This window comes from Pelecanus crispus, chromosome 3 (genome assembly GCF_030463565.1).
Source record: "Pelecanus crispus isolate bPelCri1 chromosome 3, bPelCri1.pri, whole genome shotgun sequence".
Taxonomy (NCBI): Eukaryota; Metazoa; Chordata; class Aves; order Pelecaniformes; family Pelecanidae; genus Pelecanus; species Pelecanus crispus.
The window spans coordinates 127,194,867-127,259,402 of record NC_134645.1 but is presented as its reverse complement, the minus strand read 5'-3'; the positions used below and the strand labels follow the sequence as shown (position 1 = coordinate 127,259,402).

Here is a 64,536-nt window from a genome sequence, read left to right as displayed (position 1 = left end):
CAAAACAACAGTTATGACCTGTCAAAAAAAAAAAAAAAATCCAGCAAAAAAAACCCCAAAACCCATCCCAAAAACCCCCAAGAAGCAACAAAAACGTATCTTCACTTAGAAAGTCCAAGGAAAGAATTCAAATCCTAAGGTTTCTCAAAGGTACCGCATCCTTCATCCTCTCTTTTACCTCTTAAATGTGCACCAATTAATCTTAAAAGCATTGCCCTTTGCTGCAGTTCATTACAAATCTTAACATACCTTATAAATTATTGCAGCCATCAAGTACCCACCTTACTACTAACGAACATCTTGTAAGCAGCCACCTCTCAGGATCACGGATAGAGCAATAAAACCTGTAGCAGGGGCTTAGGTGCTCATCCATCCTCAGCTCTCCTGTTTGCTTATGACACTATATACCTCCTACAAAGGTACTCATCCAACAGCCAGATCACAAGTAAGACAACAACAAGGTGTTACTCAATCCAATTTTCCTATGTTTTTAAAAGAAATAAAAAGCACCAACATACTACAAATATTGAAGGGTCTTAGCACTGATGACTTATCTTGTCAGCACTATATATTAACCTTATAGTTGATCTTCTACTGCAAGTTACTCAAGGAGTCTTTCCAAGATCACTGCTATGACTGATCTGTTATCCATTGAAAAAGGCTTCTATTCACTTATTCTTCATACAATGCGCCAATCTGGCCATTTTCTTACTTCGTTTAATTCTACAGATTGCACAGCATGTATTTTTTTCTAAAGGCTTTTACATCTCATAACTTGAATTTTTCCTCCAGGCTATGTTTAGGTTTCAAACATTTAGTCCAGTTTCCAAGTGACAAGGCTTTAACAGAGAAATAACACAACAGTAAGCACTAATTGCCTCTTCTTGTTGTCCTCAGCAAGCTGATTAAGGGTTGAATAAACCATAGCATTAATCAACACACTTACACAAGCAATCTGCTCCTCAGGTCACGGTAGAGATCCATGAATGGAGCAATATAGTGAAGCTCAGGCTGTCCCACTAACACACCTGTGTCTTAGATAAGAAAGTATCTTCCAGCATCCATATGATCCACCATCAGCCTCAAGCCCTCACCTTGTTCCTTGGCTTGCTTCACCAAACATAAAAATTAAAAAAACCCCGATTAGTTCTTTCTATGAGTACATGTGCATATTTACCTTTATTGAAGCTTATACTCCATTTTCTCACCATGTTCAAGGGGAAAATTGCCTCTGTGTCACACCACATCAGTATGCATATAACTATATCTAAAAGCAGTGTTGGTATGTGTTTGAATACACAGCTACTTTTACTTAAGGACAGTTCTTACATCTATATGCCTGGAAGTATTTTCAGATTGAAAACAAATATTGCACCAATAGACCACCTGAACGCTTACCTGCTTTCAGTCTTGTAGCTGGTACTTCAAAAGTGCAACAATAAACTTGAAGTTAGGAGACAATAAAATGCATCCACCTTGTCGCTGCTTCTGCATGGGGAATGATGAGATTCCTTGTCCAGAATCTTAAAACTATAATTCTATTGCTCCAAATTCTTCTAAACTAGTATACTGTTCCTAAAAGCTTTATTCTTTCTTTTGGAGAGCATGGAAATTATAGCCAGAGCCAGCTGCACCTTCAGAGGAGGAAGGACTCTGTAAGCAGAGTTAATAAAGTGCCAAAAGGCTTGTTCAAGAGTATAGGCTCTAGCCAGAACCTTTTTTTTTTTTTTTCATTAAGACATTTAATCTATTTGCATTCACACCAGTTAATGATCTGCTTGGCACATACTTATAATTATCCTTTTTCTTCTCAGTGGTAGTGAAATAAGTAGTCAATTCTCATTCTCAGTGCCAAGCTTCATAGCATGAGGGAATTAAGAGCCTGAGATAAACTAAGACACATTCTGCCAAAGAGAAAACCAAGCCAGCTAAGCAGCCCCAAGCATTATCTTGAGGTGGCAGCCCTGTTCACCCTTTGCCTGATTTTTCATTTGTCTGATTTGATGATGCTAACCCACGCTGCCCTTGTGTTTTGGACCTATAGCATATGGCAGAAGAGTCAACACAGAAGGAACATTGATGTGTTATGGGAGAGCACATGCAGAAAGACGCTTTATTTGAGCATGAGGAAGAGCTGATATGGATTGATGTTCTTGCTGTATCTTAAATCTGTAACTTGTAACTTACCTACTTGAAGCCAAGGTTTGTGAAATTGAAGTTTGAGATGCTCCCAAGTCAAATCACACAAGTTCACAGCTCCACGCACGCTGATCAACAGTGAACCTTCTCCTAGAAGAGTCCTCTAATCTTATCAGAAACCAAAATCTGATCCTTCTGCAACTCTGCCCAAGGGTATCCACCATCAAATAAGCTGAGCTAAGACCACCTCCTAAAAGTCTGGTTTTATGTTCCCATTTTACGTTGTCCTATTTATGTGTGCATGACAACCCCAAAGTAACATCCACAGCCAGCCAGCCTATCATAAATAACCCAATGTCAGAAAAAAAATTAATTAAAATAATTATGGCTTGCTTCTGTAACTATCTAGCCCTGTAATGCAGTACCTCCATCGCTAGTGCCAGCTTTGCACTGCGTTTACAAGGCCTCAGGATTGAGGTTCATCAGGTGCTCTTTGAACTTTTTACTTAGCTGTGTAATTTAGCACTGACCAGGTGCCTATGAATAATTTTTTTTTCTTTTTATCTTTGTATGGTACAACCACAGCTTTATACAGACAGCAATAACAAGCAGTTATTCTATATCAAATGAGATATTTATGACTCACATAATGACACAGTATAAAGAAATACAGGCCAAGTATGATAGCAGAGGCCTCAAGAAATGGAGATATGGGGCGCGGTGCAGAGAAGTACAGGTATGGGGTGATAAGCAATGGGACACGGGAGAGCGACGAGGATGATGAGAGATGAAGCTTGGCATGGAAGACCCCTCAGCTGCAAAGAACTCACCAACAATCAGTTCAGGAAATACAGACCTGGAGCTGGACAAAACTGGTTTTCAGAGTAACAAAGAAATAGCACCTACCATACATAAAAGGTATTATACAGTCCCCTCCAAGGAGGGCTGCCTTTTTGCATTTAGACACTACTTTGGGCATAACACATTGCAATCTAAACAACTAGATTTGGAAGGAAGGGAAGAGACCACAAATCTCCATTCCAGGAACCGACCACATAGGACCACATCGCAAAAGATCTTGCGATTACAGCCTTTCTTAGAGAAATGTAAGAAATACTGCAAATAGCTAAGCAAAAATTCATCCTACTTCAGTACCCTGTCTTTCAGCGTGTCAGCGTGTATGATTAGAAGTACATCAACAAGGTACCACTACCTTGTCCAAACCATTTAATTGTCTCTGATGGACACACGCTTCATAGATTTGTTTACTTCTTTTTCACATTTGTACACTCTGGCTTACACAAAGTCTTCTGGCACTGCTCTATAGAGTACCTTACTTTAAGAACTTGCTGTCTAGCCACCAAACTGGCTATTCCCTCATTTCTACGTTGTAAAAAGTGGTGAGTAACCAATTCCTACTCAGTGCTTTCATTAAATGCTTTATGTCTTTATTATTTCCTTTTTCAGTTATGGTTGTTTCAGCTTTCCTTGTATGGAAGTTATATCATATCCCTGACTCTTACTTACTGCCCTCCTCCACACTTTCCCCTTTTTTTTCTTTTTAAAAAAAGTTATCTATGTGGCTCATAAAGTTCAAAACCCACATAGTAAATTGCTCACAAGTCACCCTTGATGAAAGCAAAGGAGTGCATCTTTACTTACCAAAAAATTAAGATAGGTGGCATGCAGGAAAATCACCAACACATAAAGTGGATTAAATCACTTGGGGGTAGTGGTTATGTCAGTAAGTGCTCCCCTTGTCGAGTGATCAAAATTTTGAGAAATATTTCTAAATATTTATATACTTTTTCATGTGATTCAGTACAAAGCAAGCAAGCACTTAGTCTGAATATCCTGATTCTAGATGAAGCAACTACAGAAAGGCTTTTAATCTCTCATAGGAGAATAGAGATAATTAGCTCATGTCTCATTAAAAGTACTAACTGCTTGTAAACAAAAGAACAAGTATTTGTGTGGTAAGTCAATGTAAAGAGCGCTGCTATCTTCCAGCAGATAATTTGACTGGAGAAAGCACTTTATAATAACTGAATCTTTTAAGGGAGGAGCTCTATCATGGAAAAAATAGAGGAGAGTGCTTAGACTTCCGACTTAATTTTCTTCCTCTGAAGCTGAAGAATATCTGACAGTTAGTGAAATATAAGGTGAGTACACAGCTCCGAGATTAGAGCTTTGCTCATCTGCTTTCCCCAACCATCTGGATAGACCAGGTGTGAATGCTCTTTTTTTTTTTTTTTAACCAGTAAATATGAAAATGTGAAAAAAATCCTGTACATTTTATAAAAATCATTCAATTTCCTGCCATGGAGGTTTTTTTATTAAAAAATGGTAAGAAAGTTGAACCGGGGATTTGCAACTGAGCATTAAGATAATCATATTTTTACTATGTGTTTCAGGTTTAAAGAGGATTTAACTCCAAAACAAAAGTTAGTTTGGTAAGAGATACTGCCTTCACCGATTTACAGATGTGATGTAAAAGTCCAAATATTATGGCATAGGTTGCCTTATTCTATAAAAATGCCCATATAAACCCAGGATCCATTTCCCTCCCTTTTTCTAAGACAGTATATATCATCATTAGAAGTCATCACAGGTCCAAACCCTGCCAGAAAAAAACCCTTGATTGATCACTTAAATCACTAAAGTCCCAGAATGCATCTACAGATTTATATACCGACTGTTATTCATAGAAAACGTTTTAACAGAAATTCAGCAGTCACAGAAGTAAAGCCATTAGGAAGAAAACACTGTTTCCATGATCAGCATCCTGATGCTCTACATTAACACAGAGTGCTGGCCTAGGTTATCTTCTTCAAAGGAGACTCCATATATTTTGGTTTCTCAAATGAAGTCTACCTTCTCATAGGTCTTTTCAATGAGGGTTAACATGTTCTTCAAGTCAGCTGACTGCTGAATAGTGTTCATATCCTTTAAAAGACCTTTCTGATTTTTTATCTTCAAAATTTCTTCCTAAAGAAGAAAGAACAATAGACAACAAATAAAAAATAGCTTTCATCGAGTCCAACAGAAATTTCACTTGCATGCAGCCTAGCTGTACCTACATACAGCTAAAATAAAAAAGGTTCAAAGTCACAGAATGAGACAGTCTTCCTTCCATCAGTTAGAGAGATATATTTCAGAAATGATTACAGGTTTCCTAGGACCACAGGATTCCTAGGAAAAGACATGTGATCCTTTTTTCTAGGGTTTGTTCTGTTTTTAAAATGTAAGCACATAGCTCTCAATGAAAATTAAAAAAAAAAGAAAACTTTCAGAATTTTCTAAATTGCCCCCTCTGGAAGAGGTTAGGTCATAAAAGCACATTCGGTTGCCTTTCTTCTCATAGCCAAGGTGTCTCTGAAAATACATTCCATGCTCACCTGCAAAGTGGGTGCCTGTAAACTGCGCTGGGGGAGTTCTGGAAGGTGGAGCACTCCACTGCCATTTTCCTGGAATACCTAGAAGGGGAAAAAGAGGTAAAAAACCCAAACAAACAAAAAAAACACCAGACAAACAAAACCAAACATTAGGCACACAAGTAGGAAAATAAGCTGGCTGTCATTATCCATTATCCTTCTGAAAATTAAACTTCTTAATTTTGCAACTGAAGTGGGAAAGATTGAAAAGATACATTCCCAAAGGCAAATAAGGCCTTCCTTATATGACGCTCTCTGCAGAAACAGCTTGGGTGCAATAGCTCTGGAAACAAATTCTCCTTAGAGGAATGCAGCAACATCCATTGGAAATACCTTCCTGGCCTTTTTTTCATCTTCCTCTAACTGGTTCTTGAGCACCTGGATTTTGTACTGCAGTTGCTGTATAGTTTCTTCAGTGCGTTCTGCTGATCTCTCAGCTTCATTTATTTCTTCCTGAGACAAAATAGACACAAAACCAGAACAAAATTTACTTTAGAGATGGTGAGCCTTTTGCATATAAGATACTGATAATCAGCATCAACTGAGTCACTGAAAAAGCATCTGTCCTGGTTTCAGCTGGGATAGAGTTAGTTTTATTCCTAGTAGCTGGCATAGTGCTGTGATTTGGATTTAGTAGGAGAAGAATGTTGATAACACACTGATGGTTTAGTTGTTGCTAAGTACTGCTTATGCCAGTCAAGGACTTTTCAGCTTCCCATGCTCTGCCAGGTGCACAAGAAACTGGGAGGGGGCACAGCCAGGACAGCTGACCCAAACTGCCCAAAGGGCTATTCCATACCATATGGTGTCATGCTCAGTATAGAAACTGGGGGGAGTTGGCTGGGGGCCAGCGATCGCTGCTCAGGGACTGGCTGGGCAACGGTCGGCGGGTGGTGAGCAATTGCATTGTGCATCACTTGCTTTGTATATTCTTTTATTATTATTTTCTCTTCCTCTGCTGTCCTATTAAACTGCCTTTATCTCAGCCCATGGGTTTTACTTTTTTTTTTCCCCCCCCATTCTCCCCCCATCCCACTGTGGGGGGGGAGGGTGAGTGAGCGGCTATGTGGTGCTCAGTTACCAACTGGGGTTAAACCATGACACCACCCAAAAAGATACACTGCTTTGTAGTGAAGGTGGGTGACAGTGATGAACAGTGGACAACTTCTCCACAACAGCACAGGCATAACCAGCAGTCTGTCTACTGAAAAGTTACAACACACTGAGCAGCGGCAGATGGGTAAGATATTTTCTTCCCTTCCTTGCCTTTCATACCTGCAATTGTACCAAAGACTCTTCATTTGTCTCAAGCATTTGTTTCTCTGCCATTTGAAGGCTCAGGACATTCTTCAGGTTGCCCAGCTTCCCTGGAGGCACCTTTAAAGTCTTGAAAAATCTCAGTACCCTTTATTATAGAAAAAGAAAAGCATGACTTGCTTGGAGTTCCTTGCAAAACAAAAAGCAAACTGACTAATGACTTCTCTGGGGAAAAACTAAACTCAGTTTAGCCCAATCGCTGCCAGAGAAGTAAAAGGATCCAGACAGGAAGAAAAGCTGTCTTGAACTGTTTTCCAAAATCATGTGGAATAGATGTCTAAGGAAGGAACCAGGAACAAGAAATCCCACCATTCTAACCTCTGCTATTACACTGACATTGTGTGGTTTCTATGCCATTGGCCTGTACACTCCTTGACTGTAAGTTGACATTAACTAATATTTTCCCAGTTCTGACCTTTCTGCTTTTCAAAGCAAAACTAAGTTCTCAAAGCAGCATTTTCAACTGCTTCCAAAGAAAGATCATTTCAGTAAAATCTGTAAATGCTTTTGTCAAACATAATATATATTTTTATGCTAGAGGAAGAGTTTTAGCTCGCTGTCAAAGGGCCTTCTGATTCTGAGGAAGACTTAAATTCTTCCAAGTTGGATCTGACTGTTAGATACACCAAACTGCCACAATTTCTATGCATCTCAGACGAGACTGCAGCAGTTTGGCAACTCAGAAATTAAACATGGCACAAATTAAAAAAAAAAAACCAAAACAAACCAAAACTAGCTCCTCATGTTTGAAGATTGAAGTACTGTAAGAACAAAGGAAGCAACACATAGGCTCAGGCTCTATGTTGATAAGAGCCTGGTATACCAACACACATGCACACAAAAATTCTCAGACACTCAAGCATATGTAATTACTCCCACAATGACATAAAAAGGCTACAAGTTATGCCCCAACACAAAACTTCAGTTCTCTTTGAATTAACTTCAACAGTCAGAAAATGAATTCGCATTTAAGAAAATTCAGCTGTAACTGCTCCCACCACTATCATAGAACAGTAACAAAATGAATAGCTGCCCACAAATTTAAACCCTGTATAAAGAGTACAAAGCTGATTCAAGCAGCTCTTAAGAATACCTCCTAGGTTGTTACTCATTTAGAAGTAGTTAAAGTGGGTCTTTCAACAACTCTTGCTTGTCCACTTCAATCAACATACCATCGAGATATTTCCCTCCTTGATTTTGCATCAACTTTCCCTTCCAAAATTTCCTAAATGTGATTGCTCCTAGGAGCAATTCTGTAAGCATGGCACAAAACAACTGGGTACACTAAATCCCTCCTCTCCCTCTTTTTCTTTTTTGTTAAATTATAATTTCTCACCTTTCTTTCAGTAAATTGAGGTGCTTCTGAACATCATCTTTCCTCTCCCTTTGTTTGCACAAAACAGATCTAGAAAGAAAACAAAGGCAGAATTTTCATTGCAAAGCCTGAAAGCACAGAGAACACCGTAAGTGAACTGAACATAGAACTTCTCTAGCTAAAAATTTCCAACTTCAGATAGAAAGTGTTGTATCATACCGCATAAAATATACACAGCCAGCCATATTGCCCAAAAAAGCTCCAAAGCTTTTCCAGTTCAAGCAATGTTATGATTTTTACTTTATTTCTTGTGGAAACAAAGAACTACCACCAGGATATTTGGTACTTACAGTATTACTGAATCCATTATAGTTTCCAAAAACTGCCTACTGCTCTCTGACAGAGTCTGCCAAGATTCTATTTTAGCACTGGTTAGCTTCACCTTTTTTGACAAACCTTTTTCTGCTGTTAACACAAAGGAAAAAAGGAAAAGATACAATTTGTCAAACATGGATAGACAGCATTATGACTCAATTCAGTCAGACCGTAGTCAAAGGTGTAACACTTAAGAGTTTTCCATGTCACAAAACTACCAGGTCAAATCTATCCACATTAGGTGGTACTTATTATTTGCAAGTCACAAGTTGTTTAAAAAGCACAAAATAGAAAAGGTTCTTTCTTAACAGCAGTTTCATTCTAAACAGACTTTCCCAAAGTCACTGGCAATACAAGTCAGAAAACCCAGAATGAAATAAAAAAGAGTAGGAATATACATAAGTGAGAAACTCAATGCAGCAGAGACCTCATCTCATTTGTGTGTTCACTATACCACATTCTGTCTTAAGACAGAAGGTTAACAGAGAAGACAACGACCTGTGAAGAAAAAGTTAAAATATTCTGGGTGCTTGTGGTGGAATTTTACAAGAGAAGAACACTACTTGCAAACAAAGGCATATGATTAATACCTACATATACAACACATATAATATGAATGCACACTGGCCAAGACCGTACTGCAAATACTCACTGCTACTGTTCAGAAAGAAAACTTTGAAGCTTATTTCAGTGACATCTCAGACATCTGTGATTTCAACACAGCTGTTACTATTACTTTCAGTGTTTTCTTGAAATGCTGCATTTGCACGAGACAAGCATAAGAAAAGAATACAATCGTACCTGCTGGGGAATAGTCCTCGTGATCCTTAGCTTTCCTTTTGCATGTCTGAGTGACCTCCTGAAAAGAAAAATTTACAGGAAATACGGTAATTTTGAAACATCCTCTGCTGTGCAACCATTCATTTACTACTAGCAACCTGCTATAAAAAGGCTGTGAAAGCACCTCAGTGCTTGACAGAGGTCTGTTGCTATTGACCACAAAAAATGCTTTTTGAACCGTGAAACAGTAATTCATCCCAAGCAAGTTAAGGAAAGCAATTCACTCTTCTTAGTTCCTCCCATTCAAAGAATGAGGTCATGAAATAAGAAATGCACAAGTTGTTTGGCTACCCAGCTGCATCTTGAGATCATGCTGTTCATAAGTGAAGTGGTTAAGGAAGCTCTCTCCAACAGAAAGCTGCCTAGGCTAGTCCTGAGATATACAGAGAATATTCTCCAGAACTGAATAAATGTCACCTGAGCTGCATGAACTCTGATTTTATCACTCTGTTCAAACAGATGCTATGCAGCTCTTCAAAACGGCACAGCCAGCTTGCCTTTTTATTAATCATCAGGCAAGGCTTCCCCCTACTTGTCACAGGCACAGTAGCACACAACTAGAAATTCTGGAAACCAGGGAGCAGCTAAGGCAGCGGGTCTCGAGAGCTGTTCACACTGGACATTTCCTCAATAGGACTATGTTTAGTTAATGAAATATTCTCTATAAATTCCAGTTAAAAAAAAGGGCAAAAATGCCTCTTTTTGTGTGGGTAGTTTTCTTTTTTTTCCTTTGGTTATTTTTCTAATTTATTTGATCCAAAATAAGGATTACCTTTCTTTTTTGATCTTGTTTTCTTCCTTCTGCATCTGTTCCCTTTTTTTTGCTGGAAGGCCTTTGTTGATTTTGCGATTTAAATGTTTTTTTTGCTGATCCCCCACCAGTGGTCTCCCCCATTTTACTGGAAGACGTGCGGCGGTGTTTCATTATCTGTAAACCAAATGGAACAGGAGGAAACAAAACCAAAATCAAAACCCAGCAATTATAATCCATACAGTACTAACCACACATTAGCAAGCAAAACAATGGGAATACCCAGTGCTAAGCAAGCCCAAATGTTTGCATATTTGCTAACCCAAAGCCTAAATCTTGCATATTTACCTAAGTGTAAAACCACTAAAAAAGCATCCCCATTTGCTTTTTAGACAAGTCTTTGCGTGTTCCACATCTCTTTCTAAACTTAAAAGCCAGCATGTCTACATGCCAGAGAGCAGCAATGGCAATATAACAGTAACTGCACTGAGAACAGTCTAATTTGTTCTTAAAGGCCTCCAACATCAGAAATTCTTTATCTAACATAATTCAGTGCAGTCATCCTATTGCCAGAACTTTTTACCCTAGCACCTAAACATAATGTTCCTTGCTATGGTTTAAACCTATAGTTTCTTCTCTTACTATAAAGTTGGAGGAAAACAACTCACGCAGAAGAGAGTGATCATGTAAGGAATGATTTGAAGCATAACAACCTTTAGCCTGGAGAAGAGGAGGCTGAGGGGAGACCTTATCGCTCTCTACAACTACCTGAAAGGAGGGTGTAGTGAGGTGGGGGTTGGTCTCTTCTTCCAAGTAGCAAGTGATAGGATGAGAGGAAATGGCCTCAAGTTGCATCAGGGGAGGTTTAGGTTGGATATTAGGAAAAATTTCTTCATGGAAAGGGTGGTCAAGCACTGGAACAGGCTGCTCGGGGAAGTGGTGGAGTCACCATCCCTGGAAGCGTTCAAAGACCAGGCAGACGTGGCACTTGAGGACACGGTTAAGCAGGCATGGTGGTGTTGGGTTGATGGTTGGACTGAGGTCCTTTCCAACCTTAATGATTCCAAGTTTTACTTTCATTAAAAATAATCCAGCCACCAAGCCAGGAAACATGAAATTAATCCTTACTCTCCCCTTAATTGGTTTAGTGGTGGGCTAGGTAATGTTAGGTTAATGGTTGGACTGGATGATCTTAAAGGTCTTTTCCAACCTAAACGATTCTATGATTACACCCCACTAACCTCTTTTCTAAGCACAGCGACTCAGATCTGTTCAGTTTTTCTTTCCTCCCCTCACGCCACTTCTTCCCGCGCGCTCCAGAGGCCCCATCACGGCTCGCCAGGCGACAGCCGCGACCGACACCAGGTAAACACGCCCTGCCTCTCCCCCCGCTCCAGTAACTACGGATTTTTTAGTACAGCAGTTGCAGCATAGCCCACCGTGCGAGGCGCGGACTACAACTCCCGGCATGCAACGCTGCCCGCCACGCCTGCGACAGCGGCCCGCCGAGCGAAATGCATGCTGGGAGTGGTGGTCTTCACCACTCGCACCCCCAAACTCCTGCTCCCCGTTGCTGCCGGATAACACCACGGCAACCTCCACAAGACCTCCCAGCACCTCACCCCGCCCCGGCACTCACCGCCCCGGTGCCTCTTCAAGGCCCCCGCCGCTCCCGCCTCCGGCCGCCCAGCCGTTACCAAAACGGTTTCCCCGCGCCGCACCCCGTGCGCATGCGCGCTGCCCCGCCCCGCCCCCGGCAGGCGGGAGGTGCGGGGAGCCGCCCCGTGCGCATGCGCAGTGCCGCGGCGCTGCGGGCGGCGGGGCCCACAGCAGGTAGCGGGGCCGGGGCCGGGGCCTGTCCTGAGCCCGCAGCCCGGCCAGGGCTCCCGGTCCTCGGGCGGGCAGGGCCGCGACACCCCCCCCGCCCCGGGGCAGCCGCCATTCCGGTCCGCCGTCCCTGTTAGCCGCCGAGGGGGCGTGTTGGGGGCGGGCTGTGGCGGGCGCTGCGCGCAGGCGGGTCTGTCAGGGCGGTGTGGGGCTGCCAGGCCGGGCCGGGGAGCGGTGCTTTCTGGGTCCCGGCCGGCGGTGGGTGCTGTGGTGTGAGGGGTGGAGGGAGAGGTGCGGAGGAGGGTGACAGGGCGGCTTTGTGGTTCCTTCGAGGTAACGGGCCGGGGGGGTGGCGTTGGGACCCGTGCAGCAGCGGAGGCAGAGGTTGCCTTCCATCCTGGCTGCAGGATCACGGCTCTGCAGGGAACTGAGTGCTCCTGCGTGCTCATCGGTTTATATGTATATCACACATAGCGTATATATTATTAAAGCACTTGTGGGGAGCATGTTGCTGCAGCACCATAACAGTGATAGAAGATGCTTTTAAGTTTTATGCAGATTTGCTCATAAAGGTGTCAGGGAAGTGTGTGTTTCCAGGGAGTTGTGAAGCAGATGAGGTGGAGAGGAGGTGATTTGCCCTTGGAGCCAAGCTGTAATGGTTTTGGCTTGGGGAGGAGGTGCAGGGATAGGGTACAGGGAGCAGAAGCAGGGGAGCTTACAGCTTTCACAACTTACTGAACTTATCCACCATCTCAGTCTCTTGCATGGTGAGATGAGCTCTGCAACTTAATTATCGTTGTGTTCTTGCATACCATATCTTTTTTCTCCTTGCTTTTTTACTATAGTTCTGATTTTCATCCAGCCCAAGTCACCTTTTCCAGAGTGTATGACATGTCAGTAGTTTTCTGACAGTCCACTTCCTTCAGAGTGTCTCTTTGATGTTGAAGGTCCCTCTTTGACATACAGGAATTTGTATATGAGAGAGAGATGGGAAGGTGAGAAGGTGGCTAGGCATACCATCTTCATGCATAACACTGACTTTTCAGTGACAAATGATGGTGCTGCTTAGGGACTGAAGTAAGTTACACATTTCATACAGGGGTGTAGATGAGTTGTAGGAATGTTTTCCTTAGAGGAAAATGTAAGATTTTTCCTGACACTGTTTCATGCATTGTCTGGTTGAAAGGCAAGGGGAGGAGGTGTCTGTCAAATTAGTAAGTGAATAAATGCACTTAGGTTTTTCCTGAGTAATTGTTTTGGCTTTAGCAAACTGCTTGACCTCTCCATGCTCACTTCTTCCGCGTCGGATTTATATGATAACGCAAAACACATGTTTTTATTTTCTTCAGCTTACCCCATACTTGGCAAACAGCGGGGCAGACATGCTAAGAGCCAAGGATGCTCTCCTGCGCCTGCGTCCCTGCCGCTGCACGTGCCTGGCACAACTTCCGGCCTGCAGGCTCGCATGGCGTTCGCTGCACAGGCAGCCACTGCACCCCGAGTGGGCTGCCCTTGCTGAAAAGCAGCTGAAGGGCAAGAATCCAAAGGATTTAATTTGGCACACCCCAGAGGGGATCGACATCAAGCCCTTGTACTCCAAAAGGGACACGAAAGACCTCCCTGAGGAGCTGCCGGGGGTGAAACCTTTCACTCGAGGACCCTACCCAACCATGTACACATACAGGCCGTGGACTATCCGCCAATACGCTGGCTTCAGTACAGTGGAGGAGAGCAACAAGTTCTACAAGGACAACATTAAAGGTAAGAGAGCTGATCTGGGAAACAATATTGCCTTGCAAAGCAATGAGGAACATTCATATGGTGAATTACATGGTGATTATTCCACCTTGTGAGTTTTGATTTCTAATAGGCTTTTCCCAGTGGCACTGTATTTCTTTAGTACTGGGAAATTGGATCATTTTGGAAACTGTCCTTGCTTCATTTTGCTATTGAGGTGGAAAAATGAATGCGTTAAATGCTATTTTTAGTTATTCTGCCTTGACACTGACTGAGGCAAAATTTGGCTGCATCCCAGGGTCCAACCAGTAGAAATCATGGAACACTTGACACTCATTTTGTGACCACGAAAGAGGGTTATAGTGGAAGAATCGAACTTTGTGACTTACCACTTTTAGTGTTAGTGCATTCTGACATTTCAGGTTTCCATCTGATGATGTAAATTTTAAATGAACTCATATAAATACATATGAATAGTGCCATTCATGGTGTACTAGTAAAGCCAGCTTCCTAAACGTATTGGTATTTTCCTTATTTGAGAGCAGTTTTCCCAATATTTCTGCAGAGTATTGTGCTTTGCAGCAACTTGTTTAGCTAATAGCCAAAGCGTCATCATAATATACTATTGAGTTAGGCATTGTAAAACCACTACTGAAAAGTTGTTCTTGATAGACTGAAGCATTCGTTTTACACCAAACCTGAACCAGTCAAAACAACAGACCGCTGAAATTTGCCTTCTGACTAATACAACTGTGATGCTTTTATTTCCCACTTTACAGGCCTTCCTACTCAAAGCATCACTGTTTAGGGCAGGGGAGAAGTTGGTTGTTGGTTGGGGATTTTTACCTCTTGCCATATCATGGTTAGCTAGTATGAAGAGGTATTAGCTGCTGCAGTGTTCTTGCAAGTATTCTTGATCCTTTCCATTTGTAAAACTCTCAGTAAATTAAGAAATTATAAACACAGGGTATTACAGTTTGCCAATAGACATTTCAGTAGGAAGATTGTTCTGAATATACTCTGCCTTGCTGCTGAACATTGCCACTGAAGCAGAAGTACTAACACTTGGTTTAACTGGTAGCACAGCTCACTTACTCAAGAATGTTTGCTGCCAGGAATTTTTCATCTTCATTCGAGTTTTGACATTATGATATTGTAATTTTATCTCTGTTGTTGTGTTAGTGGTTGTATTAATATTGAATTATTTAGCATAGCTTCTGAATCTGACCAATTTCTAAAGTGCTTTTAATAATTCAAGTAAAATCTCTCTGTAATTAGAGGAATGCTGAAAAAGAATTAATTTTCAGTTCTCATAATTCCTGAAATTTCTGTTGCTTGAAACTAGGCAGAAATTTCAATTTTTGTCATTGTGCTTCAGAGCCAACACCTAGCTTTTTAGATCAAATAGCTGGTATCTGACAATTAAGATCTCTGGTGATGTTGAGAAGCAGACCTGCAAATGCAGTAGATATAGTTGTTTCAGCAACAGCAGTGCTGGTCAGAGGGTGAATGCCTGGGGTTAGCAGCGTTTCAGATACTGCTTTCAGGTCAGAGCAGCAAGTCTATCAAGAGCTCTAACTGTCCTGCTCCCTGCTTCATATGAGTTAATTTTCTCTTACTGCAGATTTAGCAATGCGTCACTTCACTTTAGGAATAAACAACATATGTCAGTAGAGCCAGGATAACAATCAGTGTGTGTGTGTGTAATTTGTGATAAAGAGAAGGTAATGTGACGTAGTTTATCACGCCTTTGTTTCCAGCTAAGCTAAGTAGAGTTTCTGTATATAAGCTCTGATGCTGTCTGTCTGTACACATTTGTAATTTGGGGCTAAACTGTTATGCAGTAATTTGTTAAACATGGTAAGCTGATTGTGTGGCTGAACTAGAAGAACTACGATATTTTTTTTCTCAGTTAAAAGCTTTTTCATTTAAAGTTTAAGACTCGAAGACCTTGGACAAGTTTGGGGAGGGAACAGTGTTAACATCAAAAATTGGTTTGTTGTCCAAGTCTGGATGACTGGATGATGTAAAATAAAATTAGTACATTTAGATCCAGTCCTAATGCAAATCTGTTTAACACTTCTGAATTTCTCTCTGTTGTTTTTCTGTTGTGTTGTTTTGGTTTGGTTTTGTTTTTCATTTAGCTGGCCAGCAGGGATTATCTGTTGCTTTTGATTTAGCCACCCATCGTGGTTACGATTCAGACAATCCACGAGTTCGAGGAGACGTTGGAATGGCTGGAGTTGCCATTGATACAGTGGAAGACACCAAAATCCTTTTTGATGGAATTCCTTTAGAGAAAATGTCTGTTTCTATGACAATGAACGGGGCAGTCATTCCCGTGTTGGCAACATTCATTGTAACTGGAGAAGAACAGGGAGTGCCTCAGGCCAAGCTGACAGGGACAATCCAAAATGACATCTTGAAGGAGTTCATGGTCCGAAATACGTACATTTTCCCCCCAGAACCATCCATGCGGATTATTGCTGACATCTTCCAGTACACCTCAAAGGTATTAGTTGTTTAAATGTATTTACTTCTGTTATTATATCTAGTTAACTATTCATGAGGCACTTTGGAGAACAAAGCAGAAGATAGGAAGACCTGTCATAGTGAAGAATGATGTGGTTGTGGAAAGGACCAGGAGGAGAAGTTGAGATCCCAAATCACTTATGGCATAAATTTTAAGATTTTTAAGTCAATCCAAATCAAAGTCAGATTGAGATGAGCCTAAGCCTGAAAGGACGGTAGGAAGCTTGGAGATGAAGAACAGAGGCTATTCTTTGCATAGAAAGTAAGCAGCCACATACTTAAGAAGCTTAATACAGCTGTAAGCAGGAGTGAAGAGGTGAGAAATCCTGAAGGGCTTCTGCTGCGAAATTGAGCATGAGAAGCAGATAATGAAAAAGTGAAGTCCTGAACTGATGAGTGGAAGTTCAGTACTACCAGTTGTTTTCTTAGCTGCATTTTCATTGGAGAGGTGGAACACAGCCTGTCATCAAGGAAGAGACTTACCATGGTGGGTGATGGTTTAAGCACAATGAATAGTGCGAAACGGTAAAAGCATGTACACATCTGCAAACACCATTTAATAGAGATGGGTTGTATTCACAATCTACAAAGAATGGATTGTTTGTGAATGTTGGTAGAACAATTATCTGATCCTTCCCTCTTCTGCTGTCACAGAATCATAGAATGGTTTGGGTTGGAAGGGACCATTAAAGGTCATCTAGTCCAACCCCCTGCAATGTTGTACCATGTTGTCTTTTATTTTGCAGTATATGCCAAAATTTAATTCCATTTCAATCAGTGGATACCATATGCAAGAGGCAGGAGCTGATACCATTCTGGAATTAGCTTATACTGTAGCAGATGGCTTGGAGTACTGCAGAACTGGACTTAAAGCTGGCCTTACCATTGATGAATTTGCACCAAGGTGAGCTAAAGAAATTTGCATGTATAAAACTCGCTTTTGGTAAAAGCTCTAGAGTTTAATATCAAATTCAGTATTTTTACACATACAAGTAATATTGGCAGTGCTCACATTGCAGATAGGTTTTGTGTTGGTTTTGTTACACAGTTTCAGTGGTAGAAAAATATCTGGTCCAACAGACACTTAGACCACATCTACGCTAATAAACTGAATAAAGCTCATGTACAAGCCTAAGCATTGTCAAGATCTGTTGTGATCTAGCTGGTCTCTGAGTCGGAAAGAAGATCTCTAAGCTGTTATATCTAATACAGTTGTACCTTTAGGGTTGCAGAATGCAGCAAGAGCTCTCGCCGTTCTCTTAGACTGTAGTATTATTGAATTTTTTTTTAATTAGTATTATTTTGAAGTATTTGGGGAAGAATGCTTAACAAGGGGAAGTTCAGGTAGTTCAATTTACAGTTGCAAATTTCCTAAAAATAAAATTTCATTTTAAGCAGAATATTGAATTTTTGTATAGTTGCTGCCAAACTGAGCAGAATCACAGTTTCAGTGGTCTAGTTGATTTACAGATTCCCTGACTATACAGTGAGTCTGAAAAACAACAGGCGTGGTTCATGTAGCCTGTTGCACATTCAAACTATAGGAGTCAGCTGAAGTAACCTGTTTCCAAGATCTGTGGGAAAATCAAAGTGGGTTGTGTAGAAAAAGGTACACCCTTATTTTCAGACTTTCTAGTGATGGAGAGTCTGTAAGAACCTTTGGCAAATTGTTTCAGTAGTTAATTCACTGTTTAAAAAGTGCAACTTTAGTACAATGAGTTTTACTGGCTTTAACTATGCATGTTTACATTTATAAAGCATAGAAGCTATGAGTAGGAAAAAGTAGATCAATCAGTCTGTTCCCTGATATGCTATCCAGTATTGAACGGATGTTTAATTTGGATTTTGATTAAAATCATCAGGAAATGGATGAAAGCATGCTTATAATATGTAATGTCTTCCCATTACAAGTAGCTTGTGAGCATAACTAACACTAGTAGATTGTGTCCAGGAGCATTCCCTGGCACTACAGTGTCACTGTCTGTATTAGTGACTTGCTGGAACACTGCTTGACCTAGGGCTCCCCCAAAACAGTCCCTGGGGACAGCTTAGCAGTTCCAGGGACCACTGTCGCTGGCAGTTTGACTTCAGTCACTGTATTCGGAGGCTAAGACAGTTTATTGGCATGAATGTGTATCATTCTGTAGCAGTTGGCATCAGTGTCCAGGAACATTACCATCATCTTATGTCTGGGTTGTATCTGTAAAAGTAAATTAATCAGAGACCTTGCTGTAGGACTTCTCCTTTACTGAAACAGGGTTATTAGAATGGTTTAATGTTTTATCCTGTTCATGTGCTCTTATTACAGGCTATCCTTCTTCTGGGGAATTGGCATGAACTTCTATATGGAAATAGCTAAGCTGAGAGCTGGGAGGCGGCTGTGGGCTCACTTGATAGAGAAAATGTTTAAGCCCAAGAATCCCAAATCTCTTCTGCTGAGAGCTCATTGTCAGACTTCAGGCTGGTCACTCACTGAGCAGGTTAGAAATTGGACTTCCCCCTCATCAACTTCCTCATTTAAATATGTTCTCATAGTGTAATATCTTAAAGGAAGCTGCTGGTTTTGCTCTTAAAGATGCAGCTTTCTGAAGGAGACAACCTGTCTTACTCTCAGTCCAACAAATGCACACACTAGCATTGGATCCATCTTTTTGTTTATGTAACACAAAAAGGTCTTGTTGAGTGCCAGTAACATTGCTTCCCAAAATGCTGGTTTATGAAATACCTCAGAATTCTGGACTGCCCTGTAGCACTCAGGTAACAGGGCAGAAACTGAAGGCTTGAGACTGTATTCACAAAAGGATTCCAGTATGGTGGTAGGCAGAGTCTCAGTGCCTAACTTTTCATTGTCTGGCTTCATTTTCATTCTGGAATCATCGTCTTAAGTGTGCATTCTCTCAGTCTAGTGGATACTGAATTGAGAACAGGATCCAAACCTGCTAAGCAGAGAGGATTGCAGAGAGGTGCTTACATTAATTCAGGACTCAGAGGATGAAGCTGTATCTTGGATTTGTCCTGGAAGTTACCCTTTCAGAATGCAGCTGAATGAGGAAGTAAAGGCTCCTTTTTCTCAAGATCACTGGCTTGAGAGTTCGTGTGGCATCCAAGGAAGTCATTCATGCCTCTCTCACTGCTAAAGGGTGAACTAATCATTACAACTTGTCTGCTCTTTTGAAACTGGGTGCACTTTCTCCTTTTCCTGTAGAGTTACATCACTTCACAACAAGAAAATAAATCATTGGACTACATATATAGTTTCCCAAATGAGGTCAGAGCTGGGTGCTAGCTCTTATTCCAAGGCCTGCTCTCAATCAGTTTCATGCAATGTGAGTTATTTTTAGGTTGTTATTACAACCGTTGTTATTTGACTTCCGTGCCTTGGTTTTATTCTTTTTTTCAGAGCAAATGTAATGTTTACTTACATTACAGGAATGCAGTAAAACTAAAACAATGGAATTTTTTGAACAGTAGCCTTTGCAGATCCTCCAGTTAAAAGTATTGTATGAGTGCAAAATACTAATATTACCAAAAATACGATCAACCATCTTCCAGTGTCCAGGATAAATATATTTCTGGCTAGATCATAACCGTCCTGTCTAAACATTGTTTATCTTAATACAGCTCCTCAGTGCCCAGTGTTTGGTCTTTATCAGTTTCAGAGGGCAAATATATTTTCCTTTGGCCTGCCTGTAGGTAGGTATCCACTCATAGATCAGGTTTTACATTCTTGCTCATCCAAATCACATTTTTCTGTAATTCTTTAAATGGAATACTTGAACCAGAAATAGACTCCAGTGTGGGTAGAATTACTGTGTCCTTGTAAAATAGTGATATTAATTCCATTTCTTTATGGAAAATAATTTAATTCACAGATCTCATGATTCCTTTTGCCTTCTTGAAGGTCATATTACATTGGTAGCTCTTAATTATTTTGCATACATTTCATCCCAACTAAGCACGTCAAGAATTAGGTATGCAGTCTGAGCTACTGTTAAGTTCCTTCAATAATCAAATGAAATAAGACGAGCAAATGCAGTGGGTGAGTCTTCACTCCATCTCAAAACACAAGTCAGCCCCTGGAGATCATGACAACTCTTCTCTGACTGTAAAAGCACATATAGTCAACTATCTAGATGCATGAAAAGAGCAGATAAAAATTTTGACCTAAAGGCTGAGATTGTGTTCTGTAATACTGACTGTTTCTGTGCCTTGTACTCCAGATTATCCATTTGTTTGGGTTAATACCCCAGTTCTCCCATTGATATCTTCCAATTTTATAGCACTAGCAAGTTTCAACAGTAATTTCTACCTTTGTGTAATGCTGTCATTAACGAAAATATTAAGCACATTTAGTTCCAAAACACATCTTGACAAGTAACCTCTCTGCCAGATGTGCTATTCACTGCTCCGAGACTTCTGGAATCCTGGGATGGAGGACATCAGGACTACCTGTTCCATCCTCTCCAACTTGGATTCATTAAGTTCTTTGAAACACCATTAAGTATGAGTCAGGTTTTGCTTTGTTACTCATACACTGATATTTTTGGCTTTCTTTATGAATAAATCTCTTTGTCCGAGATACTGGTAAGTGATGTATCAGTTTGATTTGATGTTTATTATTGACTATTTTCTTTTTCAGCTTTTGTTATGATTACAGTGTTTCTATTGGGAATCTTGCATTCATTTCATTGCAGTAGTGTATGTGTGACTAATCTGCCTCAGCCCCGTGGCAGAACTGTTGAGTTTCAGAGCTCTCCTTTTCCTTCCAGGACCCCTTTAACAACGTTATCCGTACTACAATTGAAGCGATGGCTGCGGTGTTTGGAGGTACACAGTCTTTGCATACAAATTCGTTTGATGAAGCCTTGGGTTTGCCTACAGTGAAGAGTGCTCGCATTGCTCGGAACACGCAGATCATAATTCAAGAGGAGTCAGGTATTCCTAAAGTGGCGGACCCCTGGGGGGGGTCTTACCTCATGGAGTGCCTCACCAATGATGTCTATGAAGCTGCTTTAAAGGTCAGTTTGCATAACCTTTTGTGCTTTGTGGGAGGATTTTAGGTATAGGAGTATTGAGAAATGTCTTTTAAGGGACTATTTGATACGTTGGTAACTTCTAAAGAGGGAATTATTTTACACTTAAGTTTCAGTGATTTCTTTGTAAATGAACTTTACAAAAATAGAGTGTATATTTAGAGAACGAGAGACTTCAGCCTTCTAGTAGACTACACTCAAAAGGGAAATATCCCAGTGTGGAACAAATAATCAAGCCCTGCAAAGTCCCTTGCACACTAAAGACTCTCAGTTTGCTGGGATCTCTGGTTTATGTGTAAGAAAAAAAAAGAGTTCAGCAGAAGAAAAGAGTCAAACCAACCTACTTAGTTACATGCCTACTCATGCTTCTGGTGATCTGCTCGAGACTTTAAAACTAGGCATTATTGAAAGCAAAGTTTTATAGCCAAGCATGTCTGGCCATACTTGATATTATGCAGAATTTAGGAGAAATTTTTCTGTTGGATCAGAATATTTTTTTTTAATAGTGTTTTTAGTTGCCTGTCATTACTTGCATGTGAAAAGTACTGTGCAGGAGTAGTCTTACTGGTGGCAATCCTGTGTAAAGATATATACCTACATGTCTAGCCTACAGCTAAACACAGTAATTCTCCTTTTGAGCAAATTATTGCTGTTATGCAAAAGCTTATTAATAAGCTAATACAGGCCCAAACACTAGCCTGGGACTGTACAGACACTGTTAGCACATTGTCTGACGTGGGTTTTAGGTCCTTGTCAACTAGGATGCTTCTAGACAGTGCCAGGCATGGTCTGATGGCCATTTTCAGTAGGCAATTTGAATATGGTCACCATGTTTTGGAGCTGAATAGGCTTCTGCTGTGTGAGAGCTGAACCATGCCATGCCACGCCACTTGTCTTCAGGATCAGAGAGCTGACCCTGGCTTTTTCAATTTATTTGTATTCGTATACATATAACCGTAAGGGCTGGTTGGCAGGCAGAAATCAGTGAAGAGTCAAGGTCTCAAATTTTAAGTGTTTTCGTCCATGGGTGTTACTGGTTGAACAATATGTGATGCACTGTTATTGAATTCATGGAGTTTTGGTAATAAAAATGCTCTTTTGAGATATCTCTTAATTTATACCAAAACCTGTAGTCAGAGACATGGAGATAGGAAACACGTTTTTAGAGCAGGTCTATATATATAGGTATAATAAAAATTTGGGTGGTAGTACAAGTGCAAAGCTCATTTTGTGAACCTTGCTATGACTCACTTTCTCAATCCTCTTCATTTCTCAGCTTGTTGAGGAGATAGAAGAAATGGGTGGAATGGCCAAAGCTGTTGCTGAGGGGATTCCCAAACTTCGTATTGAAGAGTGTGCAGCTCGAAGACAAGCCAGGATTGACTCTGGTAGGGAGCAGGGAGATGAAAGAAGGGAAAACTGCCCATCGAATACCTTTGTATAAAGGTTTTTTACACCTTTTTCATTTTTTTCTTCTTAGTTTAGGAGTAGCATATTGTGAGTGATAAAATGGTAATAGTTTTATGTCAGTGAAAGCTTCTGGAAAGAGATAGCAGTATGTATGAAATACAGTACCAGTATGAAAACAGTCTTGCTGGACATATTTAAGACTAGATTAGACAAAACACTAAAAGACTATTTTAAACGAATATTTTGGGCCTTCAATAGTTGATCACTTAATTTCTGATAATATCTTTAAACTGTGGTTCCTGAATTTAAAAGCATAACCACCAGCAGATGGCAATGTTGAATGTATCTGGCCAAATTCCTGGTTTTGCTTGAGAACTGCCCATTTTTCCAGAAAAAACGCAGTCGTCTCAGGTTAGAGGATGATGCAGCTCTTTGTGAGATATGTATATAGGTATATACATATGTACACGTATAGTAAGTATATGTGGAAATGTGTATATGTGGAGATGTGTATACATAGAATCATAGAATCTTTAAGATCATCCAGTCCAACCATTAACCTAACATTACCAAGTCCACCACTAAACCAATTAAGGGTAGAGTAGCAATTTCATGTTTCCTGGCTTGGTGGCTGGATTATTTTTAATGAAAGTAAAAACTAGGAATCATTAAGATTGGAAAGGATCTCCAAGATCATCATTCCAATCATCAAACCAACACCACAATGCCCACTAAACCATTCCAATCATCAAACCAACACCACCATGCCCACTAAACCATGTCCCAGAGTGCCACGTCTACCTGGTTTCTGAACACTTCCAGGGATGGTGACTCCACCACCTCTCTGGGCAGCCTGTTCCACTGCTTGACTACCCTTTCCGTGAAGGAATTTTTCCTAATATCCAACCTAAACCTCCCCTGGCACAGCTTGAGCCCATTTCCTCTTGTCCTAGCGCTAGCTACTTGGAAGAAGAGACCAACACCCACCTCGCTACAACGTCCTTTCAGGTAGCTGTAGAGAGCGATAAGGTCTCCCCTCAGCATCCTCTTCTCCAGACTAAACAATCCCAGTTCCCTCAGCCGCTCCTCGTAAGGCCTGTGCTCCAGGCCCTTCACCAGCTTCGTTGCCCTTCTCTGTGTGCTTGGAGCACATGTGTGCTTATAGCTCCATTCTACTTTTTGTAGTCTGTATCCCAGTAGCAGTCCAGGAACAGAAACTAGGGACAACTCTAACATGAAAGAAGTTATATGAAGAGTTATATGGAAGAGTTATATGAAATTTTTTTTTTTGGAGGATAAATTTGAAGCAGGTCTTTAATTAAGACCAGTAAAGAATAATCAATAAAGTTCTGTGTTTTCTCTCTCAAGGTAAATTACTTCATGTTGCTTTGATCAGTGTAGTAATATTATCAAGCCTGCAAATAAAAATGGTTGTTAAGTCCATACTGGCTGAAAGCTAAAATACAGTTTTCCAACTGGTAAAGTATGATAAATTAATTTTTATTCACATGGAGTAGTTTTAGGTAGGAACTTTCTTATTTATCTGCTAAATCAGAAAAATAAATGCAGAACAGTGCAGGAGACCAACGCTTCTGCTTAATTCTGTAAGATTCAGTTATGTGAATTTAAACAGAGAAAAATAGCTAAGGTATATTAGTGACTCATTACTAAATCAGTTTGTAAGATAAATATTGTTCTATTTCACATCTTTTTTCTGGCCCAGTATTCACTGACAAGCATGTTCATACATCTAATCATCTCTCATCATAAAATATGGAAAAAACAGACTTAAGTCCTTCCTATCAGAACAAATTTTAAGTATTTGAAATGTGTATAGTTACAAAGCAAAGCACTGCATTATAATGTTCACAATTTTCTTGTCCTATTAATATTGTGTCTTTTCACAGTAGTTTGCAAATGTATTCTGAGTTTCTGGTGTTTCCACTGGAAATAGGGTCTGAAGTAATTGTTGGAGTAAACAAGCATCAGCTAGAAAAAGAGGAGACAGTCGAAGTTCTGGCTATTGATAATACTTCAGTCCGTAACAAGCAGATTGAGAAGATTAATAAGGTGGGAACTACCTTCTTAAAAATGAAAGTTCTTGTAATTGCAGATTGAACTTGAGTAAGGTGGCTTGCCAGAAACTTGACCCTCAAATTTCTGAGAACCCGTTCTAGTCTTCAGCAGAGAAGCTAGATTTCTGATCAACTTCAGTGGAGGCTAATGGAAGATCCCAAGAAACATAGTATTAGAATCCAAACAAAAATGGTTTTGTTATGTTCATTTGTTTTCAGTCATTGCATTTCAGACAGTCTCGTGAATATATGTCTAACCTTTTAAAATTGAGAACTTTACATTTTCTGAAAATAAGATAGAAAATAGCTATGCAATGTTTTGCTCTAAAAGTATATAACATTACTTAATCACTCAGACTATTTGGTGCAGCTTGTCAAGTGCTATTAAGGGACAAGGTTATGGAATCAGAAATCAACATCCACTTTCATAATTAGTAAAAATGTAGATAAAATTATTTTAGAGTTATTTTATGGGCTTGTACACATTTTAAGGCCCAGGACACCTTTTTACTTCTAATCTTGTTGAAATATACAGCATATATTGATAATTGACAATTCCATGCCTCCAGAATTCATATTTGAAATCAGAAAGTCCTATACACTCGACTTTCCAGTTCACTTTGTAGTTTGTTTTAACTTAATATTTTTCTCCTCCACTTTAGGTGAAGGCTTGTAGAGATGAAGCAGCAGCCCAGCAGTGTCTCGCTGCTCTAACACAGTGTGCTGCTACCGGGGAAGGCAACTTACTTGCGCTTGCAGTGGAAGCAGCACGTTCAAGGTATTGGGGGTGGGGGTGAATATCCAACTGCTGTTTAAAAAACGATGGTTCGTTTTCACCTTTTTAACTGTTCCTGGGTATAGTGTCAGTGAGGTTGGTGTCTTCAGATGTTATGTGGGTTTTTCTTCAGAGGTGGAAGTAAAAGACAATTGCAGTTTGACATTGTAAGATAGACTATTACATTTTACAGTCTCTTAAGGCTATGCTTTAATTTCTCACAAAGAACAATATGGTTACAAAGAATCTCATATGAAATTATGTTGTTCGTACACATTGTGTTGTTTATGACTCAGACTCTTCCCAGTTTCAGGACATAACTAGGTTTCTCTGTCACCCTGCTGTTTCATAGGTCAAGGAGCTTAAGAAGTGTCTGAGATGTGAAAATGGATATTCACAATCTTATCATGGTCTGTTGCTTCATCCTTCCTTGCACCACAGATTGGTGTGAAAACATTTTTTGACTGAAGGAGAAATAAGTTTGCTTAGTGGGGCAAAGATGTAAAAGATGCTCTTGAGTAGCACAGTGAGGCATCCTTTAGAGTCCAGTGGAACATTTACTTTTGTCACCTAAGCTGCTTTTAAGACTGTCTTCATTCCTACTTCAAAGTGTCAGTCTCTAGAATGGGTCGTATTTGTCTGTTCCTTAATTCACTAAATGCCCCAAAAATGAGCAAACCAAGTTCACTCTTTATTGGGGTGCTGTCCTATTTTTACTGTGATGTCTCAAATTCCTTCATTCCCTTTCCTTGAACACTTAACAGCCGTATTTTGAATACATTTTCTCCCACAGAGAGCTTGTCATGATTCTCCAGCAGCATGTCTACACCTATCTTTGAACTGTAAAAGTCACAGGAGGGTAGTGTTGGATTTACCATGGATTCATATCTTCTGTACCAAAATTGACCAGTTAGCTGCTAGTTTCTCTCCTTGGTGACCTTGTTTTTATTATTTGTAAAAGCATTAACAGACTGCAGATCCACTTTGTAAGTTGCAAACACAAAACTTACCTCTGCCCCAAAGCTATGCATGGGACATGACCACAGAAAGGAGTTGTCATGGCATCTGATAAAGAGTGTTTGAAGGAGGATTGTGAGCTCTGTGAACATTTATGGGGAGCCCTTCTGTTAGGGGCAATGTGGGAAAAGATTTTCAAGTGATCACATTCAACCTTTACAAGTAACAGACAAGTAGGCCAGTATGACCAGCATGTGAGTGACAGATGCCTGTCTCCTACTGAATGGAAAATGATGGGTTTTGATCATGAAGACAAGTCATGTAATTCAACTGAAATAAACAGAGTAGCACAGAATTTTCAGCCGTGAACTATGGAAAAGACTCCATGGACTAATACGGAGATTTCAGTACTGACAAGCACAAATAGAAAAGTCATTTTATTATTGTAACCAAAGTAATAAGGCAGGCCAAAGGTGGTAGGGAATGGGAGCAGTACTGCCTCCCTTCTATGTCTCATTTCTCATGAGAAGCCACATTTCAGGAAAATGAGTGTAGTTAGGTAGGGCTGTGAGACAGATTGTGCCAAGTTCTTTCTCATCTCCTTCATCTGCAGAGCTGTTTTTCTGTCCCTCTCCAGACTTGCTGTTCCTGCTGTGCCAGCTCTCAGTGATGGAAAAGGAAGGCATGAAGTGCCATGTAGCATGTAGTGCTGCTTCTTCGTCTGCCCAGTCTGTGTCCTCATGGTATTTTGTCACCTGATCACATGGTGCTACCTCTCATTACTGGTGAAATGCCGAGAGGCAGTGGAGGTAGTGTGAGACTGAACAGACAGAAGGTGACGGTTCTAACAGGCACATTATGGTCATTGACTTTCTTTCTTCAGATTCATATTTGTGCAGCATAGCCTCTACAGCTGGTTGGGAACCACTGGGAGAGAGTCATAGCACAAATTGCTAAAGGATCCTGTGCCTGATAGGACACACTGAATTAAACAATACCCTCTCTGGCCATCACAGTTGTGGTTGTATTTCATCACATTGACTTTGTTGAATTGCCCAAAAGCTTAGCAAAGAGCCAAACTCCTCTTATTTGGAAATCCCCTGCTTTTGAGGAGGCTCAGGGAATCTCTGAACAATTAAGGGCTCTGATAGAGCACAGCTGGTCAACAGTAATTCTGATCAGTGCAGAAGTTCATAGGGTGCAGACTACAGTTTATGTACAAACATGCTGTCTTTGCCACAAGTCACATTGTAAGGGCTATAGGCTAATAAAACACAAAACAGAGAATATAGCTATCTTGGGTGCTACCAAAACATGGAATTCTGCACAAGGCAAATGTGAATGACAGTCATATGAAGGAAACACAAATTTATACAATAAAGGCAAAGTGCATTCTGTTCCGTCAATTGTGCACAATTGTCTGGTAGGTTTTTATCAGCATGCATTGAAAAAAATGTAAATTAATAATAAGAATTGTTGCTTATGCTACTTAAGTTGTATAATAGTGAGATGAAAACAGTTGTCTCCAGAAAAAAAAATTTCTGTAAAGATAAACAGAAATGGGAGGGGGTTTATACATCCAGATTGTAAAGAGCTTGTCCAATGTTATGACTAGCTGATTAAAGAAAAATGTAATTATCATTAAAATATGTTTTTCCTCTCCTGTTAAGAAGAGAGGCTGTATTCCTGGCTCCAGACAGAGCTATTCCACTGTGGAAGCATAGATGGTACCCAACGATGCAGCAGGACTAAGAACTAAGTAGAGACTTTTGTTTTTTAAATGTTTATTGGTAAATAATAGGAAAACAGTCACGAGTAGTCTAAAAGCTAAACTCCTATTATTACTTAGGAACTTTAGATTTAAAGTGTTGCAGAGACTTGGGACAGAATTTTCAAAATACTCTAAAGGGATTTCAGAAACAGTATTTACAGGAGAAAGAAATGTATTTCATTTTTTGTGTAGTACACAAAAAAACTTCATCCCAGCCACCAGATTATACTTCAATAAAATTGGTAGTCCAAACCATTTATTTTTCACTTGTTACATGAAACTTTCATTCACACTTTTACATAATTAGAGCAGAAAAGCACACCACAAGTATATCTACAGGTGCTGCACTTTGATTTAATACTGAATTTATATTCAGATGCTGCTTCTGCAAAAAAGAAGGTGGAGAAAGATCTATCTGAACTTAAGTCTAGAAGTGTTAGGCCACTGTAAGCCTTCAGCAAACAGCCAGTGTTTACACAGGCGTAAGTTGTCAATGTTTATGCATGGGATGTATCTGTATCAGGCTGCAATCTGTGATGTCTAGCACTCTGAGAGGGAGTCAGTATTTATAGATACTGTTTTTAGGTCTGCTGCAAACTTGCTTTTTAACCTTGGGGAAGTCACTTAGTGTAGCACTTACACAATATACTTTTCAATTTTTTGTTAGTAATGTCAGAGAACAGTAATATTAATAAGATTATTTAGATGTCCTGAAAAAAAAAAAATTGTTATATAGTGAGTAAGGTTAGAGAACTATTGTAACTCAGGTAGTGCTTGCTAAGCTTTCAGAGATCTTACAGGTGCTGTAAAAATTAAGAGTATTACATAGTGATGTCAGTGATTTCTGATGCAGTTGTGGACATTTGCTTTATAACTAATGCTTTCTAAATCATTACTAATAAATAAATTCAAAGAAACTATCAGACTAAGTGCCATTCGCACATAGCTGCACAGATACAAGAAGAACATTGAGGTGCTGGAGCGTGTTCAGAGAAGGGCAACAAGGCTGGTGAAGGGTCTGGAGCACAGGCCTTATGAGGAGCGGCTGAGGGAACTGGGGTTGTTTAGCCTGGAGAAGAGGAGGCTGAGGGGAGACCTTATCGCTCTCTACAACTACCTGAAAGGAGGGTGTAGTGAGGTGGGTGTTGGTCTCTTCTCCCATGTAGTTAGTGATAGGACGAGAGGTAATGGGCTCAAGCTGCGCCAGGGGAGGTTTAGGTTGGATATTAGGAAAACTTTCTTCATGGAAGGGGTAGTCAGGCACTGGAACAGGCTGCTCGGGGAAGTGGTTGAATCCCCATCTCTGGAGGTATTTAAAAGACGTGTAGATGTGGTGCTTAGGGACATGGTTTAGTGGTGGACTTGGCAGTGTCAGGTCAACGGACTCAGTGATCTTAAAGGTTTTTTCCAACCTAAACGATTCTATGATACTATAAATTTGGTATTACTTTGCATTAGCTGCTTTTCTAGACTAGATCCTCATAGATCCAGATATGAACTCCTTAGTGCACCAAGGAAGAAGATGGGTAAAAGCAGAGAACTTGAAAAATATAGTTCCAGAAAGCTGGGAAAGTGTGTGTTCCAGCGTGATAGTGTCTTCTAGACAAAGCAGGGCAACTGTGAAGAGCGATACCTAGAGATAAGAGGCCAGCTTCAGGCATATGCATTATACAGATCTTGCCTGTATGCTCAAGATAGGATTTTTTGTCATTTTACATTAGCGTAGTTACAGTTTATAACTATGGTTAAGTTTGCTGAGTATAAAAAACACGAGCTAGCAAAAGAGCAAAATAGTTGGGCGGTCACGGGAAGTAAAATATCTCTGAAATTTACTGAAGGACTCAGTTAATATAGCAGGAATCCATCTTCTGTTACATTGGATGCGTGGCAGATTGCATATGGTAAGAATCAGATAATAGCTACTGAAATTGCGAAAAGCAGAAGGAAAACTGAGGACAATTCATTTGGCCATCCCCTTCTAAAAGTATGTAGACAAGAAGTTGCATCTTGTCCAAGCATCCTTTGAGCATTCTATATAAAAGCTTTAGAGGGTGCTTAACCTAATTTTGCCTCAGAGTAGCTTATAGTTAAATGCAATATGACAGGAGAAAATGTGAATTCCAAGGGTTTGAAATGTGCTTAGCATTAGCTGAATGGATGGGGTTTGGTCTCTGTATTTGTAAGCATACTTTTAAAGTGTTTTATAAGAGTAGTATTTTTCTTTCTTTCCTTTGACAAAGTTTGCAGCAAGTTTTATTCATTTCTTAGTATACACTTACTCTCTAGTCTTTTCAAGTGTGAACTAAAATAGTTTCATCAAAATATTTTTGGTGAAAGATTTCATCAAGGGCTCAGTAGCATACCTTCAAAATTGTTACACAGTACCGAATCATACCAGAAGTAAGAAGCTTGCTGTGATGGAGCTACTAGCTGAACTGCTCTTTCTCCACAGATGAGTTGTTTTTCCTTTCTAAGTAGGTTCCTTTCATCAAATATTTGGTTATGGGCTCAACTGGAATTAGAACACAGCATTGGGGTTTTTTGGTACAGTCTGCATGATAGATTTTACACAGAAAGGTGGAATCCATTAAGCATGAGATTTTTAAATTATTTGGGACAGAGGCTGTTGTTTCTGATGTTTGTACAAGAAGACAGCACAGCCTAGTTTGCTTCTAGCACTTGTGCTACAGCAGCAAACTGTGTATTATTTTGAACATGCACAGTGTCTCCAGTAGCACACAAAGCTTGTAACTTGTGTGTAAATGGATTTCCCAGATTCTTCTGCATCTCAGTGGGTAAACGAGCTATGTCAGGAGCAGGGAAGAAGAATAAATGCTAAAATATAAACGTTAAGGGAAAGGCAAACAAATTCCAGTTAAAAAGTTAGGCTTCAGTCTTTTATGTGTGTTCTTCCTTTTTATTTTTTCCTCTTGAGTTATATTTTGAATTTTAGTATGAGTCCAAATGTAAGATCTAGCCATCTGAACCCCCAAAAATTCCCAGTTGTGAAAATTTGATGTAATTCCCTGAAATATTTTGCCATGCAGTGGTCCCGGTTGCCTTGTCACTTGTAAAATCAATTCTTACATCAGCAAAACAGTATTTTCTTAAAAATACTCTTGCATGTTCTGTTAGTGGATGACAGCGGGGTGAGTCAGATGTTCAGAGTTGTAGCACCAAAGGGGAAGCGAGTGTAAATGAATTTGCCCTGCAGCAAGGCAAATAGTTGCGCCGCTGCCAGTGATTTCTGTATTCTGTTTTCATACAAGCCTCCTGATAGCATTAATACTTTGTTTCTGTATCTTAGGTGCACTGTTGGAGAAATAACAGATGCAATGAAGAAGGTGTTTGGGGAGCATAAAGCCAGTGACCGAATGGTGAGCGGAGCTTATCGCCAGGAGTTTGGAGAGAGTGATGAAATTCTTCATGCCATCAATAGGTGAGAATAGCTTCCCAGGAAGCCGAACACAGTCTCACATTTAATCTATTAGATATATGTGCTACTCACTGTGCCCTAAAAAAGCATTCCCCAAACCTGAATGACATCCCCAGAACAAAACAAAGACCTGTACAGTCATTCTCATACCTGTAAGCAAGTAAGCAGAATGAGAAGAAATAAGTGCAATAAGAGAATATTCAAAACTTACTTGAACTTGTATTTGCTTGGAAACAGAATCCACCAAGGTGCTGTTACGATTTGAGGATTTTGTTCAAATAGACTAGGTAGTTATAAGATCAAGAAGCTGAGAGACATTGCCCGATGTCCCTGTACATTGGATTGCTTCTTTTGAAGACTGTGTAATAGTAATCTCTACAAATATTTCCAGCAACTCATATTTGCAAAACCTGGGTTTGGTCTGCCCATAAGGTGTCCCTGCAACTTCACTTTTAAGTTCCTAAAATTGTAAGGCTAAAATCTGTCTGGATAGCCACATCCAACTTCCAGTCTACAGGTGTTACTTGTATCACAAGGGAGAAAACATCCGAAGATGGTTGCATGTGTGAAAACAGTGCCCATTTGTGCCTTTTGTCAGCTTCTGCCTTTGCTGCTGTCCTCTTGGGTGAAGAGACTGAATTGCTGTGGTGGGAGGTGATGTAAAATGAATCGATGCTCATGAGTCCCTGCTGTGTTGGGGCTTATACATTAAAGAGTTACAGGATCTCTTAAAAGGGAATTAACTTGATGGCTTCACAATGGTGATGTTTAGCCTGACTTGAAAGTAGTTGTGCTGGGGGATGTCACCATGGTTTTTTATTTTAAATCTTTATTTTAAATGTAAGTATTTGTTATTATGCATTTACATGAAACTGAACTGAACTGATTCCTTGAGAATCAAGATAGAGCTCCCTTTTTTAAAAACCTGCCTTTATCGTATGTACCAGTTAGTAAACATGGTAATGAAACTGGATTTACTACGTGTCACCTTTGCAGAGGCCTTCAAAAGTGTGATTTCACACTTGCCCCACACTTAAACCAAGCCCTGAGTTGCAGTGACTTAGGTGGTCTTAGCCTGGCAGGCCTGGAGCACCTAGAGCTGGTCTTGTTGGGAGGGAGCCTGTGGGTGGGGAAGTCAGAAGACAAGACTACAGAAACAGAAAACAATACAGAGAAAAGGATTTGAAGATACCACAAATCAATTCAGATACCTACTTCATTGATATTCTCAGCAGTCCTTAGGAATAGAGAAGGCAGGTCCAACTCCTATACATGCTCAAACAGAAGCTTTGCCAGGCTGCTTCTTCAGGCTTTCTTGACTCAATTCCTTTTTAAGCTGTCCAAATTCTTATTTTTTCCCCTCTTAGATGATGCATTTTCCTGTCCCGGAATCATCTCCTGAGGCTGTTCAAATCTGTGCTGATAAATGCTTTATCTAGAGTCATTCTTTTCCCCAGACTAAGCCACTGGATTCATACAGTGATCATCCCAGCCAGGTCAGCATATGGTTTCAAGGCTCACCAAGTCCATCCAACTCCATCATTAACAGAATGGTCAGAACAGTAGAATATTAAAAAAAAACCCAAAAACCTTTTATGTCTGAGAAGTGGTAGTCTTAGTGTCCCACTCAAGGACAGATACTGTCAGTACATGGATGATGATAAGATGGAAGATTAATCTCTGAGGCTGTGGTTACACAGTCACTTTTACTCAGCAGAAATCTGAACAGCCACTAACCAGAAAAAGGGAGGCACTGGAATGAGTGCACAGAATGGGGGATGTGGTAATCCTTTTCTGCACAGACTTGTGCCCAGTGGAATGATGATGCACAGTATGATGTCTAGGACCCGTCTCTATAGTCTGTGTGCCATGCAAGGGCTTTTGAAATAATTGGTCATAATTATTCTTAAAATCTAAAAAATGGTGGTTTAGGTAGTTGTAGTTCAGCTCATTAAACCCTCAGGGAATTCATTATTTTGTCCATTACTAAGCAGAAAAGTACTGGAGTGGTTTTCTTTGAAAAAGAACGTTTTATTGTTCAGGATAGTAATTACAAGAAATTGGTTAGTAATCATATAACATGAATATTAACATAGTATGCTGATTACATAGGCAAACCATAACTTAGAAGATCTTTTGATTTGGTGTACAGAAATGATGCTACAGTTGCAGCCAGTGCTGTTTATTTGTGGAAATACTTCTAATGATTCTCAGTGACTTACAACGACACAATATGTGTTTTCTATCAGAGTTAACAAGTTCATGGATCGTGAGGGGCGCAGGCCTCGTATACTTGTTGCAAAGATGGGTCAAGATGGCCATGACAGAGGAGCTAAAGTTATTGCTACAGGATTTGCAGACATTGGCTTTGACGTGGACATAGGTCCCCTCTTCCAGGTATGACTGATTGAGCGGTCTCCAATGTATTCCAAATGCAGCGATTTTCCTTCTAATGCTTGTTCAGCAACCAGGCTGGGGCTATTACTTGTCACGTAATCCTCTTTCCATATAGACACCTCGAGAAGTGGCCCAGCAGGCAGTGGATGCGGATGTGCACTGCGTTGGTGTGAGCACACTTGCAGCAGGTCATAAAACTCTTGTGCCTGAACTCATCAAAGAACTCAACGCCCTTGGCCGGCCAGACATTCTTGTCATATGTGGAGGTGTCATCCCACCTCAGGTACGGGTCAACATCATTTCCATCAAGACTAAGAGTCTCTTAGTCCGTGCTGGTTTTAGCTATTTCCTATATTCTGTTAATGTCAGAGGGGATTTACAGCGCTGAAGGCTACTGTGTACAATCACAGGCCTGCAAGATGGTCACAGAGTGCTGTCAGGTCTCATTGATTTGGTTTTCTGTACACCGTGTCCTGGTTTAACTTACAGTGTTTGCTGGATGGAATATTAAGTTGTGTTGTGAAAAGATTAGCCTCAGGGAAATGTTCTTTATGCTCTGTTGTTTCCGATTACCGGTACCTTGCATATTACTGAAATAGGCTAGCTCCTGTCTTAAGAGACTGTATGACATCCAGTAATAGTTCGGAAGAGCCACAGCTAGTGGCTAAGACACCTGGCGAGTCCCAACACCTATAGGCTACACATCTCATTCACTGTTTAGCCTCTCCTCACGTTCCCCGTCATCAGGCCTTGGTGTTGTCTCTCATTTCCTCTGCTTTCTCCTGAACTGTTGAACAGTTTGTTGGATTCCCTTGCAGTCAGATCTGTGCTTTTGTCTTAAAATTTTCTTTAGCTCACCCACCATGTGCCTGGCTGCATCACCTTTAGGGTAATCTTCTGTCTATAAAGATTCAAACTGATTTTGCATGTAAATCTCCTGTTACTCCCTTTTCCCAGACTTCTTCCTTTTCATAGAATCATAGAATCATTTAGGTTGGAAAAGACTTTTAAGATCATCCAGTCCAACCATTAACCTAACGTTACCAAGTCCACCACTAAACCAATTAAGGGTAGAGTAGCAATTTCATGTTTCCTGGCTTGGTGGCTGGATTATTTTTAATGAAAGTAAAAACTAGGAATCATTAAGATTGGAAAGGACCTCTGAGATCAGCAGTCCAACCATCGACCCAACACCACCATGCCCACTAAACCATGTCCCAGAGTGCCACGTCTACCTGGTTTTTGAACACTTCCAGGGATGGTGATTCCACCACCTCTCTGGGCAGCCTGTTCCAATGCTTGACTACCCCTTCCGTGAAGGAATTTTTCCTAATATCCAACCTAAACCTCCCGTGGCGCAGCTTGAGCCCATTTCCTCTTGTCCTAGCACTAGCTACTTGGGAGAAGAGACCAACACCCACCTCACTACAACGTCCTTTCAGGTAGTTGTAGAGAGCGATAAGGTCTCCCCTCAGACTAAACAACCCCAGTTCCTTCAGCCGCTCCTCATTTTCTAGCCAATTAGGTAAGTGTTCAGGAGTGACAGACTTGTAAACTGAACAAACAAAAAAAAATAGTATTTTTCTAGGAGACAAGTGGTGTTCTGTCCAGTATCTCTCAATGGGATGCTACTAACCTATGCTAGAAGTAAGGGAGAATACATAACTGCTTCCAGGTCTTTCTGAAATTTCAGGACAGTCATAAAATTAGAGTAACTCAGATTACCAGAGACCACTGGCAGTCATCTGATCCAAGCCCTTGTTTAAAGCAGTATTTTCAAAATTAAAAGTTAGATCAAATTTAGGTTAGGTTATTCAGGGTGACATCCAGTTGACTTTTGAATATTTTCCACAGATCTGATGTTAGTCTGATTCTAAACAAATAAAATCTTTCCCGTGGATGTTTTTTTAATATTTCTTTTTTACCTCCTAACTACCGTATTTTTCCTATTTCCCTCGATGCTGTGCTGTTTCTCTCTGGGACTTGTTGCATATACTTTCTCAGTGCCCAGCATACAGGACAGAGCATACACCAATTATATATTATCATTATATATCAATATATATATTATCAATTATCAGTTCTCTGTTGCACTGTTAACTATAGATCTTAAATTTCTTCCTGAACAGGATTACGACTTCCTGTACGAAGCCGGCGTTACCAATGTGTTTGGTCCAGGGACTCGTATTCCAAAAGCAGCTGTCCAAGTGTTGGATGATATTGAGAAGTGCCTGGAGAAGCGGCAGCAATCTATGTAATGCTGAAATGCTACACAATGCAACAAGCCTTATACTAATCGCTTACAGAATGTAATCATCAGCAAGGGATGGCCAGCCACATACCGTGTGGCCTGGTGTTTTGTGCTTTCTAAGAAAGTTGTAAATTCTCTGCTTGTTCTATCTGAGGATTATTTATATATGTACCCACAAGAAAATTTTATCTCTAGAACTATGACTTCAGGGAATGAAGGGAATTCAGTAGGTGGGTTTGTTTTTTTCCCCAGATATCCTGATAAATAAAATATCTGTTCCAGCTCTTCGGTTGATCTCTTTTGCATGCAGAGAACTTCTTTTGAATTTTTTGGCGGGCATTGTAGACCTAGAAGTCTTCAGGCGAAATCACTAAAGTTCAGCAGAGATGTGATTGAATCCGGCAGCACTTTGTTAATGTTAATCTGACTTGTCTCTTTAGAAACGTGTAAGTAGATAAACCATAATTTTTCAAAGTTCATGATTGGTTTACTAGGATACAAATCCTGTATCTGGCAGTAACCCGTATAGGAGCAGCTGTGCACCTTCACTCTGTCTACAGCACTGCCCTTCCCCGACACATCACTATTTCTCAAATGAAATTCATTTCAGTGCTCATTCTCCATTACTTAGCTCTGTATTCTTGTCCAGTGTTGTCCTTGCTGTCCCTGTCTGTTTAGCAGTTGGACTTTCTTCAGGTAAATTGATCCTAAATTCTCACCATTTTTGTCTCCCCTCCAGAAGGAATTTGATTTATACATGCAAAAAGTCCTTTTTGGAATCTGTACAGGGCAACTGGGGTGTGCAGGTCTTTTGGGGGACAGCCCCTGACATTATGACCCTATCCTACGTCATTTTGCCTTGCTGCTCATTGCATCCTATCATAAAATGAGACTACAGCCTCCCTGGATAATGCTTGTATCTGCATCACGGTGGAAGAGGCTGTAGCATGTTTCTAAGAGCTTCAGCACCATCATACTTGATTCAAAATGAGGTTTTCTGCAGTCAGCCTGAAATTGCAGATCCAGTTAATAGCATTGTATCCTCACTTCAAAGATTGCAACTGATGAGATCTTTACTTAAAATAAGCTTGTTTAATGGGGCATCTGCCCATAGTCTCACAATCTTAGAAACAAGGAGGTTAACTGACTTGCTGTTTTCCTCTCTCTGTCTTTCTAATTAAGGTTTAAAGTATTGATCCCAAGCCAGACCTTTGCCTTTAAAGCTCCTTGGGGGTTTATCCTTAATAACTATATATAAGTATCTGATTCCGTCAAAAAAAGATTGGTATGGTTCAAACCAGGATATACAGAAAGTAACAACAACAAAAATACTCCCTTACGTCTTTTCACAAGCCTTCTTGCCTGCCAACTGGAAAAATACATAGTCAAAGTGTTGGTGACCTCTAAACTTTATAATGACACTGGTTTCATTCATTTCTTTCTGTTTATGGTTTCTCTGCTCTTTGATCATGTATATCATCTACCTGTGTTTGCATTAGTCGTCTTGTTTTTTTTTTTATTAACTCTCATGATCTTTAAAATCTGCATCTTGTTCCCTTGAATTCAATAAAAAAATCCCCACCAACTTCAATTGGAATCGCTTCAGGCTTTCAGTGCTTGAAGAAGGGCCCTTGAAAGCTCTAGATTGGGACTGACTAACGTACATTGATTCTCTCTTGTCATATCAAGGCTGGAAACCAAAATGGTGAGTCTAGGGAAAGAATAGTTTTCTCACCCGGTCACAGTGTTTGTGCTGGGCCCTTTAAGGAAAGAAAATATTCAAGTGAACAGACTTCCCTTCAAGCGAGTCGTCAGTTCACTGCCTAAGTAGAGATTCCTTATGGGATGACAAGCTAAGATGGAATGTGCTTTTCCCATATGTTCTCTGCTGCTGGAGCAGCATGGCAATGAACGTAGTGCTTACTGACAAGTTGATGTCAGGTTGTCAGCCCTCATTGATAACGGTGAATGGTTACCAGCTAAAATCTCAGATGCTGCACACGTTCCTCATCAACCTGGCTGCTTTAGAATGGCACTGCTGTTCAGGCTAGTGAGAATTCGGGTTAGTGCAAAATCAAGTAGGTGCTCTGCAAATATACTGAAACATTTTGTTTCTATTTGAGTATTTTTGGCATATGCCAGGACAAAATGATAAGTACAAACCATGGGACATCACACTCGGATCTTTCCAGTAGGAATGAGCAAGGTAGCGGCAGGTTACTACATGGCTAAGTCATTTCCCTTAGCAACTTCCAAAATAGTAGATCTTTTTGTATGTGTAAGACATGTTCTGTTTTGCAGAGGTGCAAGGAATACAGGCAGGACAAAGGGCTGAAGATTTGGAGATCCTAATTTACACACAAGAATTGACTTACTGCAGTGCGTTGTCTGTCATGAAAGAAGCTATGATAAAGCAAGGACTTGGGCATAGCACCAAGTCCCAGGCCAGTGCCCTAACTGAGAAACAAACTTTACTCTTGACTTGCAGTTGTAAAGTAACCTCCCAAGCGTGGTCGATGATCCAGAGAACAAATTACTATAAGGGAGTAGCAATCCATTCTTCATGTTTCACAACCTTCAGGATTGGTGCTTTTGCACTTGCATTAAGCTGTTCATCAGTCGGTGCTTTACCATGATGAGCAGCAAGACCGTCTCTACTGTGTGGGTAAGAGAAGAACCCAAGACAAAGTTTAAGTGATTTCCCCAAAGTCGCACAGTGTAACCAGCAAAGCAATGGGGTGGAACCCAGGTCTCTGCAGCGTTAGCCTCATGCTCTAACTGCTACAGCAATGAACTCCCTTAAATAATTGATCTCTGTTCTGAAATGAGTCACATTTAATTTTACAGATGGAAAAGTGACTATTAATAGAAGTGATCTAGTTCTGTAAGTTATTCCTGTGCTGAGATGGACAAACTGCCTAGAAGGTTTTTTTTCAAAGAAAGACACTGAACTCCAATTTATTCTAACGCAAATCAGGGTGCTCGTTGTGTTATTTAACTTTATATGTCATCACCCGAGTAGGGAGCTCCATTTATCCTCAACAGAGAGAAAGGAGCTGAAGGTGGCTCGCTCAGACGTGGATGTCTGCATTGTAAACTTCCACAGTTTGGCGAGATAACTCGTAGTATGCGAGCAGGTTAGATGCTCTTGGAGTTTGCACCTTAAATATTTGTATTGGGATGACTGCGCTAGTGATTGCAAACGTGAGATGCCCAGATTCGCTCCAGAGGTAAGTGCTTGCATTCTGCTTCAGTGCCTTAGAACATCACTTAGTTGACGACGGAGTCCAGGGCTGGGCAGGAAATACCATCAAATTTGAGTTATAATTTGACCATAAATCAACTTCGTGAAACTTAAGAAAAAACAACCAGTCCCCTATATAGTATGCTATACTTCCTTTCCTAGTTCTCTGGTCAAGGGCAGCCCTGCCTTTTATATTTTCTGTATATAACATAAAACCATCTAAAATTCAGACTCTCTACTGGGGAAGTTTTGATTTGCTTCTCACTGAGTCTGAAAAATGAAAAAAGAGATCTGAGCCATATTTGATACACAAACTTGTGTTTGTGGACTTGTGTTTGTGGACTTTGATTTTTAAAAATGAAGTACATAAACAGGTAACAAATCAGGCTATTAAAGCATTATATTTAAACATTAACAATATACAGATGTTTTGGTTTTACAGAAATTTTGTCTGTATTGCAGTGGCATATTTTTCATATTACATACACTTTAAAAACATTTACAAGTGGATGTGGACCTGTTCTGCTCCTAAATTTTTCACAGAAGCAGCTCTCGTTACATGACATTATTAATGTGCATCTCGTCGTTCCGCTCACAGATCTGCAATTAGCAGATAGGAATCTCGCATTTATTTTAAACATCAAGCAACTGAGCAAGTGAAAGCAAGAACTCTGAGGTGGAAGATGATTATTAAAATACAGTTTCATTTTCCTATCAGGTTATTTTTTAAAGCTGAAAAAAATGCTGATAATTGACATTGACTATACGGAGTCCCTTTCCAACACGTTAACATTTTCTCCACCCGCTGACAGACTCCTCTGCCCCCTCTTTCGCTTTACGCTATTGTCCCGTTTGCATTTCCCTTTGCCATGTCTTCGGCCTCCCCACAAACACACTTCCATAATGCTCTCCTGCCTCTTCTCCTCTTCCCAAATATTTTCCTTCAGCTTTCACATGCTCCCCTCTCAGTTACTGGTGTTTTCTCCTGCTCCCCACATTCCTCTTCCCTTTTCCCATTTTCCTGTGCCACAGGCTGTCGGAGGTGACTGTTTCCCAGAGGATGCTTCACTTCTTCATATTTGGGACAGCAGACTGAGCAGACTCTCATTCCGTACAGAGCACCTGTGAGTGACAGCCCAGGGCAAGATAACGTCACCCTGGAGGCCAACTTAATTCAGGAGCTTTTCCCAACTTTTTGCAAATAAACCTAGTTTAATCTAGTGGAATATTTCTGAGAGTTGGCGACACTGCCAATGGCAGGACTTCAGGTGAAGGCAAGCAACTTAAAGTTTTCTAACGCCCGACTTAGTAATTAATTTGTGCCTTAGTGTATGTTACAGCCCAGGTCTCATTCTGTTTGTTCTTTTGTAATCCATGCTCCACAGTAACAGAAATTCTCATAGCCACAGAAGTGTTTAAGCCCATCTTTTAATCCTGTTCTTGGCCTTAGCTGTCATTTATAAAATGAAACTAATGAGGGTTTGAGTGGGGTAGAAGTTTTCAAGATTGTTTTAGATTGTGGTTTAAAATCTCTGCCAAATCTGCCTGTGATTTAACTCTTCTTGTCTTCACCAAACCGAATGCAAAAATAGATGTGGCCAGCTGAGCAAGCAGGGGAAGCAAGAACTGCTGCAGCTATCAAGCCATATTTTGTACGTTTCAAACCCCTGAAGATATGTGTTTATGTCCTTCAAAATCACAAACAGTAAGTCAGAGAGAGAGAGATTTAAACTGTAGGAGCTCATCATTTCCACCTCAGAATCTCTTTCCTTATAACTGGCTAGCAGGATGGTGTTACGGTGGTACATACGCATTGAACTGAATCGGCAAACTCTGTTCTCAGCTGCAGTTGTGTCAGTGCTCCAGCCAGCGGGGAACGCAGGAGCTCAGGAGCTCCCGCCAACGCGCTGAGAGCTAGGACTGCGTCTGCAGGGTTACTTACTGCCGGGCAGGTTAGCTTGGGGATGTCTTTTGGCATGCTATACAGAGTGCTCCTCCAGAAAACAAATGCTCCGGCAGCTTTCGTGGTAGAAGAGCTGTTACACCTCAGCCAGCAAGAGCGTAAGCGCACAGTTCCTTCTGCTAAGAGATTCCTTCCCTTCTCATCGTGCTATTTGTGACAGCAGAAGGCGTCCTTCGCTGACGGCCGCATTCCCACCTAACCTCTACAGACTAAGGCTGCTCAACTTTTCGAGCTTGTGTTTTGAGGAGTTGGAACTATACCTCTGATGGAGCAAGGAACTGTAGATCTCTATAAGACATTTTGATAGCAGCCACTTTATCATCTTTTCCTGGCAGTGAATATTTCTTGCTACCCATATGGTTTTCTGTCTGTATGGCTGGAAAGCTACACTCTCAGCTGTATTTATTTGGTAACACTTTGTTTTCAACCTACGGTTTTCTCTGATGGCTGTTTTACTGATAGAGCCAAGAGTTTGCAGATAGATGGCATTAGTAAGTCAAAAGTATAAGAACAAAAAAAGAAAAATAATAAATCCTCTTTTAATTATAGCTGTTTCCCTGAAAATGTTTAGTTTACATGTTTTTATGTTTAGTACATAAATCTATTTCCTCTAAAGTGGAAATTCTTGAAAAAAATAGCAGGTTTTTTTGTCGTGTAGCTTAAGGAGTATTTGAGAGTTGCTTAAAAATATATACTTAAACCTCTGTATTTGACACAAGATATGCAGTGACAACCCCACGTGCTGCATTCCTACTCATTTGGAGCCATGAGTGAGCCCAAGTTTCGACCTATGTTGTGAAACCATCGCTGCGTTTCAGCGAGTTGCAGCTCCCTGGTTCTCCACCTTTGCAGCTGAAGAGAGACGTACGCTGTCTCTCCCACTCCACATCATCGACACAGGGTTTTCAGCGGAGTTGTCGGTGCTGAAGAAATGAACTCGCCAGCCGCAGCAACACTGCAATTGTTTAATTTCACGACGGAACGTTTTGCTGAAGATGTAGTAAATAAAAGGGTTATACGCTGTTGAAGACTTGGCAAACAGACAGGGCAGCAGCGTAACAATGGGCTGTAGGGAATCGCTGGAGTTAAATATGGACCAGAAGCTGGCTGCTGCATACGGTGTCCACGAGCTCAGGAAGCCGACCGAGATGAGCACAGCCATCTGAAAGGGAAACAGGGCTTCAGTTCTCAGCTTGCACTGGCTGGGTCTGGTACGTGGTGTGTGGAGAAAACCACACCTGAACCAGCCGAAGTACCTGAAACTGTATGCTGGCTATGTTGTGACATGAGCACAGGTAACACTGGACAGCGCATATATGCTTTTATTCCCGCCTAGCAGATCTACACCGTGGGTTTCTTACGAGGCAATTGTTGTTTTCCTCTCCTTCCCTGACTCTGGCTGCAATATGTCATGGGAGACCAGCCCAACCAGAAAGTATAGCCTAACAATAGATTGGCCTGTAGAAAGCTTGGGTCAAATCTGCTTTTCCACAAGAAATGAGCAATTGAAGTGCTTATTTGAAAAAACATTGTATTAAAAAATCCTGTTTCCATACAGAGTTTCTGTGTAGCTCTCACTCAGAATAGCCACTCTAGGATGACAGAACAAGACCTTCACCCCAACTACAGCATGAATGGATTCAACAGCTACTCCAGCATGATCAGAAATCTATATGTTCATGAAAATCATGTGTGCAACTGCCTAAAGAAGGTTTAACAAGCTGTGTTGTACCTACAATATATAATCCTGACCAAGCTACTGAAATGACAAGGTTTCCAGGACCCCCCTGCTCCTCTGAGGAGGGCAGAGTACAGCTGAGACTGGAAACATGTCTCCATCTTTGGTCAATACTAGACAAAAGCAATGAAGGGTCATCATGAACCATGCATAAGCAGAGCCAGTTCTCTGCAAGCTCTGGATTACTGCAGACTCTTCTCATCACTTGGATAACTCACCAACGTCAGCTTCTTCTCCAGTTTAGCTGCATTAGGGATCCTGTCAATATTCTGGATTTCTTGGTATGCTTTATGAACCTTCCAGGCAATTCCCAAGTAACAGGCAACAATGGTCAGTGCAGGCAGGACTGTGCACAGGAGGAACATGCTCAGGATGAACGAAAAGCCATTGGAGGAGTTGTGGAACTTGCTCCAGGCTATTGTACAGGAGATGCCAAACGGCTCAGGACCATAGTAGCCCCAACCTACCAAGGGCAGAATGGCCCAAAGCAAGGAGTAGAGCCAGATGAAAGTAATCAAGACACGAACAGTGTTCTTGGTGATTTTGTTACCTGCAACGAAGAGGAAGAGCAAGCATAGAGACCTCATCTCAGCAACAAGGTTTTTGCCACAACTTCTCCAACAGAAGGATGGTGGCTACAAATATGCCTGGGCTGCTGCTGCACTTCCCTAATCTTTGGTCTTCTTGAGAAACATAACACAGAACGTCCATGGATTGGGTGAGACCTCAGTGCAGCCCTAAGTCATAGAATCACAGAATCACTGAATGCTTTGGGTTGGAAGGGACCTTTAGAGCCCACCCAGCCCAACCCCTGCAGTGACAGGGACAGCTTCAACCAGCCCAGGGTGCTCAGAGCCCCGGCCAACCTGGCCTGGGATGTTGCCAGGGATGGGGCCTCCACTGCCTCTCTGGGCAACCTGTGCCAGTGCTTCACCACCCTCACTGTAAAAAATTTCTTTCTTATGTCTAGTCTAAATCTATTCTTCTTTAGTTTAAATCCATTATTCCTTGTTCTGTCACAACAGGCCTTGCTAAAAAGATTGCTCCCGTCTTTCCTATGGGCCCCCTTTAAGTACTGGAAGGCCGCAATAAGGTCTCCTCGCAGCCTTCTCTTCCCCAGGCTGAACAACCCCAACTGTCCCAGCCTGGCCTCAGAGCAGAGCTGCTCCAGCCCTCAGGTCATTTTTGTGGCCTCCTCTGGACCCACTCCAGCAGGTCCATGTCCTTCTTGTGCTGAGGGCTCCAGAGTGCTGATCCAAAGTTTAGGAAGTCAGGCAGCTTTACAAGATCAAGTTGACCCAAAATGTACTGTGCTCCCAGCCCAGGAACACTCCTTCCTCTCAACTTTCTGTATATTTGCTTGCACACAAACAGGAAGATAAGACAGTCTGGTCCAGCAAAAAAGTTTGGGCTCTGCACCCTCAGGTAGTTTCACTTGGTATTACTGAGAAGTGAGAAGCCTCACTGTTTAATAAGGAATTTAATCAGATCCTTCTAGGAACATTAGAGGTCTGATATTGGACTAAAAGTTGGGGCTTATTCCTACAGTTATTGAACTGATAATCCATGCCATATTCAGCAAAGTACCTCTCTGAACATAATAGCCCAAACGCACCACCACAAGGTTACCAGGAACGTAATTACTTACTGTTAGATTTGGATGAATTGGTAACAAGGAATCGAATCACGGCCATGGCACACAGGGTCATCATGCTGCAGACACCAAAAAGGAAACCCATCAGGGCATAATATATGCAGGACGCATCTCCTCCCAGCCAAGCATGGTTCCAGGCAGATGCAATGGCCAGCGGATACATGCTGATTGCCATTCCAATATCTGCTACTGCCAAGTTGACTGTAAGCAGCTCTGGTGACTTCAGGAGGGAAGAGCGCTTCACAGCTGTAGCAAGGACAGCTGAATTTCCAAGGATTGTCAGGATGGCTGGAAGAGAAGAATCAGCACAGACAATAATATCACATAGTTAGCATGCCTGTGAAATGTTTATATAGACAAAGGATATGAAAAGTGCTGGTTGTTGGCTTGGGACTGAAGTCTAGAAGACAGGACAGAGTGGGACCCTAGCCAGAATTCAGTCTCCCAGGCCAACACCGTACTGTGCTGATGCTTTGAAAACACGCTGGTGCGTACCTGCTATGCCCTGCTATGAAACTTTGTTCTTCTGCTGTTGAAGAAACTTGTTCTCTTAGATAGCAGGTAGGAAATACCACCTGGATGGCATTTTTGAGAGCTGCTGCACAGCTCAGCATCCTCACCACAGCAACCACTGTTTTGCTTCAGCCAGCTCTTGGGTTTCAGTTCCTGCCCCCCTGCTAGGCAGGGATTTCCCAGTCAGGCTGTGTTTCCGCTATGGACCTGCCAGAGCAAAGAGCGCTTCAGGTTTCTGTTCACAGCCTCCTGTAGCGCTGGCCAGCCTTACCGACTGGGCAAATTTTGTCATATGAAGAGTAGACCGTATCTCGCCCCTCACTATCACCACGCTACAGCTCTTCACTTCCATGGGACACACCCTCTCCATGCACCATATCCTACCTATTCCCCTGGGGCTCCTATCATGTGGATAGCCCACACCCATTCGCTCCACTCTCTTACACTATCTTGCACAACATATTATCAAGTAAAATGGGCCTATCCACCTTCCTTTTTCCCCCACTTACTTCTCCTTCCTACTGAAGAACTCCAGCTGTCCTGCCTGCTTGTCCCCTCCTCTCATCTGGTGCCCTCCACTTCCCAAAGCCTTCCCTCTTTGCAGCGTGTCTTCCACTGGAACCCCAGCACAAGCCTCCTGGACTCTGAGCTGCCTTGATAGTTGACATGTGCTGGCTGGGCAGCTCAGGGTCCTCACCGATCAAGCGGCTGAGAATCACTGTGTGCCACCGTTCAGACACCCACACTATTCTGGAGGTCTCTGAGTGCAGTCAGACAGACCACAGAAACTGTTTAGCCAGGGGCATGCAACAAGACCAGAGACTGCTTCCCAAAAGGACCTGTCAGACGTACATTATTCAGATATGCCGTAGGGCTTCAAAGCCTTCGTGACAACAGTGTCAAAAGTACACGTAGCAAACAACTCATTTTCTCTTTTCTGTCAAGTGAACGTTGTGCTGGAGCTATATTTTCATCAAAGGTTTTCCTGAGAAGGTGTCCTCTAAAGTCAGAAGTGAAGTAGGGAAACAGAAGAAGATTCTGTCATGTTCCCTTGTCACTGTGAAAGCAGAAAGGCTCACAGATACCCCACAATAAAGTGCCCACAAAGGAATAATAATTATTATTTATTATTTTTATTTATTTATTATTATTATTTATTTATTATTATTATTTATTAATAATAATAAAGGCACATGCAACAAAATGGAATAAATACATTGGCATAAACCCAAGAATGGGAAGAGATGCCAAGAGAAAGCCTTAAACAGAACAGAGGTACAAATCTGAGACCCCGCATCCCTCATTCATTCCCTTTCTAACCACGCACGTTCACTTGGCACCTCAGCATATGCTTGAAGAGTTCCCTGAGCTCGCAAGAGTTGCATGTCCGCACACACAGAGATGCCCACGGTGGCTTGGCACGGGACCGCTGGCTGACAGAGAGCAACCTGTGGCTTGGTGGGAAGAGCACTTTCCTGCCAAATGACAGCCGCAGGTTGGGACATCCTCAGGCTTCAGGAGGAAAATGAACCCAGTTCGCTTTCTTCTGTGAGAGCCCTAAGCACTACGCAAGAGGTAGGAAGCAGCTCTCAGTCTTACCATCAGGGGTGGACATCCAGGCCCAGCCTTTCTTTCCCTCTGACAGATGCTATTCCCCTCCACCCTGCTGCCTGTGAGGCTGCTGGCTGGCAGAGGACAAAACTCTGAACTGCATCTATGGACTTACTTTTGTGTGAGAAAACAGCTGGCATCCTGACTTGCATTAAATGAAAAACCCTTCGCTGTTTTGCGGATAGTGATTTTTCTCACCCTGAGTTGTACTCTCTGCTGTCAGCACAGCTGAGGGGACAGCAGAGTGCAGGGAAAAGCGTGTAGAAACGGGGGGAATGTGAAATGCTAAAGCCCAGCATTGCTGCCTCTCTATTAAAGCGCATAAAATATACACTTGTCTTAAATGCATCTCAACCAGGGTTTTCGAATGAGCTGAAGGGAGGCAGGTACTCGCATATTAGCAAAATACAGTTGGACTGCACGCCTAAACCAATTCAGCTCCTCTCCGAATCTACGATAGTAAACAAATCACCCGGGTACACGCAACAAACAGACAAGGGAAAAATGCTTAGATAAAGCCATGCTGGAGCAGACTGGCACATATTCCCACTTGTATTTCATTGTAAATCTGCCTTCAGCAGGGCAAACAGGCCATTATAAAAACCAGAACTGCTATTTGGCAACCCTTCGCTATTTTATACCAGTTTATCCTACCAAGACACAGCTGCTCTTCATGCATAATGAACACCCCCCCCCGCCCCCCCGGCAAGGGTCAGACCAAAGTTGCTCTCCCCTGATCAGTCTCACGAAACGGGCTGCCTCATCTCTCAACTCGCAGGGCTGAGATGCCAGGATAAGTGGTAGACAACTTATTTTGAATACTTGTGATGCCGCAGAGGCAAACTTAAGCTGGCAAGTCTTCAGCATGGAAACAAAAGATTGCAAATCTGAGAGCGGAGATTAATCCTGGCATCCAACCAACTCGAAGGCAATAAGCAGGAACCTGTGTGGGAGCAGATTTTCTATCATTTCCCTCCAGCTTCCCTCTGGAGCTGCCGGTGCCAATCACAGCCCCCACAGGGCAGCCCCGGTGTGTCCGCTCCTAGGCTCGAAGCAAACACGCCGGCTGTGAAGGCAGAACTCACCTATGATCAGAAGAAAGACCCCAGCTCCATAATCCACTACCGGGTGGAGTTTGGAAATGAACTGCTCCTCCATTATCCCTTGTGGAAGTGGGTGAAAGTTTTAAATCAAAGGTGAAGGGACTGCAGGGGCAAAGAGACCCTTCCTCATGGCTTTGCCTGCTGCAGATGTGAGCCGGGCAGTTGGGTGCTGTCTGTGTGGAAGGACCCTTCTGCTTTCTCCTCTCTCCCTCCCTCTGTGTGGCAGGGGAGAAGCCTGGAGTGAGAGAAAGGCTCCCTCCCTGGGGACACAGAGTGAAAGCTAGGCAGAGCCGCTGCCAGAGCGATCCCGCCTGCCTGGCTGCCGGGCTGCAGAGCATCTCCCCACCCACCCCCCCCCTCACACCGCGCTGCTCCTTGGCTTGTCAAGCAACTTCACAATGCAAATCCCTCCAGACTGCCATTGCTGAGCAAAAACAATTGTTGTTCAACCATCAGCAGCCTTGGGAAATAAATCCAGGCTGAGGGATCAGGCAGGGGAAGGAAGGTTGGGAGTTTCGTTTTCCAGCTTTATGGCTGTGTATGGGAAGTGTAATTTTGGGGTGGGGGGTGATCTCTATGTTGAAGTATTAGAGGAAAGCTGTTTGCTGCAGGGGTTCGGAAGGGTCCCAGTCCCACACACACACTTTCAGAGCTGCTCCAGGGCACAGCTGGAGGATGCTCAGCCCAGTGTGTGCAGCTCCAGAGCACCACAGCAGAACCAAGCTCTGAGTTCACTCCAGTGACGCTCCAGTGTTTCTTTTTGGCAAGCAAGCAAAGCAATGCCTCACATCCAAGTTTACCTTCTCCTTATAATATCTGAGCCTGAAATCATCATAACGCTCTCTCAGTCTTTATAAACAATGCTAAGTTTTGCTCCAGGCTCCAAATATGTGTTACAGGCTCATCTATCAATTTACATATGTGGGTCTTGATTTTGGTGCATGCAATTCACAGCTCTGTAGTTGCAATGCCATGAACTTGACTTCTAACCTGGGCAGCACCCAGCCAGCACATTGAAGAGCTAATCTATTCTAAATTATTTAATTCCAGTACCTGGATATGCTAAACTGCATTAGCATCATTGTCTGCTTGGCCTATTTTACTCTGTTCAGACATAGGCAATTTTAAGATCCCAAGAGCACATAGGCATCTCATGTGCAATCTAGGTGGAATTTAGGTGCTTAAGTATAGCAATACCAGCCTAAATTCTGAAATCCTTAGGAATCTGAGAGACTTCAGAAGCTTTGAGTTTCACCAGAAAGCAAAACTGGCCATGCACAGGTATGCTGCCATCTCAGCTTTGCTGCATCTCTCTGTGCTTGTTCCCCACTGAAGCTGTCTGGGATTTACACACCAGGGATCCCTGCGCTGAAGACTTTGAGGAGTTTAATTCAGCAACCAAGTACATGCAACACAACACATATAGCACAGGGCTCAGCAGCACTCACAGACTTCTCAGGGCACATTTGTCCTAAAAGCTTAGCCATCCTCCCTGAAATAGAGAAACCGGTTCCTTCCTCTGTTTTCAGAGATGTGAACACATTTTCCCTGCAAGAGTGTTTTATTCTGCAGTTTACAGATGCATTGGGGTGAGGAAAATGCCATAACAGAAAGGTGCTTTCCTCTCCACTTGAAGCTGGATTGCACCACACCTAAGTCAGAAGACTGGAGGGAGAGAAAACAAATGGTATCTGACTCTCTGTGATGCTGAAGGGAGCCCTTGCTCCAAAAGTTAATATATTTTACAGTGAACAGCTATGGAATAAAGAAATATGCAGGGGTAATGGTGGTTCAGTATTGGCCACTTGCTACAGCTTCAAAGTGAACCAGTCTTACAGAGGTGCTGCTCAGGGTATAGTTGCCACTTCAGAGAAACAAAATCCCTGTATCTGGGAGCACAGCCCCACATCAGGATGCCCCGCTGTCAGCGTGCTGGGTGTTACGAGTTTTGTTCTTACTAAATCTGCCTCCAGCACTGAATAGAGAACTTGGATACCAAATTCAGCACTAAGTCTGCTGTCACAGACACAAACCTTACTTTTAAAGGAGACTGAGCACTACTAAGGGTTAGGTGGCTTCATTAGCCCAGCAATGCTCTAGTTTCCAAGTCCTGCTGCCAGGAGCTGGATGTAGGCAAGACATAGCAGAGGAGAGCAGAGAGGGAATGCCAATTTTTCCATCAGAGAATAGATACTGTACCTCCTAGTATTATCAGAGTGGAGGTTTCAAGAGATGCTACAACCCAGTGATTCCCATCCTCAGAAAACATTTTCCCATGCTAAAGTACTTCTTGACTGAGGCTGGCTTATGTGTCGTCAGCTCAAGTGTTTCTGAAAAATTCCCCCAACCCATCCCATATTGCTCCAAAGTCAGTAGAAGCACAACAGAGTCTGCAGGTATTCATGGCATAGATAAGTACCAGGAGATGGAACAGTCTACTGGTTCTTCTCCAGAGCTTATAAAATTCTAATGCAATGACAGAAGTTGCTTGTCTGAAAAATCTGAGCAGATAAGACAAAAAGGTTGTGACATTCCTGTTTTAAACTGGACAGCTAGGAAGGCATGAGCTATGGGTAGAGGGAAGACAAAATGAGTAGAAGGAACTTTGAGTCTTGTCTGGGTAAAGACTGATGTCCCAAACCTTGATCCAATGAAAAGAGCACACAGAATCACAGAATCACTGAGGCTGGAAGGCACCTCTGAAGATCATCTAGTCCAAGCCCACTGCTGAGAACAGGATCAGCTACAGCAGGTTGCTCAAGGCTGTGTCCAGCTGGGTTTTGTGTATCTCTAAGGATGGAGACTCCATAACAGGTGGAGCTCCTCTGTGGGGAACTTGTTCCAGTGCCCCTCTGTGGTCTCATTCAGTGTCTCATATGGTTTTTGAATAACGACACCACCTAACTCAAGAAATCAAGCACCTACTCATTAGCTGTTCGGCGCAGATGTCCTTCACCGAATGTTCCTTGGCAGCAGATAGTCAGCTGAATGTGGTTGGTTGCTGCAATGCCTCTCAAGCCTTGGGTGTATAAGCAAGTAAGCATCAGTTTAGACCAGGAAGGTAGGATACATACAATATTTATTATAAAACGAAGTTCTCATATCAGAAAAGGCTAAAAAGGGGCAGATATGATGTCTCAAAAACATGCCTAGTAATGCCTCTTAAATAATTTGATCAAATCAGTCTGTTCAAGAAAGAGGGTTACAATTTGATCCCAGTTTGGGGAAGAAATGTCTGCTAGAGTCAGCAAAAGATGCAGTAAATCCTGTGACAGAAAGTAGAAGATTGCCGTATTCTGACAATTCATCCGGTATAGTGCACACAAAACCATAATATTGGTAAATTAAACAATGCCAGATCACCACAAAGATGCTGGAATTCAACTGTTCACCTTGTTAAATTCACAGAACAGTTGCTGGAGCTGTTTTGGGCTGGGCCAACGAGCACTGTCCTAAGTCCTTCCCAGGCACAGGTCAGCTAAAATGGGCCCAGGACCATTCCCAGTAAGCAGTAAGGTCATCGGTTTTGAAGACAAAGTGACACTGTTTAGTTCCCTGGCACAGATGTTGCCCATGCGTTTTGCTCTTATCGTGGGAGCAAAGCTGAGAAATAGATTCTGAAAGTGCAGTCATTAGATGAGAAGTGACTGTTTTAAAGGATTGTTAGCGCTCAAATAGAACTTATAATTCTGATAAAGAAAATTCTTTGGAAAGTTGCCTGGCCTGTGCTATGCAGTCAGCTCACCTAACATTTCGTTTTGGCCTTTCTTGGTGAAAACACAGCAGAGGGCTCAGTTCAAGGAACCTGATGTCACCCAATCCAAGCCACATCTCCTGCTTTCCCCCTTGTTGCATGGTCCATCCTCTCACTACTGAAATAAGATACTAAATTTCTTTAGGCAAGCAAAGAGAAACCAGAGGCAAGATTAAAACTTTTTGCTGAGAATTTAATTACTCCATGGAGACCCCATTAGCTACATCAGGAGCCTAGTCCTCTTCCAGCTTTGTGGGCACCTTAGATTACACTGTGTGGATATTTCATGCTGGTTTAGATGGCATTTCATTTATTGTGAAACCCTGAACTTAGCGTTCACATGGGGTAGGATTACATCAACCGTTCAGTTATGAAATGGAAGAAAATAAAATAAATGATTAAAACCAGAAGAGTTGACTGATCCCATACCCAGTGCATTATTCATGTGTCATTTAACAATAGTAAGTTGTACCCAGCATTATCTTTCTGCACTTCAGATCAATTTAGATTATCTGTTTACAACCAAGGCACAGTCAAAGGTTATACAGCTTGACAGACCCAATTTTGGGGGATCAAAATTTAGACTTGCTTTGTGAAATTTCCCTTCAATGTAAGAAAGTACTCTTTAAATGAAACAGATGGAAGAATAAAGTTGCCATCTACTCACTTCTGAAATGTTATGTGAAACTTCAAACAAAAACTGAACTCACCATGTAACCATACATACATATTTGATGTAAATCTATACATGTATATAAAACAAGTTCCTATTGCTTATGTAAAAACAAGGTATGGGTTGACTAATTACTTTGTGCTACCAAGTTAGAACATCCTACAACTTCATTCTTCATTTCCACAGAAAAGAAAATAAAAAAGAGTATTCTGAAAGCCTGAAAGTCTCTGAACTTGTCAGAGCAAAGGAGTTGTTCTGAATTATCAGTTTGCCAGGATGTGGTAGTTCATTTTGCAGAGACAAAATGTCTCAAGGTTTGGAGCTGTGTCAGCCAAGAATATGGGGTTTGGTTTGGCATCATATATCAATATCGTTTATATCTCCTGATATCTGGCGAGGGCTATGAATCTATGTCCATATCTGCACAGAATTCATGTCTATCAAAAATAGCCATGTACCATTTAGAAGACAAGCATGGATTCACTATTCCTGTTTATCTCTGGCTGCTCTGTCCAGATCTTCGTTTCTGCAAAGACTCCGAGATTTCAAGCTGAGCAGAGTACTGCAACGCTCCATTTGAGCAGTCCCTTTTGGGTGCCTTCTCCTTGCTTCAAAACAAGTCTGCCATGATGCACACTCAAGCTTTTTCATTAACAAATCCCACCGTTTTCAAACTCCTTGGAGGAGACAACTTCATCATATTCTCCAGGAATTCCTACAGCTTCCTTCGATTTAACTATTAGGCTATTTCTGCAGTCTTAATTTTGGAAGCTCATCTTTGAGCTAGGACCTCTAGCTGAGTTTCTAGCTTTCACCTCCATTTATGAAAACCAGAATCAGAGTTTAAGTTGAAGTCTCAGAGTCTGCTCATGAAGTTGTATGTTTTCAACAACCAAATCTTGTTTAAGCTGGTATTTGCAACCTCAATCATAGTAATTTGTAAATTGTTTTCTTCTGGATGTCTGCAGTGACTTGCATGTAATTGTCTGAGGGGTTATTTACAAAGTCTAAATTTGGTCTAGGGACACTAACCTCCCTAGTTTCCCTCTACAGTAACTGAAGGTAGCTGCCCTCTTGAAGAATCCAGTTTGGATCAATAAATTTTGCTCTTTCACTAAAACCATTTTTACATATAATACTTGGCTGTTGGTTAACCCAACGTGAGTACGGCCCTCCACCACAGCTGTTAGAGACTCACCAGCTGAGTTGCAGCTGTTATTCCAGTGACTGTTTGACCCCAGAGCAGAAAATGGACTCCAGACCCAACACCATCTTGGACACACAGGACTGAAAGATGATTTTAAGACTTTTTACATTGTTTTCATTCTTCACTCTTAAGAGTTGTTCAATGCTACTTTTGCAATTTGAGGTGAGAGTAAACAGCAGTTTCACATTAAATGAATGACCAGTGATTGAGACATGAGGAAACTAGATCTTGTACAACTTCCACACTAGCACTAGTAAGTATATCATGGAACAAAAGCCAGAAGCTCACATTTATTAAACAACCATGTCATCATTGGTTTGTAGCTGGTAATCATTGACACTCATTCTGCATTGGTGAAAAGAAGAGGACAAGATGTACAGCTGTGAGGAAAGTCGCATGTGGAGTAAAGATGTGTCATGTCCCTGACAAGACAAGCCAGCTCTTTTCAACTGGGCAATAGGCTGCCCTCTCAGAGACAATTTTTTAAATATTTTCTTCACAGTTCCCAAATATGAAATGAAAGGCATTAATTTGAGAAGAAATATGAAAACAAGACAAAGCAGAAACAGAGCATCAGGCAGGAAGGGAAAGATGGTAATGAAATATGAAAAGGTTAATTCAACATGCAAGTACAAAGCATATAATAGCTATTTCTTTCAAAGGTGTGAGACAAGAGACACTAATACACTATGAGTGGGAAGGAAATGGCACCAAAGGTGCTAACATAAAATGAAAACTACTGTTATGTGAGGAAAAGAGAAGAATAAAATGTATTGCCCATGGTGTAGTATTTGACAATGCAAACCTGCTCGTATTTAATACCGTGACAGTGTTCCCGGACCTCAGTTTAATAGTAGTATGAACAGTACTAATCCTTTAATTTTCAAGGTTTCAAAGACAAATTCATGTCCTGTTATGCTGGACATTGCACAAATAGTCATGCGGGGACACTTGCTTGCAGTTTAAGTAATTTTTCAACCATTTATTGACAGTAGGTTTTGGTAGCAAGCTCCACTGAATTTTCCTTTGCATTTTGGTCCTGCACTCCATTTATTCATGGTTCCTGTGTGCCAGTCAGACCATGGGAAAAAGTCATACAATTTGTAGAATGGACCACCCAGAACTCTACCACCACAAGAATATTCCTGTGCAGTAGCTCTGTATCATCATCCTCTGCACACCTCAAGGCAGACTGCATGCAGGAGCATGGCTAAAGAGAAGGATGAACTGAGAAGAAATGCAACAAAGACTTGGCTGTCTGTGATCCGAAGCTGAGAAGTGTCCTGGAAGCAGCAAAATAGCCACTGGGAGTAAAACATCAGAAAGGCATCACAGTGTGTAAGGGTGGGGCCACACCTGCCCAGATCCCTCCAGCAGCACTGGGAGCAGGAAGGCCAGCTCTTCAGGAGTCTCCCCAGCTTCAAGACTAGTCCCAGCTCTGCTTCTTCTTTGTTTCTTTTTCATATGACCTAGTGCTGGTTTGGACTCACTCCTTCCTCCTTTGAATGACAAAACTCAATTCTCTCCACTTTGTTGGGAAATCTGGAACCATGCCGAGAGGTCACATCACTCCAACAGCACAGGTGAAACTGGTCCTTCTCTTTGTTCCTTAACTTTGGTAGCAGGACTAGGACCTGGCAGAATTGAGACAGGACAAAACAGGCTCTGGCAGCAATGGCCACAAATGGGGCTGTTTGGCATGCAGGGTCGTATAGAATGGCAAACACTAGAGGGCCCTTTTGAACACAGGCATGAGGACAATAAAAACCACCCAGTGCTGCCTCTGGTAGATTCCATTGATTGCATCTTTGCTTGTGTTGGTGTTGTATGCTTCACAGGAGGCAGGAACGGAGGATTTGTTTTGAGGGGAGCTTGTTAGATTTGTTTAATGGTAGTCAGAGGAAAGGTTACCAGAGTGGGAGACAAGAAATCAAGGTATCTTCACTACCTTTGGGGACAGAGCTGAAGTATATACTGATGTTCTTTACCCAAATGGTGTAACCCAGTTGTGTTGACACCATGGAGTCTCTGGACACTGTTTGGGTTTACAAACACTGCCTGCAGGACTGAAGCTCCAAGATGCACCCACCTCTATCCCCTCTTCCAGTTTCTCCACAGAGGCAGGAATACAGCAGAGCAGGGGTGTGCTACCAAAGCAAGCATGGCTGTGTATCCAGTGCAGACAGACAGTGGAGTCGGGTTCAAGGGTGCAATCATATGGCACTACAGATGAACTCGGCAGTACTGCTCTGGCCCTGCTATTGCTTACTGTGTGACACTCATCAAGTCACTTCCTTCCTCTTTCTGCCTCTGATTTATCCACTGACATCGTACATTTTTCAAGGTCTGACTGATATCCTACTATTTCTGCTTAGTGTCTGGTAACAATGCAGGGCCATTATTGGCTTGTGCCTCTCAGCACCATTGTGATACAACAACAATAGTTTTAAGAAGGAGGCCAATTTTCTTTCATATTAGGATTTGGCTAATTTTACCCTTACTAATTTCTAAATGGACCCACACTGGGAATTCAGAAATGCCAGGACTATAACTTATTATTTAGAGAGACTTGAAGGGAAAAATAGCTGAGACTGAATCCTGGTAAAATATAGTGGGAAATGTAAGTGGAAATTCAAGGAGATGCTTCTCTTGGATGGAAAAGAACAGGTTTCCTTGATAAATCTGGAACACACTGTTTAATGGAGACACAAGACAGAAAGATTGGGAAACAAAGGCGCAAGAGTGACTTGACAATAACAAATCTCTTATTAGGTAGAATGGGGAAGACAAAACTTCTCTTCTACAATAAGCTGTGGTGGCACCAACAGTACTTTTAAAGTGACCCTGATAAGGACAGCATTCAGCGTAGCTGCCTGCCCGGCAGCTACTAATGCAACAACCCACTGCTAAGGCAACTTCCCTGGATCTTAACTTCATATGAAAGATATTGCTTGGCTGAGTGAGTTTAAGAGTCCTGAGCAGCAGGGATGGCACCAGAAGTCTCATGCCAAGACCCATCTGTCACTTTTGAGGTCTTTATCAAATTTGCAAAATCATGTTCAGGTCTCTTTATCAGCCTTCAGATTATATTTATGGCAGAGAGAGAAGACACAGCTATTCTGTCTTGACTTCCTTTCCATGGCCTTTTGACTCTTTCAGCCAAGTAGCGTTTAATCCTCACTATACAAAACTGCCAAGCTTCAAGCTGGCTGTAAATATGGCACAGAGTAGGATTTTGAGGCAAAGAAGAGAAACTACTCTACTACTTTCTCGATATTATTAGCTATTAAGCACTAGCATTTTAATTGCTTGAGTTTTCTAAGTTAACTGAGCTGCAGCTACACGTTGCTTTCAGAGAGCATATCCCACACCTCTGCGTTGGAAAGTGCCTTAGGGTTTACTTCAAGGCACTTCACTCCCTCTTTGCAGTGGTGTGAAATGCCCTTTGCAGGGATATAAGAGATCATCTAAGTTGCAAAAAAATATTTCCCACAAGTGTTACTAACTTGCAGTCAGGTGCTCTGCTCTTCGCTCTTGATACTTGACAGGAAACAAAAGTGGGATCAGGGGTTAAGTTAAATATTTAGTGGATATTCCCTGTATTTGCACAGAGAAACTTTCAGCTATTTCCTCCGTGTTTAAACAGTGCTCAGCTATGCCTTGCTAATATTGAGTTATCCCTCTGATTACCTTCCAAGGGCCACTCTACAGTGAAAAACTAGTAAGAAGACAAAAGGCCTCAGAAAAGCTATGCACTACTGGAGCCTTCTTCATCTCTAGGTAGGTATGACATAAATTCTTCTGCTGCTTACGTTATCTGCTGTACATCGGAAAACATGTTGTCTCACTTTTAAGACACTGGTTCAGATTATCTGTAATAGACCATGCTTAAAAACAGCAACAGCAAGTGTGAATACTTTCTGCACTCAATTACACTGAAAAAACAGAGATGAACCTAGCCTTGGAAAGAAAAAAAAACAGTCTTGTGGCGAGGGCCCTGGGGAGTGCTGTGTTCAGTTCCTTGCCTTGCCACAGTCTTCTTGTCTGCTTTTCGGCAAGTGATTACATCTTTCTGTGCCTTAATGCCAAAAAATTAAACTATGGATGTCAATGAAGCTTTCTTCTTCTTTGTATCCTTTAAATCACTAGCACACTCCGTGGCAAGAGTTCTGGCCTGTGCATATCGGCGTTCTCTCGGGCAACGTCTGGACACGATTCAACAGATAGCAGTGCACCAGGGACCGTTCCTGGTGGGCAGTTTTCCTCCTGTGTTGGGAGGGAAGAAGGTTCTGGCATGTAGATCTGAGCTGTGCTATGCCACCTGCCCTGCTGCTCAGAGCACAGCTGATGCTTGTTTTACTCACATAAGCACAGAGCTTGGGGGCAAAAGGGGCTGCTTGTTGGGGGCTTGTTGAACTCACCGGCACATGGGGGCAAAGGTCCCAATGGCACACGTTGGCTTATCTGGAAGTAGAGATGCTTGTCACTTGGAGAATCCCTCCCCAAGAGCATTTTCTATTCAGTCTGTGTTGCAAACACGTTTGTTTGTTAGTTTGTAGACTCCATTCCTCATTAGGAGAGAATCTCCATTCAGAAGGGAAAATTCTAGGCCATATTTATCCATTATGATTATTTGGAAAAACTCTGACAGCATGAATACAGGCACAAAATCCATGAGGTAAATAAAGAACCATAATTATGATGCTTTTTTCACTCATCATTTCTGTGATACTGACTTGTGACCACTTTAATGTGTGGAGTTGACAGGATAATGTTAATCTATTTTTGCCTGTAACTGAATATATTAAAATATTTGTCTGTCACATGTACTTAAATGGATTTTATAACCCTAACACTAGAACAGAATTTTTTTCAGCTAAATAAAGCTATTTAAAAGTTTCAGATCTAGTTTAAACTGATCATCCAGATTTATTCTAGAGTCGATGGTGAAAGACAGGCATTCTTGGTGGAGAAATGTGCACCTTGTCTGAATGAGATCAATTGCTGTTTGGAAGTGCCTGTTGACATTACAGGGAGCCCAGAGTGGTGTCTTAAACAAGCCGTCTGGTTTGAGGTGGCAAGATCTGGTTGAGCTGAATCCTGTCCTGACAGACTTACTCTAGGCAACACAAGAAACCTATAGGAAGGGAACCTATGTGTCTCAGATCTTGAGTTAAGGCTTTAAACTTTGCATATGTTCTCCCTGTTTTCATTACTACCAAAATCAGAAATTCCTCAGACCATGCAACAGACATGAATACTGCTCGCTATTTAAAATGAAGAAGTATTTTAGCCATCCAACTTTAATATTATTTTCCCAAAGGTTTTAAATTACCAGTTTCTTCCTGTAGAAACACGATTAGGAGAATGATGTTATTAGTATTTGAATGATCCCAGTTTGACTGTGAAAGTCAGATCACACTGACCTGGACAACAGGGGGAACATGAGTTTGCCACTTTGTTGTTGCAGAAAATTGTTGGTACCTGTAAGGCTCTGCTAGTAAGGTAACAGCATGTTCTCTGAGGCATTCTCCAGGCACAGAAGAGTAATCTTTCCCAGAAACTGAAAAGGAAGATTGGAGCAGTGGGATGAGTAAAAGTATAAGTATTGCAAAAGCACCCACAATGCCACAAAAATAAGGCCAATCCTTACACGCTTATATTTTCTCTCCAAAGTCTTCACTTGCCCCAAAAGCTACAATGACTTTTCATTTTACTTATTGCTGATTAATGAAGTTTCAAGTTCAGTATATACAGTTCAATAACATATTTCCTCTTACCAGTTCTCCCTCATATAAGCAACATCTCTGCCTGTCTGGCAGAAAGGAAGAACATGCAGTTTTATCCCAAAAGTTTTATCAACCTTGAATTCTTATCAAAGGTACTTTCAGTCCCCTCATCACCAGAGGTAGTTTGTTTAATCCACCAGACTTGCTACTGAGATGTAGGCTTCAAGATGGTCAAATGATGAAAGGATAAAGGTTGTATGTCAGGGAAACAGTGATGGGTTCATATTCTGGTCACAGTCCTGTAAACGTTAGTTGCCCACACGCACCCCTTACAGCACAGAGACAGGCACCCTCCATATGAAAGTCATTCCACCTCCCTTCAGCTGGAGGTGACCCACCTTTCACAGGTCATAACAAGAACATATGTAATCAGTTTAAAATAGACTCCCTAACTTACTCCTGTCTCTGGTGAGCCAGCTGACCAGACTGCTGCGGCTCGTTGAGGAAGGTGGTTAACACTCAGATTGGATGGGGAAGCTGTTCTTTGTAAACCACAGACCAGTGGCAGCCTTGGATAAGACGGACAAAGGGATTAAGTGTTGATTGCCGTGATAACAAAGACTATGGACTGGATCGACCAAATCAGAGGAGGCTCAGCTACTAAGGAAAGGGATTGTTGTGCTAACGTATACTAACAGCATAGCATATACGCAGCCTTTACAACTGAGTGAGCACCCATATGAGTCTATGATTCACTTTGTTCTGCCAGCTCTGCTGCAAGAGTGGCAACCTTTGGCAAAACATTAATAATAAAAAACAGAAGAATGATGCTATCTTAAATTGTGGCACCCAGCTGCTAAATTAACGTATGCTGGAACCCCAGGGTTTGCAAAGCCCACTGAAGCCAGTGGAAAGATTCCCGTTGACCTCAGTGGGCTGTGAATCATTCTCAAATAGAAATGGAGCTCCAGTTCCAGTGGCTGTTCTCATCTCCATGCAGATTAGTTTTGGGACAGATCCCATATCAGCCATGGTGTTTGTTGGGTGATAAAGCTATTTATTTGCTGCTGATAAGGCAAAGCACACCCTCATCGTACTCTGAAGTGGGGATGGGATGAGTTCATCTAATCCCATTAGACATCTACTTCTAAGCTAATCACCCTCTGCTTCTCTAGTACTCAATGGAGAGAAGTTGGCATTTCATCTGCAACTCATCACTCCAAAACAGACATCTAAAATAGATCAGATGACTCACACTCTAAATGCCTGTTTCTTCCCATTGACAATAAAGGGAGCCTGAGGTAATTTTCTCAGATTGAGACATTGACATGTGGTCAGAAGAATTTCACTCCAAGAAGCTTAAAAAATGTTGTGTTTTTATATCTGCTAAATCAAACAGCTAAGTCAACACAAGATCCTAGTGGAGACAGGTTCAGGTAAACCCAGTCGGCTTTGAGATGTCTTGCATGAACTACAGAGCTTTTCCTCAGTCGGATTTTATATTAACACCTTCAAAATATACCAAGTTTATACAAGATAACCTTTGATGTACTCTGCTCTGGTTACATGTTCCAGATGACAGGTCCAAAATGGTCTCAGGTATATTCCAAAGATAATAATATTAAATGGACAAAAGGCTTCAAATTATTGCCATTACTTTATTTTCAGAAAGCTCTCGTCCCACTGGTGAGCGGTATAGTGTGAAATTCAGCACCAAATTCAAACCTAAATGTACATGTCTACAACACAGTCTGGGCCCTGTTATACTTACTGGAGAACTAGTCAATACAGGCAAAAGAGACTGGAAAGCAATTCACCTGCCTAAATGTAGGTATCTACTTTAGAGTGATTTGGACAACACTCTAGGCTCTGTCAGCTGCAGAAAGTCCCTCTCCAAACCAGGAATTTGGCCACCAGCTCCAATGTACTCACTCCACGAAGAAGATACCTAAAATTAGGTAACTGTAGTTGGATCCCATCCACTGGAAACTGCCCAGTTGGTTGCCCAGTAATAACATCCTTACCTGGACCATATCCTGACAGGATAGAGTGTGGTGAGATGTGCCATACGCTGGACCACCACAAGTGTTATGTCAGGAGATAATGAACTAATACAAAGATAAAAAGAACCCAAAATAAGCTTTGAAGTAACAGTTTCATTCTGAAGTGAAGTTTCCTGTATACATACATACATATACATGTTTTTTTAAAGCAACGCTTTTCTAAATGAGCAGGGAAGTTTTTATATTTGTGGTTTTGTTCATACTGAGAATGAAAATACACTGTGAAACTTTGACATTTGCCATGAAATGGAAATACTGAGTTTCATACAGCTCAAGTAAATTCGATAAAGCCCTGCAAAGATGAAGTGTACAACATCTTTAGCACAACCAAAACCATAAACTGGCTCCACAAGGGGACATGTAAGTATGACTGCCAGTCTTTGTTGTGTCAGTCTGATCCCCTTCCACCAGATGTTTCTCAGATGATAGTCCAGACACACCAACATAAAGCTTCTCACGAAATTACCCAAAGCATAATAGAGTCCTTGCGTATTTGAAAAGTTCTATTCAGAAACACAGTTTCTAACTTGGCACTTATCCTCAAAATATTCATGACTGTCAGCAGCTATTAAAAACAAGAATAACAATGGCTATTTCTATAATAGCTGTATTTTGAAATCTCAGAGCACTTTGTGAACTTAACAGACTTATCTGAGATGTATAGACTCATATCATCTATTAGGGAATGCAGCTCCCTCTTGGGCAAGAACTTGACTTCTGTTCTCAAAAATTCTATAAAGAAATACAGACAAGGCATGAGTACAGATTGCTGAAAATTTAGCCCAATTTGGATTTTCAGGTAGGTTGAATATGAGTTTTGCTCTCAGAATGTGCCTAGAAACTATACTTAACCTTTGCAAGAGTGGAATAATTTCTTTTTTAATGAGCGGTAGTAAGTAGTATTTCTCTCTTTTGCACTAGAGAGATGGCATAAGGTTTCAAAGTACTGCAATATCAGGCAAGTGAGCCGGTACAAGGAGATAGCATGGGCTGCAGAATTGTCAGTGCAATAAACAGCATTAACTGCCTTTTGTGTTCCCATTGACACAGCACTGAGGTGACACCTGGGGCACCAGGACTGTGTTCCAGTTTTCTGTTCAGGCAAGAAAGTCATCTGTGTCGTCTTTTCTCCATCTCTAAAATGAGATCTCTCCTTTGTACTATCTTCGTTGAGAAGCCTGTCTAATAGGAACATGGTTTGGTTTGTTTCTGAGTGAACCACAGCTACTCCAGGTAACTTTAGCTAGGGAGAAATCTGTCAGTGTGAACTTTGCCACTTCTGGAATGTCTGCTGAAATGCAGGCACAGCAAATGAGCCTCTGGAAAAACTCCAAGTGCTGGTTTTGTCTGCCAGGGAAAGAATGAAGTGTCTTCCTAAGGCACATCACAGGTTGCTCCCTGGGGAAGCACTACAAGCCAGTGGCTTGGGATCGTTTAGAGAAATCATGTCTGCCAAATAAGTTTCTTCCTAGCCCCTTTCCTTGGAAAGCTCCTTCAATTTGGCATTATGTGAACTGTATTTTTCAGAGCAATACTTGTCTGTGGGTCTCATCTGTGCTTATTTACAACATAGCCGTTGCAAATATAATGCCTTTTGACTGGTAAGTCACCCTAGTAATCATCCTACTCTAATGAGAAGTCCATACCACTCGGCGAAAGCCTCAATCACTTCTAACATGCTGTGTAACTGTCACTTATGCAAGACAAAATGATGGGAAAAAAGAGTATTTTGTACTTGCATTAATGGAATTTGCTTGAAGCCAGTCTTCGTACTCTGCAACATGCAAGGGAAAATAAATTCTGGAGAGAATTTTTGTATCACATAAAATGCCCTTCATGTTTTTCCATGATTAAAAGTATAACCTAAACCCTTTTAGGATGGAATAATCTAAGCCGGATGGAAAATACAAAAATAGGCTAGGCAGGACCTGACTGTTTAGCTGGGGAAAAGGTTGCAAACACAAAAAGCTTTGGCTTCTCCTTTTCCATAATTTTCAGTCATTTTCAATCTTGTCAGCATGAATAATATAGTTGATTTTTGCCATGATTATGAAGCAGCTGCAGAATGCATAATAAAGTTGAAAAACAGTTGAAAAAACATTTATCTATTTTGTTTTTAATTGAGACACTCCTCCTAACTGCAGAAAAGGAACCATGCTGGCTACAATTCCATAAGCCACACCTGATCAGCAGATAGTTTAGGTTTTGGAGGGAATTTTTAAGAAATCTTATGAAACAAACAAACAAAAAAATGCTACTTATTTGTTATAGTCAGACAAAGCATCTTTTTATGTAGTCAAATGTAACATCCTTTTTGCAGCCCAGAACAGAAGTCCTCACTGAGGTTTCTTGTTCTGCACGTACCCATTTTGTCTCTCTTGCTGAGGACTTTAGTGGTCAGCGGACTAAGTCTGCAGATAGAAGCTTCTCAGGAAATTATGGAGGTACGTTTGGATGGGAATCATTTAAGTTAGTCTAGGTCCCCTTTACACACTACAACAGGTGAAAGACTCATCTTCTTTTAATGTAGACATCTAAAGGTCAGATGGATCGCACATGAAAGGTGCCTATTTCTCTTTTATCCGTAACAAGGACCTTAGGTGTCTAGTTTAAAGGAAGACTTATAGAAGAATAGATAGGTGAGATAATACATTATTCTAAGAACTGGCAAAAGAGGAGAAAAGGTGTATTCAGTTCTGATTGGCCCAGTTTTATTTTATTTTGTAGCAATTGTGGTCCTAGATGACTTCACTGGTACTAGAGGTTTTCACCTGATTAGTAAGGAAATTAATCTTCTCTGGTCATTCCCTCTGTTTGTTTCTCTGTCTTGCTCTCTGTCCTGGGAAATTGTCCCCGGCCCATGCTAACTCCTAAATTGTGCCTGGAAATTGCTTCGGAGAGTTTTAGTTTGC

At 41.5% G+C, this 64,536-nt stretch overlaps 3 protein-coding genes across 5 annotated transcripts; 1 reads left to right on the top strand and 2 right to left on the bottom strand.

Annotated features, from left to right (window-relative positions):
• Positions 1-4,694: 4,694 nt before the first annotated feature.
• On the bottom strand, positions 4,695-10,348 carry CENPQ (centromere protein Q). The gene is made up of 8 exons (XM_009481717.2): positions 10,193-10,348; positions 9,382-9,439; positions 8,556-8,670; positions 8,227-8,295; positions 6,849-6,978; positions 5,907-6,026; positions 5,538-5,615; positions 4,695-5,127 (listed from the first exon to the last, which is right to left on the bottom strand). The coding sequence occupies exons 1-8, from the start codon at positions 10,343-10,345 to the stop codon at positions 4,999-5,001; spliced, it is 852 nt and encodes a 283-aa protein (XP_009479992.2). The 5' UTR covers positions 10,346-10,348; the 3' UTR covers positions 4,695-4,998.
• A 2,990-nt stretch (positions 10,349-13,338) lies between these two features.
• Positions 13,339-36,657, top strand: MMUT (methylmalonyl-CoA mutase). 3 transcript variants are annotated; one of them, XM_009479454.2, is made up of 12 exons: positions 13,339-13,759; positions 15,880-16,247; positions 17,014-17,171; positions 18,576-18,747; positions 21,037-21,285; positions 22,577-22,688; positions 24,665-24,780; positions 25,448-25,563; positions 31,596-31,727; positions 33,974-34,121; positions 34,237-34,404; positions 36,251-36,429. In XM_009479454.2, the coding sequence occupies exons 1-12, from the start codon at positions 13,381-13,383 to the stop codon at positions 36,377-36,379; spliced, it is 2,247 nt and encodes a 748-aa protein (XP_009477729.1). In that variant the 5' UTR covers positions 13,339-13,380; the 3' UTR covers positions 36,380-36,429. The 3 variants fall into 3 exon arrangements, 2 of the variants coding, with proteins under 2 accessions (XP_009477729.1, XP_075563625.1); XR_012830938.1 differs by lacking the exons at positions 34,237-34,404; positions 36,251-36,429 and adding an exon at positions 33,092-33,220 and having other exon boundaries at positions 13,347-13,759; positions 33,974-34,003; XM_075707510.1 differs by lacking the exons at positions 33,974-34,121; positions 34,237-34,404 and having other exon boundaries at positions 13,347-13,759; positions 36,251-36,657.
• Positions 36,658-42,393: 5,736 nt separating this feature from the next.
• LOC104028436 (opsin-5) lies at positions 42,394-48,253 on the bottom strand. Its single transcript, XM_075708502.1, has 4 exons — positions 48,181-48,253; positions 44,966-45,259; positions 43,536-43,867; positions 42,394-42,741 (listed from the first exon to the last, which is right to left on the bottom strand). Exons 1-4 carry the CDS (start codon positions 48,251-48,253, stop codon positions 42,394-42,396), a joined length of 1,047 nt encoding a protein of 348 aa, XP_075564617.1.
• Between the last annotated feature and the right edge of the window lie 16,283 nt (positions 48,254-64,536).

What these genes read in the sequence shown, in the direction of transcription:
- MMUT (XM_009479454.2), top strand. Translation starts at nt 13,381, where the DNA reads ATGCTAAGAGCCAAGGATGCTCTCCTGCGCCTGCGTCCCTGCCGCTGC. An exon ending in ACATAGGTCCCCTCTTCCAG is followed by an intron (nt 34,122 to 34,236) that starts GTATGACTGATT and finishes CTTTCCATATAG; the next exon opens with ACACCTCGAGAAGTGGCCCA. An exon ending in GAGGTGTCATCCCACCTCAG is followed by an intron (nt 34,405 to 36,250) that starts GTACGGGTCAAC and finishes CTTCCTGAACAG; the next exon opens with GATTACGACTTCCTGTACGA.
- LOC104028436 (XM_075708502.1), bottom strand. Translation starts at nt 48,253, where the DNA reads ATGGAGGAGCAGTTCATTTCCAAACTCCACCCGGTAGTGGATTATGGA. An exon ending in GGTCTTTCTTCTGATCATAG is followed by an intron (nt 45,260 to 48,180) that starts GTGAGTTCTGCC and finishes CTTCTCTTCCAG; the next exon opens with CCATCCTGACAATCCTTGGA. An exon ending in CAATTCATCCAAATCTAACA is followed by an intron (nt 43,868 to 44,965) that starts GTAAGTAATTAC and finishes TCTTCGTTGCAG; the next exon opens with GTAACAAAATCACCAAGAAC.
- CENPQ (XM_009481717.2), bottom strand. Translation starts at nt 10,345, where the DNA reads ATGAAACACCGCCGCACGTCTTCCAGTAAAATGGGGGAGACCACTGGT. An exon ending in AACAAGATCAAAAAAGAAAG is followed by an intron (nt 9,440 to 10,192) that starts GTAATCCTTATT and finishes TTTTCTTTTCAG; the next exon opens with GAGGTCACTCAGACATGCAA. An exon ending in AGTCTTTGGTACAATTGCAG is followed by an intron (nt 6,027 to 6,848) that starts GTATGAAAGGCA and finishes ATTTTGTCTCAG; the next exon opens with GAAGAAATAAATGAAGCTGA.